We start from the raw sequence: 60,948 nt of genomic DNA on the forward strand, positions 1-60,948 counted from the left end.
CCAACTCAGCCAGTAGCCTAGTGACAGAGCCCAGGTCCCCGGACTGACTTGTCACTTTTCCACACCTCAACAGACCTTATTTGTTAATTAATAAATAAGATTCTCTTCAATGAAAGAGATGACAAGCCAGGGCCACTTCCTCAGGGCTGGGGCCCTAGGAGGGTACAGCGGGGAGAAGACTGGGGACAGGGACCCACCTCGGGCTCCCACGGAGGACACGCTGCTTCGATGGGACCGATCAGCGGGGCCGGGTTGCCCAGCATTGTCTTCTGTCCCGTCCATCTGCAGAGGAAAAGAGAAAAAGCAGCTACTGGAGAGTCCGGAGCCCTTCAAGCTCTCACTGAGTAAGGAAGGGGTCCCGAACTGATCTACGAAGGTGAACAACCAGGGCTGGAGGCACTGGTGTGCTGACTAGCGGGGTGAGGGGTGGGAGTCCTCCGCCAACTGGAGGTCGGGGCAGGTGGAAGGCGTTGGGGCCGTGGTGGTCAGAAGACGGGTTAAGTTCGGTTCGCCGGGGTGCCCAGGCACGGCACGGCGCACCCCTGTCCGAGGCGGGGGCCCGTGCAGGGCGTCGCCGCTCTCTCACCTCGCAGGGACGCAGCGCCCGCCGCCTCAGTCCAGGTTCCTGCCCTGACCCCGGCCGCCAGCTGCTGCCCCGGCCTCACAGCCCGCCGGCACTCTGAATCCCGCTTCGGCTCCAGCTCCCGGGGCTGCTACGCGGAAGCAGAGGCGGAGGAAGCGCCACACACGGCCCCGCCTCTCCGGCCCGCAGGAGCCAATCGGAGCTCGGAGCCGCCGCGCACGCGCCCTGCCTGCCGCCCACGCGCTCACGCCCCTTGACCGCTCGCGGCTATCGGGGTCTCACGCCTCCAGCTTCTTGTGGCTGCGTTACGAAACTGCCTCGCCACCTACCCGAGTGACTGGGGGGCCAGTGGCCCACACACACGGGTCCCGTCTATTGGCCGGTAACAGGGTGTGGCGAAGGTTCAAGGAAATCGGGAATGGGGGCGCGAGCTCTGGTGCTCAAACGCGTGTGACGTTGGGCCGGTCCCCTCACCTGCAGAAGGGAGATGCTTCGTGGGTGCGTATCATGGAGTCACACTGTGCTGGGCGTTGGGTAAAGGTGACGCAAGCCGCCGCCTGTACTGCAGCGCCTCGAGGCCGTGAGGGGTGATAGGCTGTCCGCGGTGGTCAGGAGACAGGGTCCCTGTCCCGGCTCATCCTGGACAAGCCCCTTCGCCTCCGGGCCTCAGTTCCCTCTGTAAAATGAAGAGGTTGTACTCAATGACCTCCAGAGATCCTCAGATTACATGTCAGAAATCCAGGCTGGGCACACCTGTTATTCCAGGGAGCAGTCACATGAGCCTTCACTATCTTGGACACACAGCCTGGGACACCTTGCGTCGTTCGCAGGCTGGGAGAGGCATTGGGGCCCCGAAGAAGCAGGTGTGAAACCACTTATCCCCAGGGTCATGTCACTAACATGTATGTCCTGGCAAGGCCAGCATGTGTGTGCTTGAGGTGTAGAGGTGCCTCAGAGAGAAAAACAGGTCCATACGGCGCCTTCCTAAGCCAGAGTAGCCAGAGGTTGTTCTAAGTGACAACAATGGGCTGGGGGATCAGGAGGGTGGGGGGGTGGGAGGTAGAGGGCTCGCCCTGCCCTGATTCCAGCGCATTGGAAGGCAGCTCCAGCTCCTAACCCAGTCCAAGTTTCCTCAGTTTTTGAAACAGCTCTTTGCCTGCCCTGCGGGACCCACACTGCCCCACGATTGGCCCATTACATCATGTTTTCCTTCCCAGCATGATCTAAGGACTCAAGGAAGCTCAGATGTGAGCAGTGGGAATCGGCATCTCCCTCCAGGTTCTCAGCTCTGGGACAGGCCACAGTGGCTTGGTGGCCTCCCTAAACCAGCTGGACTGAAGTGTGAACACAGTTCAGTGTGTTGAGTGCTTACTGGGTGTGCGGCCTGGGCTGGGGCAGAGGATGGAGACCTGGGTGAGACGTGGCCCCTGCCCTCAGGGGTTTCACTGGGGAGTGGAGGGAGAGAGGAGAGAGAAAGAAGCCCAGGAGAGATGCATATTTATTTATTTAATTAAATATTTATTTATTTGGTTGCACCGTGAGGCATGCGGGATCTAGTTCCTTGACCAGGGATGGAACAAGGGCCTCCTGCATTGGGAGCGCGGAGTCTTAACCACTGGACCACCAGGGAAGTCCTGAGAGATACATGTTTAAAGCTACATAAGATGACAGAATTGCCTTAAGAGTTATAAAATGTCACAAGCAGGAAGAGCAGCGTCCTCAATTCCTGAGCACCTACTGTACTTTCCCATGTGTTTCCTCATGTCATCCTCATGGACCTTGGGAGTGGAGATGAGAACAATAGTAGCTGCCATTTGCGGAGCATATACAATGTGCCGGACCCTTTTCTAAGTGCTTTAATCTTTATAACACACTAAGTTAAGAGGTGAGTATTATATTTCCATTTTATGAGAAAACAGGATCAGTAAGGTTCAGTAACAAAGCTGACGTCTGGCAGTACGTGTGGTGGTGGTGAGGAGACTGGAACCCAGATCCAGCGGGGAGCGGCGCTGGAAGAGATTCCTGAAGGCATTCCAGGTAACGGGAGGTGTGGGAGCATGGTTAGGACACCATGGAAGCCCTGGGCCATCAGAGCACAGCAGGTGGGAAGGTGGGGTTGCACCTGGGGGTTGGGGCATGAACACCAGGGGTAGGGCTGTGGTGGGTTTAGCAGCCAGTGAGGCCATTTTGGAGGTCGTGAGCCACAGAATGTCAAGATCAGAGCTCTGCTCCGAAAGACAGAGGGTCAAGCTGGTGGAACTTGCTGGAGGATTGGAGAACTAGTCAGGGGTGGGGCTGCCCTTCTGCCAGCCTCTGGGGAGTGGCAATGGGTCTCCTTTGAGCTGGGGAGGTGTGGGATTAGAGAAGAGAGTGGGATCCATTCTGAAGTGACAGGGCAGCCTGAAGGCCTTTAGAGCCAAGAGGCCTTAGACTCAGCAATCTGCTGGGCTGGTCCTTTACTTTTGCAAACAGTAAAGGCCCACGGAGGGATTGCCCAGCATCAATCAGGAGACAATGAGCTGCAGAACTAGGATAACAGCCCAGCTTCCGCGAGAGACCAGTACTCGGGAAGGTCTTTGGGGGCAGCCCCAGGGGCCCTGGGCAGCTCCAGGGGGAGGGGGTCAGAGACGGAACCCTGCTTCCTAGAACCTGTCCACCCACGAGAATGTGGTGGGGGTGGATGTGTTCTGCTTTGGCAGCAGCGGGAGAGGAGACGCATCAGCAGGACTGGTCCTTGGGCATTTGATGGGAAACTAAGAGCTGTAAGAGATCTGCAGGGGCAGATTGGGGCTATTCGGAGGACTTTACATTCTTTGGGTCCTGTTGGAGATGGGGACAGAGAATTGGAGACCCAGGGCTGGCTGCAGGGCAGCCCACTAATGCTGTTCCCTCACTTGTCCACTCATTCATTTCTCCTTCATTGTCTACGCTGTGCCACACATAGTTCTAAGCCTTTAAGATAACATTAGTGGACGAAACAGCCAGAGGTCCCTGCTCAGACAGACAACAAGTTAATTGCATAGTGTGTCAGAAGGTGATGAGTGAAAGAAAAGGTTGGACCAGGGAAGGGACACCTGGAATGCTGGGCAGGTGGGGCAGATGGCAGCATTCAGCGAGCCAGTTAGGGCGGGCTTGCTGCGCAGGTGAGTCTGAGCCCAGGCAAGAGGAGGCCGACTGGAAGAGGGAGCAGCCCGTGTGAAGGCGGGGGGGCGGGAGCCTGTTGCAAGAAGAGAAGGAAGCCAGTGTGGCCGGAGGAAGTCAGAGAGCAGGGGTGGCACCTCGAGGGCACTTGGAGCCTAGGAAGGCTTTGGTGTTTTTGTTTTTTGGGGGTTTTTTTGATGGCGACGCGTGCCTTGCGGGATCTTAGTTCCCCAAGCGGGGATGGAACCCATGCTCCCTGCAGTGGAAGCGCGGAGTCTTAACCACTGGACCACCAGGGAAGTCCCTGGAAGGCTTTGGTTTTGACTCTGAGCAGGATGGGGCCATTGCAGGGTGTGGAGCAGGGGAGAGACACAGTCTACTTCAGTTTCAACTGTGTCATCTGAGTGCTGTGGAGGACAGACTGGAAGGGGAAGTGGGTGGGTGGGAGGGACAGTGTGGGGGCAGGGAGGGCAGCTGTGGACAGGAATCCGAGTGGAGGTGATGATGGCTGCGGGCCAGGGCAGTAGCAGTGGAGGAGGTGAGGAGGGGTTGGATTTGGGATCTGTTTGGAAGGTAACACGAACGCAGTTTCCTCACGGAATGGTGGTGAGGTTGAGAGAAAGGGAGGGGTCAAGGTGACTCCAGGGGTTGGTGACACGTTTGGGGACTTCATAGCTTTCTCTGGGCAGTGGTGCCTGAGCCCTGGATCTCCGTGCCCTTGAGAGAAGACACCCTCCTCCTCAATCCCACCCCAGGCCCCAACTTCCCATCATTCCTGAGAAAAGAAATCTGACGGAATATTTTATGGCTGTTGATGTGAAGAACGTGTTACATCTGTACGGCACCATTCTCTCCGCGTTTGCAGCCAAACCTGCAGTCAGCACCTTGCCTGCGTCCACGGGTCTGCCCCCTTGTCCTGCCCCATGTTCCGGTAGCACGTGTGCATCCCACCCTGCCACCACATGCCCACCACTGCTGTCTCCCGGGCCTTACGTCATAGGAATCGATGTGAGGTTGCCAGAGAAAGTCAGGAACATGGCCCTGGATGATGTGGTCCTGAACATGGACACTTAACAAAAGAAATGCTCACATATTGAGGTGTGGGGAAGTCATGCTGGCTTATACCTGAGTTAACTTGAATTTGATGCGAACTAGAACAGCCTGTTTGTGGCCTATCAAGCATACACTGTACATCTGCTTTAATTATTAGAGAAAAGGGTACATTGACCAGAAGTAAAGAATGTCCACATTAAAAATAAAGATTAGGTGGGCTTCCCTGGTGGCGTAGTGGTTGAGAATCTGCCTGCCAATGCAGGGGACACGGGTTCGAGCCCTGGTCTGGGAAGATCCCACATACCGCGGGGCAACTGGGCCTGTGAGCCACAACTACTGAGCCTGCGCGTCTGGAGCCTGTGCTCCGCAACAAGAGAGGCCGCGACAGTGAGAGGCCCGCGCACCGTGATGAAGAGTGGCCCCCGCTCGCCGCAACTAGAGAAAGCCCTCGCACAGAAACGAAGACCCAACACCGCCAAAAATAAATAAATAAATAAATAAACTCCAATCTCTAAAAAAAAAAAAAAAAAGTTGTTTAAAAAAATAAAAAAAATAAATATTAGGGACTTCCCTGGTGGTCCAGTGGCTAAGACTCCACGCTCCCCATGCAGGGGGCCCGGGTTCGATCCCTGGTCAGGGAACTAAATCTCGCATGCCGCAGTTAAGAGTTCACATGCTGCAACTAAAAATCCTGCAGGCTGCAACTAAGACCTAGCACAGCCAAATAAATAAATAATAAATAGAAGATTAAGTTCCTCCCTTCCTGGGACGCCAATGCTGGTGCTCCTTCGATGATAAGTCTCACTTCCCAGGTGCCAAGGCCACACTGACTCTCTGCGTATGTGCTGATCTGTTTTTTTGAAACCATGAGGAATGTATCCCTGACTTGTTTGATGTTCTTTGTTCTGACAAGACATAAAACTGTGCTGAAAACCATGCTTCTCCGGAGCAGTCCCTCAGAGTTATCTGAGAGGCTGTCTTCTGGGCTATAGTCCTCAGTTTGGCTCAAATAAAACTCTTTTCAATTCCTGTTATAGATTGTGTATTGATTATTTTCATCGACAACACTAACACCTGGAAACCCCCTTTAATGACCTCCCAAGCCTCCCAAATGACATGGGAGCAGAGAACCTCAAAGTGTGTGCCTGGCCACAGATCACCCGGCTGCCCTGGGCGGCTGAGGCTGGAACCCGGTTTAGAAGATGCCAAAGCCTGTGCTGGCTTCCACTCCATGTACACTGCCCCCCTTCTGGGGCAGAGAAAGATGACAGAGTAGGAAAAATAAAAATACCAGACACTTAGCGGAAAACACAACAGGTGAGCAATCATCTGATTTATAAAAAGAGGCAACGAATTTTTTCTTTTCTTTTTTTTTTTTTTTAATTAGTTTTGCTTTTTTTTTTTAATACTTTATTTATTTATTTAATTTATTTATTTATGACTGTGTTGGGTCTCAGTTTTCGTGTGAGGGCTTTCTCTAGTTGCGGCAAGTGGGGGCCACTCTTCATCGCGGGGCGCGGGCCTTTCACTATCGCGGCCCCTCCCGTTGCGGGGCACAGGCTCCAGACGCGCAGGCTCAGTAGTTGTGGCTCACGGGCCCAGTTGCTCCGTGGCATGTGGGATCTTCCCAGACCAGGGCTCGAACCCGTGTCCCCTGCATTGGCAGGCAGACTCTCAACCACTGCACCACCAGGGAAGCCCACGAATTTTTTCTTAATTGAAGTATAGTTGATTTACAATGTTGTGTTAGTTTCTGGTGTACAGCAAAGTGGCAACAAATGTTTAAATGATACAAAATAGCATTTTCAAAACAAAGAGTAACTGTATTTAACCATACTCAGTTCATAACAGAGCAAGAAGGTGAGTGGAATAATCATTCATGCTGGGACTTCCCTGGTGGCACAGTGGTTAAGAATCCGCCTGCCGGGGCTTCCCTGGTGGCGCGATGGTTAAGAATCCGCCTGCCAATGCAGGGGACACGGGTTCGAGCCCTGGTCCGGGAAGATCCCACATGCCACGGAGCAACTAAGCCCGTGTGCCACAACTACTGAGCCTGTTCTCTAGATCCCGTGAGCCACAACTACTGAGCCCACACGCTACAATTACTGAAGCCTGCGTGCCTAGAGCCCGTGCTCTGCAACAAGAGAAGCCACCGCACTGCTCCCGCTCGCCGCAACTAGAGAGAGCCCGTGCACAGCAACAAAGACCCAACACAGCCAAAAATAAATAAATAAATAAAAAAAAAAAAAAAAAAAAGAATCCAGCTGCCAATGCAGGGGACACGGGTTCGAGCGCGCTGGTCCGGGAAGATCCCACATGCTGCAGAGCAACTAAGCCCGTGCGCCGCAACTACTGAGCCTGTGCTCTAGAGCCCGCGAGCCACAACTACTGAGCCTGCGTGCCACAACTACTGAAGCCTGCGCGCCTAGAGCCCATGATCTGCAACAAGAGAAGCCACCGCAATGAGAAGCCCGTGCACCGCAATGAAGAGTAGCCCCCGCTCACCGCAACTAGAGAAAGCCCACGCGCAGCAACGAAGATCCAACGCAGCCAAAAATAAGTAAATAAATAAATTTATTTTAAAAAAATCATTCATGCTATAGCACTTGTTTAATGAACTGACGACAGAGGAAGTTGGTCTAAGGAAGCAGAGAGGAAGGGAGGGATTCAGGTCCCTGTCCTGTCAGTCTGGGTTGTTGTCCGAAGAGAAGTGGGAAGTCATAGCCTGGTCACCCCCAGGCAGAGAGACACACTACCCTTTATACACCGAGTCCCCAGCCTTCCCCCGGGGAAGAGCCATGGGGAGGGGAAGGCGAGGGAGGCTGTTTCTGACACACGCAAGGGAGTCAGTCGTAAACAACCCCTGGAGAAGGCGGCTTTGGGCCCCGGTGAGTCACTCCTCCCTGCTGGGCCTGCCTCCCAGTGGCCAAGCACCACCGCCGCGGGCCTTGCTTGGGCCGGGCCGGGCTGGCTTCTTAAACCCTGGCTGACTGAAGCAGCCCTGGAGGGGCCCCACCAGCGCCTGAACCCAGCTGCCAGGCCTAGTCACACTGCGAGGCCATTGCTGGCTGGCAAGGGGGGTCAGGCCACCGTGGGCCATCCTCCCTGCCCTGTGAGATTTCAAGCTCTGCACAGCTCCAGGCCACCAGGCCGCCTGCGTTGGCTAGCTTCCCGTCCTGGTCTTGGCACCGGGCCCTCACCCAGGGTTAAACATTAGTAGCAGATTATCAGTCCAGGGTCAGGGGGAGGGTGGAATTACACTTTCACCAGCGTCCCCTCTGCTGGAGCCGCCAGTGCCCGCCCCTGCCAGACAATGCCCGTGGAGGACTTTGTGGCCGGCTGGATCTCTGGTGAGACACTTTTCTTCCTTCTGTCATAGCAACCCCAATTACGGGTCATTTCCTGGGGAAGGTGGGTGACATAGGAGGAGCTGAAGCCAAAGTCCTGGTGGCCTTGGAGCACCCAGAGCCAGCCGTCCTGGAGCCTCCTGGGAGTTGCTGGAGGGGAGAGGAGAGGAAGGCGCAGGTGGGCGGGTGCTGCTGCCCAGTCCCCAGGCTGCCCCAACAACCTGGATACCTGCCAAGTGCCCAGGTGCCATGCTGAGCGCTCCCCCAGACGCACCTGCACCGCCGGAGCCATTTTCCAGGGCTCAGAAAGGAAGTTCACCTTTGACCTCACCTGCTGTCCTGCATTCCCCTCTGGGCCTCTGCCCTACCTGGCAACGTGCCCTGAGGCCAGCTGTGCTGTGGACCCAGTCCAGCGTCTGGGTGACATTCCTCTCTGCAGAAAGAGACATCTGAACCTGCCTCCCGGGGCTGTGACCTCACCGAAAGCTCAGGGACCAGCGTCCGCTATGGAGGGCAGGACCAGGAGGTGGGGAGACGTTGGGGGCTGGGCCCTCCTCCCCTGGTGCCAGTAAGACTCCTCTAAGGGGGCCTCCCTGGTGGCCCAGTGGTTGAGAATCCGCCTGCCAATGCAGGGGACACGGGTTCGAGCCCTGGTCCGGGAAGATCCCACATGCCGCGGAGCAACTCAGCCTATGCGCCACAACTGCTGAGCCTGCACTCTAGAGCTTGCGAGCCACAGCTACTGAGCCTGTGCACCACAACTACTGAAGCCTGCACGCATAGAGCCCGTGCTCCGCAACAAGAGAAGCCACCGCAGTGAGAAGCCCGCGCACTGCAAGGAAGAGTAGCTCCCGCTTGCCGCAACTAGAGAAAGCCCACGCACAGCAACAAAGACCCAACACAGCCAAAAAAAAAAAAATTAATTAAAAAATTAATTAATTAAAAAAAAAATAGACTCCTCTAAGGGCCCCCAGCTCTGCACTGCCGGCTGCAGGGCAGAGCGCTGGGAGGGCCGGTCCGGCATCAAGGCCCTGCCCTGGACAGCAGGAGGGAGCCGAGCTGGCAGCGAGGCAGGAGCCCCGGAGTCCCCCAGTTAGATGAGTCAGCAAGATGCTCGGGTGTCGGGTCTGGGCGAGGACATTGGGCGTCTGGGGTTGGCTCCTCCCCTCTGCCTGTGCTCCCTCCAGGCAGGGCCAGGGTCCTCTCCGCTGTCCCCTGTCCCCACACCTTCCTAGCCCAGTGCCTGGAGTGGGGGAGGGTGCAAGGGGCAGCTGGCGTTTCTTTGGAGTCTGGCAGGCAATCCCTGCCCTGCTTCCTCCTGCCTGAATCCCGCTCTGCTCTGGGTACAAACTTGCTTCCTCGGCCTGGCCCGAGGGTCCTCACTCACAGCACCTTCTTGTCACCACAGGAGCTCTGGGCTTGGTCCTGGGACACCCCTTTGACACTGTAAAGGTGAGTCTAGGGGAGGCACCCGAGGAATGAAAGACGTCGCCTGAACCAGACATCAGGGAGAGAGCAGGGCCTGGCTGACGGAGGCTCTCTCCCGCTTCTCCTGCCCTGCTGGCATCCCGCTCAGAGGGGCCGAGGGATGAGCTGGGCAGGATGCCCAGCCTGCCCACCTGCTCTGTCCTCCCTGTCCGGGTGCAGCTGCAGACCCAGACCACATACCGGGGCATCGTTGATTGTATGGCCAAGACTTACCGCCACGAGTCGGTGGGTGGCCGGCTTTTTGGGGGGCTTTGGGGCGGGAGACCCCTGGGCAGTCGGTGCCAGCTTCCTTCTCCCCTCCCCGCCCACAGAACTCTGCCCATGCAAGAGAGAAAGAAGACCCAAATCTGGGGCCCCTGGGGGGCTGAGCAGTAGCTTAATGCCCCCAAAGTGGAACTGAGGCCTCCCCCAGCCTTAGCCTGCTTCCACCTCCCTGTGGCCGGGCCCAGGAGCAGTTTCCAGCCAGAGGAGGCCCTGCCAGGCCCAGAAAGGGCAAGGGTGAGGCTCCCACAGCACCCACCCAGCTAGTATCCCGTGTCTCTCTGCAGCTGCTGGGCTTCTTCAAGGGAATGAGCTTCCCCATTGCCAGCATAGATGTGGTCAGCTCTGTCCTGTTCGGGGTCTACAGCAACGTCCTGCTGGCACTGACGGCCACCTCCCACCAGGAGCGGTGGGCCCAGCTGCCCAGCTATACGCACGTCTTCATAGCCGGCTGCGCAGGGGGGTTCCTGCAGGTGAGGGGGCGGCATGGGGGCACGTGCACACACTGGGGCAAGCGCATGCACTCGTGGTCACATACACAGGCACAGGCATAGTGATGGCCAGTTCACTCCTTTCCCTCCCATGCCCCTCTGGCGACCCACGGCTGCAGACCCCAGGCCTTCCCAAGGGGAACACGAGATGCTGTGGGAGAACTGCCTGCTCCTGGCTGCTCCCCGTGACCCTGACTGGCTGAGCTGTGGCCTTCCAGGCTGCAGGTCTGGAGGGGAGGGTCATGGAGAACAGAGGGGGCAAAAGGTAGAGAGAGCTGGGGTGGGGGGGAGACAGCGCCAAGAGGACGTGATGGAGAAGCAGTTGATGCCACCCTCTGAGGCTGGCAGGGCTTGCCCACCTCTGGAGGGGTCTGCTTCCATCTGTGAGCCTCACCCGGGGCCTGTCCACAGATCTCGCTGGGAGAGGCTCAGGGTGTTATAATCATTAAGTGACTCTAATCATTTGGTTCTGGTCTTTGTTCTCAGCGCTTAAGGACTGGGCTTTAGAGGGGTGGGGTGGAGGGAAGAGGGGCCTCCAGGCAGCAGGGGGATCCCCGGCTAAGTGGGGGCCTGAGCTCAGAGGCAGAGGGCGTGTGCCTGGCTCCATCCCACCATCCAGCCAGGGCCCTAGGTCACCCTCTACTCGACACCTGCCCTGATGCTCCTGTACACGTACCAAGGCAGAGAGCAAGGGCGAAGGACAGAGTTAGGAGCTCACTAAATGAATTAACCATTCATGAGACCCAAAAGGCCCTGGCTTTGCTTCTGCTCCTTGTGTGGGGCTCATGCCTGCATATTTCCCAAGCCCTGAGACCTGCACCCCACAAAAACAACGAAGAGAAGGAGCCCCCAGGCTAAGTGGCCTGAGTTAGGCTCAGCCGGGCCCAGCTCCTCCGTCCTCCTCCCCTCTGGCTCCTTGGAAAGCAGAACAGATGGCAGAACTGGGGCCTGTCGGGTCACTGATGGGGATGGGGTCCAGGGACCGGCTGGAGCCCCGTTTGCCACCAAGCGCACAGCTCTGGTTAACAGCGTCTTGGAACGGAAAATGTACTTTCACGTGGAGGTGGCGAGGAAGACTCTGTAGCACGGGCCAGGGAATGACAACCTCTTTTGTGTACAAAAGTTGCTTCTGACTCGGCTAAGGCTGACACCGTTGTACAGAGCAGCAACGTCTGATGTCCCCACTGCCCCTGTGGGCACAGGATGGGGAGGGGACGGGCCGTAGCCCGCCCAGCCATTTTCTCACCCCCAGGAGCTTACCCCCCGGAGCAGCCCTCAGCTCAGCACTGCCCGCAGGCTCTGCTGGGAGGGTGCCATCAGGGCGCCGTCTCACAGGGGGGACCCCAGCCCACTGCCCTTCCTGCAGGGGAGGAAATAAGCAAACTGCCACCCTCTAAGGATCACCAGAGCCAACCGCCAGCCTCCACCGCCATCAGCCGTCTCCAGGGCTGAGGAACTGAGCTTGTGTACCTTCCACGAAAGAAAAAAACAAAAACCACGTAAGTCCATAAATGATATGCTAAGCTCAGCTTGGACCTCAGTTCTCACCTGAACTTTCACAGCTGATCTTGACCTAGTTGCGTCCCTGACCCACACCTCGGCCCCTCCCCACAACCTCCCTCCACGTCCCCAGCACTAACATGACCCCGAATCTGTGTCCTGTCTGCCCCAGCCAGGTGATAAAGTTCAAGGACCCGCAGATCCCACCCTGTCACCCACCTTCTGCTGGGACACTAGCGCTTGGGGGTTTGCGAGAGGCGCTTCTCCACCCAGGGGCCTCTGAGAAGTGTCCTGCAGGAGGTGGGGAAGGGGGAATCTATGAAGTTGAGGTGCCCTCCTTACCCCTGGGGAGGGGTCAGTCCCCTGCTGTTTCGTGGGCACAGACTGAAAGACTGAATCCCTTTTTTTTTTTTGAACCTGAGCCACGGCAATGAAAGCGCTGAGTCCTAACCACTGGACTGCCAGGGAACTCCCCTTTTTTTAAAAAATTAATTAATTTATTTTTTATATTTATTTTTGGCTGTGTTGGGTCTTCGTTTCTGTGCTAGGGCTTCCTCTAGTTGCGGCAAGTGGGGGCCACTCTTCATCGCAGTGCACTGGCCTCTCACTATCGCGGCCTCTCTTGTTGCGGAGCACAGGCTCCAGACGCGCAGGCTCAGTAGTTGTGGCTCACGGGCCTAGTTGCTCCGCGGCATGTGGGATCTTCCCAGACCAGGGCTCGAACCTGTGTCCCCTGCATTGGCAGGCAGATTCTCAACCACTGCGCCACCAGGGAAGCCCCGGAACTCCCTTTCTTAAGCACCGCATGCATGCCAGCAAGTTCGCCCGAGGGGAGGGGCAGTGTCCCTTGCTGGCAGGGGCCTGATGCTAAGGGAGGGGGCTCTGGCCCAACCCCCACTGCACGTGGGAGAGGCTGAGAGCGGGCGAGATTCTGACGGAACATGCTGCCCTGGCTGCCCACTGCCTTCCCCCCGTTAAGATCAGAGGGAGGGACTGTTCCCGCCCAAAGCTCCACCCAGGCCCTTCATGCTTCTTTCCCTACAGGCCTACTGCTTGGCCCCTTTTGACCTCATCAAAGTCCGGCTACAAAACCAGACAGAGCCCAAGGGGAAGTCAGGGAGCCCCCCACCCCAGTACCGGGGGCCCGTGCACTGCGTGGCCTCCATCTTCCAGGCCGAGGGGCCCTGGGGGCTGTTCCCGGGAGCCTGGGCCCTGACGCTGCGGGACAACCCCATCCTAGGAATCTATTTCGTCACCTATGAATGGCTGTGTCGCCAATTCACGCTGGATAGCCAGAACCCCAGTAAGCGAAGTGGCATGAGAGGGTGGAGGACAGAGAGGAGTGGGGGAGGGGAGCTGGACTGAGCCCTGGAGGATGGGGAGGCAGCCTGCGGATGCGGGAGGATGCTTCGTTCCTCAGTCTGACCCCCCTCCCCCCCAGTTCCTCTACCCCAGGCTCGGGCACAGTGCTGGTGGCAGGGGGCTCTGTCGGCGTCACCTCCTGGGTCACAGCGACCCCCTTAGACGTGATCAAGTCTCGGATGCAGATGGTGGGGCTGAGGCAGAGGGTGCACTGGGGGCTGCTGGACTGCATGGTGAGCAGCGCCCGGCGGGAAGGGCTGGGGGTCTTCTTCCGGGGGCTCAGCATCAACAGTGCCTGTGCCTTTCCTGTCAACGCTACGAGTACCTACTCCCGGGGATGAGCCTGGCTGGGTGACGAGCTCCCCAGTGAGACCACCGCCCACCTGCCCAGATTGGAGGCCAAGTTGAAAGCACCAGCTAGTGATTCTGATGCCAGAGGCTGAGCCCCTCTTTATCAAGGCACCTCCAGCACGCAGAGGGGCCGGGGAGATGCCTCGGGGAGCAGAAGGCCCGGGGACCTGGACTCCACCCAGATTCCAAGGCTGGCGTGGGCCTCCCAGCAGCACGTGCCTTGATTCCTTTGCTTCCTGAGTCTGTGAAGTAAACTCACAGCCAGTGGCGCTGGTGACATTCCAGCCCACACACTCGCAGAACTTCTGCTTGGCTGCCTGGTGCTGACCACCTAGCTCCCCGGATTCTGGTGACACATCCTCACCTGCCTCTCCCTTCACTTCCTTTCCAGCCTCTCCCCGCATGACTTGAGGGTAGCCCGGTCTCCTCTAGTCCAGAATCCTTCAGTGGCTCGTCACCCTCAGGAAAAAGCCCAAACTCCCCCTCCTCCTGGCCTCCCCTTCCCCCCAGCTTGCTTCTCCCTCTGTTCTCAGGCAGCCAAGTCCTGCTTGAGGTCCCTGAACAAGCTGTGCCCTCGCCTCCCACCCAGAAGGTCCGTTCCCTCTGGGCCAGCAGTGGGCAGTGCCTGCAGGGTGACTCCCCCATCCCTGGGGCTGAGCGGCTCCAACCCAGGCTGAGCACTGTCTCCTGGAGCCCTTCCTCTGCTCGCCTCCTCCTGCCCAGAGCTGACTCTGGGGTTCGCAGACCTCTCTGCTCGCCCCCATGCCTTGATCATAGCCTTCGCCTGTGCTTTATTATGGTTGTGGGTTTACTTCTCAGCTCCCAATTAGACTGGGTGCTCCCTGAGGTCAGGGGTCATACTTCTGATCGTTTCCCAGCACGGAGCCCAATGCTTGAAGCAGCCCAGCAAGTGCTTGTTAAATGAAGTGCACTCCCGACCTCTGGCCCTGAATCCAATCACCACACCCCTGTCTCCACTGAGAGGTTTGCCTGTCCGGGCCCCTCTCGGGGTCTCCAGTGCAGTAGTGTCTGCCTTGCCCATCAATGGCACTTGTTTTCTTTACCCGTCTTAACTGCTAAATGGGAATTAAAAACTGGCTGAAATTGTTCACTTAATTGGCAATAAAGTGAGCAGAGTTTGTACCCACTCATGTCCTGATGTGGTCTGAGATCAAACTGGGCCCCCCTCATGGTGACCTGAACGCCTGGAATTCCTGCCATTTACTGGGACTCCGTATAAAAACCATCACGGTGTTATCATCACAGTTTACACAGGAGGTGGCCTTGGCTCAGGGACAGTATGTAACCCGCCCCAGGTCTCACGGCTGGTATGTCACACAGCTCGCCTGGACGCATCTGAGCCTCCACCTCCAGAGCCTCGTTGCTCTGCTACCCTGCTCTGCCTGGGGCTTGTGACAGTCCCCCACGAGTCACCTAAGTTCAATTTCACGCGGGCTCGACGTACAGCCTCAGCCTCCCCACGTACTCCTTGGAGCTCTTGTTTACTGGATCGTGTGTCACAGACGGTGGCATTCTTCCCTTCTTCCATCGTCATAGCGTGGCCGCAGGGCACGTGGCTGCAGAGCGAGGCTACGTTCCCCTCAGTGGGAACTTGTGCTTGGGTTCTTGCTAGAGAAATGTGAGCAAAAGTGACGCTTGCCAGCTCATGCAGCTCAATAACAAAAAAACAACCCAATCCAAAAATGGGCAGAAGACCTAAATAGACATTTCTCCAAAGAAGATATACAGATTGCCAACAAACACATGAAAGAATGCTCAACATCATTAATCATTAGAGAAATGCAAATCAAAACTACAGTGAGATATCATCTCACACTGGTCAGAATGGCCATCATCAAAAAATCTAGAAACAATAAATGCTGGAGAGGGTGTGGAGGAAAGGGAACCCTCTTGCACTGTTGGTGGGAATGCAAATTGATACAGCCACTATTGAGAACAGTATGGAGGTTCCTTAAAAAACTAAAAATAGAACTACCATACGACCCAGCAATCCCACTACTGGGCATATACCCTAAGAAAACCACAATTCAAAAAGAGTCATGTACCACAATGTTCATTGCAGCTCTATTTACAATAGCCAGGACATGGAAGCAACCTAAGTGTCCATCATCGGATGAATGGATAAAGAAGATGTGGCACATATATACAATGGAATATTACTCAGCCATAAAAAGAAATGAAATGGACGTATTGGTAGTGAGGTGGATGGACCTAGAGTCTGTCATACAGAGTGAAGTAAGTCAGAAAGAGAAAAACAAATACTGTATGCTAACACATATATATGGAATCTAAGAAAAAAAAAAAAAGGTCATGAAGAACCTAGGGGTAAGACGGGAATAAAGACACAGACCTACTAGAGAATGGACTTGAGGATGTGGGGAGGGGGAAGGGTAAGCTGTGACAAAGTGAAAGAGTGGCATGGACATATATACACTACCAAACGTAAAATAGATAGCTAGTGGGAAGCAGCCGCATAGCACAGGGAGATCAGCTCAGTGATTTGTGACCATCTAGAGGGGTGGGATAGGGAGGGTGGGAGGGAGACGCAAGAGGGAAGAGATATGGGAACATGTGTATATGTATAACTGATTCACTTTGTTATAAAGCAGAAACTAACACACCATTGTAAAGCAATTATACTCCAATAAAGATGTTAAACAAACAAAAAAAAGTGACGCCTGCAAATTGCCCATCGCTTGCTTAAAAGGAGATTCCTGACTGTTGGCTGGAAATGGTGACCCCTGGGGGCCACTGCTAAGGATACAGGAGGCGCCTGGAACCCAGGGACTCTGGGAGCACAGCTGACTGTCCACCCTGGGCTGCTGCCTTCTGACGTCTCTGTAGCCTTCACCCGAACTAACACAGTAGGTAAGGGTCTGCCCATTTCGAGGTCAGGGGTAATCCCAGCGTGGCCCATGGAGCAGTAGCATGAGGACTTCCTGGGGGGGGGGTTAGTAATGCAGAATCCCAGGCCCCACCCTGGATTGACAGAATCAGAATCTCCGAGGTTGGGGCCCAGGAATCTGCATTGTACAAAGCTCTCCCTGTGACTTTTACACACGTTAAAGTTTAAGAAATGGTGTTCTGCACTCTATGACATAAATCACAGCAAGATCCTTTTTGACCCACCTCCTAGAGAAATGGAAATAAAAACAAAAATAAACAAATGGGACCTAATGAAACTTAAAAGCTTTTGCACAGCAAAGGAAACCATAAACAAGACAAAAAGACAGCCCTCAGAATGGGAGAAAATATTTGCAAATGAAGCAACTGACAAAGGATTAATCTCCAAAATTTACAAGTAGCTCATGTAGCTCAATATCAAAAAAACCCAAACAACCCAATCCAAAAATGGGCAGAAGACCTAAATAGACATTTCTCCAAAGAAGATATACAGTTTGCCAACAAACACATGAAAGAATGCTCAACATCACTAATCATTAGAGAGATGAAAATTAAAACAACAATGAGGTATCACCTCACACCAGTCAGAATAGCCATCATCAAAAAATCTAGGGGCTTCCCTGGTGGCGCAGTGGTTGAGAATCTGCCTGCCAATGCAGGGGACACGGGTTCGAGCCCTGGTCTGGGAAGATCCCACATGCCACGGAGCAGCTAGGCCCGTGAGCCACAACTACTGAGCCTGCGCGTCTGGAGCCTGTGCTCCGCAACAGGAGAGGCCGCGATAGTGAGAGGCCTGCGCACCGCGATGAAGAGTGGACCCCGCTTGCCACAACTAGAGGAAGCCCTCGCACAGAAACGAAGACCCAACACAGCCAAAAATAAATATAATAAATAAATAAAAGATTACTATAAAAAAAAAAAAAATCTACAAGCAGGATTTCCCTGGTGGCGCAGTGGTTAAGAATCCACCTGCCAATGCAGGGGACACAGGTTCGGGCCCTGGTCTGGGAAGATCCCACACGCTGCGGAGCAACTAAGCCCGTGTGCCACAACTACTGAGCCTGCACTCTAGAGCCCGCGAGCCACGACTACTGAGCCCGTGTGCCACAACTACTGAGCCTGCGCCTAGAGCCTGTGCTCCGCAACAAGAGAAGCCACCGCAATGAGAAGCCCAGGCACCGCAGCAAAGAGTAGCCCCTGCTCACCGCAACTAGAGAAAGCCTACACGCAGCAACAAAAAAGACCCAACGTAGCCAAAAAAAAAAAAAAAAAGAAAAAGAAAAAAAATCTACAAACAATAGATGCTGGAGAGGGTGTGGAGAAAAGGGAACCCTCTTGCACTGTGGGTGGGAATGTAGATTGATACAGCCACTATGGAGAACAGTATGGAGGTTCCTTAAAAAACTAAAAATAGAACTACCATACGACCCAGCAATCCCACTACTGGGCATACACCCTGAGAAAACCATAATTCAAAAAGAGTCATGTACCACAATGTTCATTGCAGCTCTATTTACAATAGCCAGGACATGGAAGCAACCTAAGTGTCCATCGACAGATGAATGGATAAAGAAGATGTGGCACATATATACAGTGGAATATTACTCAGCCATAAAAAGAAACGAAATTGAGTTATTTGTAGTGAGGTGGATAGACCTAGAGTCTGTCATACAGAGTGAAGTAAGTCAGAAAGAGAAAAACAATTACCGTATGCTAACACATACATATGGAATCTAAAAAAAAAAAAAAATTGGTTATGAAGAACCTAGGGGCAGGACAGGAATAAAGATTCAGAGAATAAAGATGTAGAGAATGGAGTTGAGGACACGGAGAGGGGGAAGGGTAAGCTGGGACGATGTGAGAGTGGCATGGATTTACATGTACTACCAAATGTAAAATAGATAGCTAGTGGGAAGCAGCAGCATAGCACAGGGAGATCAGCTCAGTGCTTTGTGACCACCTAGAGGGGTGGGATAGGGAGGGTAGGAGGGAGACGCAAGAGGGAGGAGATACGGGGATATATGTATACGTATAGCTGATTCACTTTGTTATAAAGCAGAAACTAACACACCATTGTAAAGCAATTATACTCCAATAAAGATGTTAAAGAAAAAAAAAAGTGTGTTCTGGATGCTTCTTTTTTTAAAATATTTATTATTTATTTTATTTATTTATTTTGGCTGCACTGGGTCTTAGTTGCAGCACACGGGAGCTTCACTGAGGCACGCAAACTTCTTAGTTCCAGTATGCGGACTCTTAGTTGCAGCATGCAGGGTCTAGTTCTCCCACCAGGGATCAAACACGGGCCCCCTGCATTGCGAGCATGGAGTCTTACCCGCTGGACCACCAGGGAAGTCCCTGGATGCTTCTAACAGAAGAAATACACTGCCCATTCTAGCTGAGGAAGTTATGAGTCTGATGGAAGTGACTCAGACTCCAGTTCTGGTGGCCTCCACTCCTGCACAGATCCAGGAAGCCTATGTTCCTGGTGTGAAAGAACAGGGTCTGTCTGAGACAGTCACTGCCCTTTCTGTGCCCCATTTTCCTCTGAGATCCCTTCCAGCTGGTCCATCTTTGGGCCCCAGTGGCCAGTCCAGGACCATCATGGTGCCAGGGATTTTAGGCCGGACACAGCAGTGCTGGGGAGCAGTTACTGGAACATCTCGGGGGAGTTGGTGGCTGGTTCAAAGGGAGCAAACAGTATGCATGTGAAACAGAAGGTGGCTCTTAGAAACGGGGCAAGGAGGGATCAGGAGGTCAGAGCGGTCCTCTGTAGTTTGTCATTTCTCACCACATTACCAGCTAGCAAGAGAATAACATTTAAAAATCCTTTTTTGATTTTGTTTTTTTGGTGTTTTTTATAGTAATCTTTTATTTATTTATTTATTTTAAAAATATTGTTATTTTTGGCTGTGTTGGGTCTTTGTTTCTGTGCGAGGGCTTTCTCTAATTGTGGCAAGCGGGGGCCACTCTTCATCGCGGTGCGTGGGCCTCTTCACTATCGTGGCCTCTCTTGTTGCGGAGCACACGCTCCAGACGCACAGGCTCAGTAGTTCTGGCTCACGGGCCTAGTTGCTCCACGGCATGTGGGATCTTCCCAGACCAGGGCTCGAACCCATGTCCCTTGCATTAGCAGGCAGATTCGCAACCACTGAGCCACCAGGGAAGCCCTTGATTTTGTTTTAATTAAATCCTTTTGGGGGCAGAAATGATGCCTGTAAGCTTGCCTTTGCACTGCTGGGCATGGGTTTCTGTCTCCTCTCTCTGGTTCTGTCCAGAGGCATCTGTGCAGGGGCTGGAGCTCCTTTTCTTTATGCGCCTCATTAGAACCGGAGAGAATGGCCGGCACCCCTCGGGCCGTGCAGTCACAGGCCTGAGTTGCTTCCACTGGTCTATGGCAAGGGCTGCTAGTTGGGCCCGGAGAACAGTGCTGCAGTGAGGTGAGGGTTAAGCGTGGCATGATTAGTGAGAAAACAACTCACTCCTCTTGGAAAGGAGGATGGAAAGACAAACAAAGATCACGCAGGAAATGGCCGAAGATATTTTAAAAAGCCAGATGTTTTTACATCAGCAGGGTCTCAGATTACGCCTGTTAAATTCCTTAAGGAATTAATAGATGTTATTAGAGGTCATCATTATTTGAGACTCAGAGAGGAGTCCCTGAGAGCGAGGAAATAGTAAATGAACCTGCTTTGAGGTTGAAAATGGAGGTGGTGTCTGAGGGTCACGTGTAAAGGTTTTTTTTAAAAATACATTTATTTATTTATTTATTTTTTGGCTGCGTTGGGTCTTTGTTGCTGTGCACGGACTTTCTCTAGTTGCAGTGAGCGGGGGCTTCTCATTGTGGTGGCTTCTCTTTGTTGCGGAGCACAGGCTCTAGGCACGAGGGCTTCAGTAGTTGTGGCACGCGGGCTCAGTAGTTGTGGCTCGTGGGCTTAGTTGCTCCGCGTTATGTGGGATCTTCCCAGACCAGGGCTCGACCCACTGTCCCCTGAGTTGGCAGGCGGATTCTTAACCACTGCGCCACCAGGGAAGTCCCACATAAAGGGTTTATAACTTGGGCAAACATGTTAAATAGCGTCTCATTGGATTCGTGTCATCGAATGTTACACTTATTTTTACAGCACCGATCACAGTAGGAGAAATTGCAGGAGACTAATTTACATGTATAGTGACATGAGGGCTACATGTGTCTAAAGCAACTAGATTCCAAACCATTATAACATGATTTTAAAACCATTGCTAAATTTGCAAGAAGTAAGGGAACTTCCCAAAGACCCCTTCAAAACAAGGAAGTGAGTGTAAACCGCATGTTGGAACTGTGCAGCCCTTGGGGCAAATGCTAACACTGCAACCTTGAAGATTAAAGAAACACACAGAAGACTAGACTTTGGCCCAGACATTAAGGTAGCTGAACCCAAGATTCATAAATTAAGTCAAGATCCTGGAAGGGGCTATACCTTTAGTGAAAGAGTAGACCAGAAAAGCTCCACCCACCAGTAAAGGGAACCTACAAAGAAAACTGCCTCTCCCTGTCGTGGGAAAAAATTAAGAATAAGATGGGCTCCTGTGAACCACGGTACCTGCTACCACACTGTCCTTCAGCTCTGGGACACCTTCCCCCGCCAGAAATTAATTTATCATGATGGTAGTGCCACCTTGTGTCTGGAAGGAGTAACTACAGGCTTTTCTAAAGGAGCGCCCCCAAATCAGGATCTTCAGGTTTTCCAGGGATTAAATGCAACCAATAAAAAAATTCCCACCACAAAAAAGTGGCCAGAGCCACAAGGAAAAAAGAGCCACCATGAATTCAGGAGAAACAAAAGCAACAGATTTATCTCCCCAAAGATTTCAGATGTTAGATTTATCAGATACAGAATGTAAAATAACCGTGCACAAAAGATCTAAATATATAAAAGAATTAAAAGAGAAGAAACAAGACAGTATAAAAATGACTATATATATATATATATATATATATATATATATTTTTTTTTTTTTTTTTTTTTTTTTTTTTTTTCGCTGTGTTGCACAGCTTGCAGGATCTTAGTTCCCTAACCAGGGATTAAACCCGAGCCACAGCAGTGAAAGCGCCAAGTCCTAACCACTGGACCACCAGGGAATTCCCTGATTATGTATATTTAAAAAAAAAAAAAAAGAAAAAGAATTGTCACAGCTGAAGAGAATTAGGAGGTAGAATAGGAGAAATTAGAGTGCAATGCAGAGATAAAAGAAGATGGGGAACCAATCTTTCTGCTTTGGGGCTCTCTGGATCCCGTTCATCATCTTCTCAAGACTGATGCTGCTGATGAATATAATAATAATAATAACAATAACAATAATATGTAACCTATATATAGTGCTTAAAATAGTGCTTGGCAAGTAGTAAACATTTTATAAATATTAATTTGTTTTTTTTTTTTAATATTAATTTGTTTAATTCTCATGACTGACCCATATTATTTCTGCCTCTTAGGAACAGGGACTGTGTCTTATGCATCTTTGCTGCCCTGGAGCCTTGAATGCCTTCTGAACATAGAAACTTATAAATCAACTGAAATAATGCACATAATTTCTTTGTCCCCCATTTTGCATGTGGCAACACCTGCAAAATTGGATAGGACTGCCTGACCTTGATAAAAAAAAATTAGGTCTGTTGGGAATAGCCGAAGTCCTCTTCGCCTCCTCTGGCTCCTTACACCTTATGCCCAGTGCATGAGGAAGTCCCACCAACTGCAGTAGCTTCCTAACTTACTTGGTTTTCCGGTTTCTACTTTTGCTCCCTACTTCGCCATGTATTCTTCACGCAGCAACTAGAATTAGATTTTTTCAAACATAAAACATATCATGTTCCTCCTTTGTCTAAATCTCCCCACTCTCCCCCTCCCCGCCAAAAAAAGAATCTTCCTGTCTCACTTCCAATGAAATGTAAGTGCTGCCAGCTCAGAGGCCCCTGCCCACTTCTCTGCCCTCCTCCTCTGCTTGGTCTTCTCTCATTTTCTGTTTCTTAAACCTGTCAAGCGGTTTCTAACCTTAGATATTTGTACCTGCTGTTCCCTTTGCAGAGAACACTTCCTTTGGAAGAATGGGTGTTCCCTTCTTATCAGTCACAACTCCCCCCAACATTTCCCTGATTCCCCTCTCCCAGTCACTCTCTAGGACATGGTTGTTTTATTTTCATCTTGGCACTTACTGCTGTCCACAATCACCGTGTTTATTTCTTTACTTGTCTTTTCTTTATCCCCTCTACCAGAAAGGAAGGGTTTAGCGAGGAGGATCCTCTCTGTCTTGTTGAGCACTAGCTTCAGGTCCCAGAACAGGACCTGCTCCACAAGCAAAGCGTTCAGTAAATACGGCTTGAATGAGCCCATGGAGCCATCCACCAAAATGCAACTACGATGCGCGATATCAATGCAAGAAGAGAAGAGATGACTGGTGGCTTTTTCTTTATGGCCGCGCTGCATGGCTTGCGGGATCTTAGTTCCCTGATCAGTGATCGAACCTGGGGCCCAGGCTGAGAGAGCGCCGAGTCCTAACCATTGGACTGCCAGGGAATTCCCTTTTTTGGGGGGACTGGTGGCTTTAAAAAACAAGCTCTGGAAAGAAGTCAGCAGGAAAACCCTTTGCTTTATCCGGCTCCTCCAACAGGAATACGACACCTGAGAACAGATTGCTTATCTGCCCCTCGGTTGCTTTGGTCAGGCCTTTAGAGATCATGTAACTTTTGGCTTCAACATTTAAAAAGAGGTATGTCAGAACTGGAATGACTTCAGAAAAAGGACAATTTGAATGAATACACGTGGGACAACCCGCCTTCCAATGCAGGGGATGCAGGTTTGAGCCCTGGTTGGGGAACTAAGATCCCACAGCCCTCGGGGCAACTAAGCCCGCACACTGCAACTACTGAGCCTGCGAGCTCTGCAGCCCGTGTGCCACAACTAAAGAAGCCCGCAACGAAGACCCAGCACAGCCAAAAAAAAAGAAAAAGAATACAGGTAGGAAAGCAGAATCTGTGAGGAAAGGCTGAATGATTTGGGACCTTAGGCAGAAATGGAAAGCCAGCAGGCAGCTTCAGAACTGTTTAAAAGTGAGGGGACAATGACACACCTTTGTCTCACTGTCGGGCTACCAGGTGTTGAGGTGGTCAGTGAGGACGATGAGCCAACCTGAAAGAACGGTCGGTCTTTATTCACTGACCTCACTGACCGCTACTGTCCGAGAGGCAGAAAGAGGCACCAGCTCCCCAGGGGTCCATTTTCCCCAATGGAACAGCACCGGGGCGGGTCAGATGACACGGTCTCCTGCCTCTTTATGGACTGTGGGAGTGGGGCGGGGAGTGGGGGAAGGTAGGGAGAGAAGCGCTGGGAGTGAAAGGTACTACATCAAAGAGGAGGAAGGGTCTCAGCCCACACCCCCAGTAAGGAGGTGCTGGCGAAGCCCCTAGAAAGCGCCTGAGCTGAGGCCGCATGAGGAGGTCCCCGGGCTGGTCTGAGTCTTTGACTGTGATGCTCCCCAGAAAACCACACCGCCCTGGCTTGTGATTCCTGCGGTCGGCCTGAAAGGCCTCATGTAGGATTTTGGCGGGGAGCTGCACTCCTCAGCAGCCAGAGTCTGTCTGCGTCCAAAGTCCTGGTCCTTTCCAGGTAAGCCATCCTCTTCCCATCCTGCTCCCATGCGTGATCTGGCTCAGGCCTCCCCATCTGTCACTGGGACCAGTGGGAGTTTCTCTGCCTCTAGGTCTCACGTCTTTGACCCACCCTCCACATCTCAGTGTTCTAGAACCTCACAAATGACCTGTCCCCACCATGAGTGAAACCCTTTGGAGGTGCCCCACCACCAGGCTTGGTGGGCTACAGGCGCCTCCTGCTTCCCGGGCCTCCCCGTGCTCTCTCGGGACTGCTGCCTCCTTGCCTGCCGCCCTTTTGCCAGGACTATCCTTCCCACTCCTCTGTCTGTCTTTCTGCTGTAGCTCAAAGCTCACCTCCTCCCGAGGCTCCCCAGGGCCACAGCACTGTGCACACGCCTTTATGACGACCCTTAATCACACTCCACTGTCACTGTCTGCAAGGTCCTGCCTGGCAAGGACACCATCTTTGCAACCTTGTCATGCAGGAGGCCTTGCTGAAGAGATGTTGTGAAATGATCACATGAATGAAAAGAAAAAAATGAATGGCTATTCCAAATTCTGGCTCCTTTTTTTTGGCCACTCGGCTTGCAGGATCTTAGTTCCGTGACCAGGGATCGAACCCAACCCTCGCCCTCTCAGCAGTGAGAGTGCAGAGTCCTAACCACTGGACCACCAAGGAATTCCCCTGGCTTCTTTTTGTTCCCCTAGAAAGTCCCTAGCCTGTCCCTTCCTTTCTCAGACACCACCCCTACCATGGCAATCTGAGAGAGAAATCAGAGCAGCAGAATGTCCTGGGCAATACTTGGGATCTGCCTGTTTGCCCATGAGGAGTCCCCACGTCCTGGGAGTCCCTCCTGCCAGAAGAAGAGGTTCACTACTGGTCATCCGCAGACAGCTCCGGACAGCCGCGTTGCAGCAACCCTCAGCAATCAATTTAAAAAATCTGAGTTGAAAGTTTTCACCCTTCTCCCATGAAAATAACACCCTGGCCTCTTTTCTGATTAAAAACTTTATTTCCAGAAGCAGAACTGTTTTTAACACAGAATTCAAGGGATCGACCTGTCTGTAAAGCCCGAATTCCACCTTCCCAAGTCCCTGACTCCACAGAGGTTCAGAAACTATGCAGCCTAGCTTCACTCCCTGACACCCCATCTTTAGACCCTCTTCTCGGGGCTTGGAGAACTTTTGCTCAGAGCTTAGACTTAGTCTCCCAACTTGTCTCCCTTCAACACCTTTCACAAAAGCTCCATTTCCACGGGAAAGAGACCAGCCCCCCATCTGCCTTCTGAGAGAGGGCGTTTCCATGGGAAACAGGAGAGGAGGGGGTTCCGGCTGGAAGGGCCCTTCACAGGCAGCAGAGTCGCTCCACCTCCTCCTCACAGGCGTAGAAATTTTCAAATAGCTCAGGGGCGGTGCCATTGCACTCAAACCACCTCCTCAACGTGCCCAGAGCCCGGAGGGCGTCGGCTTTGGTGGGCAGGGGCTCGAAGCTGTCCTCTCCGCCCCCCTCCTGGTCTGCAGTGCCCACCTCCTCTTTGCACCCTCCAGACACAGGCTCCTCACCCTCCAGGTCCACAAAGCGGGAAAACTCCTCGAGGCTCAGCCCACCGGGGACGGGTGGCATCTCGGAGGCTTTGTGCGGGGCCAGGGGCGTTTTGCCTGGAGCCAGCCCTTCCTGAACAAAGCTGCTCACGATGAGCTGGAGAGGCACCTTGGCCCAGGCCGCTGCTGCCATGTGTAGAGCGTCCAGCACTGTGATGCCTGCCCCGGCCTCAGCTAGCGATGTGCTAGCCCTCTCGCTCTGGGCAGCAGCCAGCTTGCCCAACAGACGGCGCCGGTAATGGGCCTTAAAGGCCTGGACCACGGAGCTGGGCAGGGAAGGCGTGGTGCTAGCAGCGGACAGAGGCAAGAGCTTCACGTGGCCGAGCCCGGGCAGGCCTGCCAACTCCTCCACCACTCGGGCAGCCAGCAGCAAGGCTACCTGTCGGCCCTGCCGCCCCATGTCCCGATCAAACTGTGCCAACCATTCTGACCAGGGGATGGCCAGGTCAGGGTGGTAGGAGGCGGGCAGGGCCTCACTGCTGACCCCAAAGAAGCATCTTGGGGCAGCCTGGAGCCCACTGACCAACACCCGCCGTTTCTCTGTGCCCCTGCTGTTGGCACACAGCAGCACCTGTACCCGATCACACACACCCACTCTGCCGGGCACTGCCCGATATAGCAAGGGCACTTCAGCACACCCAAAAATGTCCTCTGGGGAGAAATCTTTAAGAGAAAGAGGCAGCTGGGCCTGGGGCGTGGGAGCTGGGGGAGGCGGCTCAGGGGTGAACGGAGGCGCCACTACGTGGCGGGCCCCGAAGCCCACGTTGTTTCGGCGTTTCCAGCGGACCAGCCAGCCGATGCTGGGCACAAAGTCCTGGCCCATGATGTCGGCCAGCTCCTTGGCTTTGTGGAGCAGCATGGGCCCCGTCACGTCCCAGGCCTTGGCCTGGGCAATGTGGTACCAGCAGAGCAGAGCCTCATCGATCCCGCTGTACTTGGACTCCCGCTTGCGTTTGCGCTCCCGGTTGGCCGTGCCACTGCACCAGTCCGCCAGCAGCTTCTCCTTATTCTTGCAGATGCGGGAGATCTGGGGCTGGGAGACCTGGAAGCGCCGGGCCACCTCCGACTGGGACATCTTGGACTCATCCAGCAGTTCCAGCACCTGGATCTTCTCGGCCAGGGACAGGGCGTGAAGCTTCTTCTTGCTGCACAGCTCCATGGCGTCTCCACAGCACCTGTGTGGGGAGGAAACGGTGAGCGGGGGCAACGGTGGAGGCCACTCGTGTTGGGAGAGGAGGTCAGTATGAAAAGAGATGTATGAGGCTGGGAGACAGGCTGGTGTGGGGGAGAGGCCAGGGAAGACTGGACCAGCTGGAAGAGGGTGAGGGTACCCTGAGCAGGAGGTGAGAGGGCTGGGCTCAAAGGAAGGGAAATGGCCAGGCTGAGCGAGAAGCGGGCCGGGCACTGACGGGGAGAAATGACAGAACAGAGCCCAGAGGAAGTGGCCCCCCGGTCAGAGGGAGAAGGGAGTCTGGGCTGGGGTTTGGGGGAGAAGGATGAATAGATCCGAGGGGACAGCTGCAGAGGCAACAAAGGAGAGTGGACGGGAGAGGACAGGGGGGCTGGGGCCGAGTGGGGCATGTGTAGGGATAATCAGAGCTGGCGGGAGGAATCCCCGAGAGGGGGAGGGGCATGGGGATGATGGCCTAGGCTGGATTTAGATGAAGATGTTTGGGGCAGGGTGGTGGAGTGAATGAACAGAATTGAGGTGACAGGTGTACAGACGACAAAGAGGGACGGATTGGGGGCTGAAGGAGCAAGTCTAATTTGGTGCTGGGTCCTGAGCAGGTAAGGCTGGGCCAGGGTCCTGCCTGGAGGGGGAGTAGGAGCACAAGGCCGAAAGGGCAGGTGCACAGGCGACAAAGGGCCAGAGGGGTTAGAAGGCCGCGGGCAGCGAGAGGGGCGGGGTGTCCTCAGCCGGGAGGGTCGTGGCCTGGGAGGGGTACCACGGCGCGGGGACGAGCGTCCGGGACCCAGGCAGGCCGGGAGTCGGGCTCCGCAACCCGGCCGGCCTCTCCCCACGGTGACCCGAGGTCCGTCGGCAGGACGGACCCAGTCATCTGCCCGCCGGGCCTCCAGGCCTCCCCGCCTCCCCGCCTCCGGCTCCGCACCCACCTCAGGCGCTCGTCCCGCGGCTCCCGCCCCGGCCCCGGCCCGGCTCCCGAGCCCCTATCCCGGCGGCTACGGGAGAGCAGGGGAGGGACGCGCGGAGCGGACAGAGGGGCTGCGCGGGCGACGGGCGCGCGCACAGCAGGACCCCAAGCGCGCCGCCCGCGCCGGGCCCTCTCCCGACAGGGAAGACCGCGGTCCGCCGTTGCGCTCCCACCGCCTCAGCCCCGCCTCGGCCCAATTAGATTGGCCTTCGGTGGCGTCCGTCCCGCCCCTGGCTAAGTCTCATTGGACATAGCGAAAGTGGCGGGTCGCCGGGTCCCCCGGGGGACGGAGCTTCCAGTGCTAAGGGACGGCGAGGCGGATCCCGGACGCGGCGGGAGTCCTGGAGGCGCCGCCAGCCTCAGGCGTCCCGGCCCTCGGGGCCTGACGAGACTCTGGGCAGCGTGAACGCCGGAGGTCTTCCTAGCCGTGACCCTAGGCAGCTTCCTCATCTGCCAAACAGGTCTAATACCCCTCATCGAGTGGTTTTTAAAAAAATGGAAGGTTTTAAGCTACACAAAAGATGTTACCATGGACAGCAGTGGCCTCACGTCTATCAGCCCGGCTACAATAAACTACTTGCTTGGGGCCAGTTCTGGTTTAGGGTGAGAAAAGTCTAATTTTTTTTTTTTTTGCCATGCCACGCAGCATGCGGGATCTTAGTTCCCCAACCAAGGATCGAACCCGTGCCCTGGCATTGGAAGCGTGGAGTCTTAACCACTGGACAGCCAGGGAAGTCCCAAAGACTAATTTTTATTTAGTTTTGGTACCTGTTGGCAAGATTCTAGTTCCCAAACTCAAGATTTAATATTATTCCCTTCCTTGGTAGCCTTCAGTTCTTTGCAATCAAATATAGACTTTCTAACCTGGGGTCTAGTGCTCCCCATTCAGATCTAGCCTGCTTTCCTCTCCCTTCACAGCTCTGATTGGAGGGCTGGGGCCACAGATGAGTCCCCTTTCTCACAGCTTCCCTTCCCATCCCAATCCTGATCCCTCTTCCATCCTGCTGTATGCCATCCTAAATCCACCTCCTGCAAACTTTCCAAATTTCCTCTCACTTATGCCTGCTAGTGTTCTCATCAGCATTCTCATTTCTTACATTTTTCGTCTATCTGTTCTGGCCTTAGACTACTGAACCACCAAGGATCATTTCATTGCTTTCCTCCCTCTGCTCCAGGCCTACTTCCACGTGAAGGCACGAGGATGGGGGCGGTGTTGTCCCTAACACAGTTCCCAAACTAGAGCACCCCGCTTACTTAACTGAACACAAGGGCCTAGGCCACACCTTTCAGTAGGAAACAGTGGCTTTCAGACTGTCCCAGAAAACCTTAAAGATACTTCAGGGGGTTCATAACTGATTCAAATCTTTAAAACGGCTGCAGGAAAAGGAAACATTTTTGTACATGTATATATGCCTGGAGGAAGGCCGCAGCGCTGCGCTATGGGCTGAGTTCATGCACACTGCATACAATGAAAGTACGTCAGGCAAGCAAGGCTGAGGTATCTCTCTGCTCATGTTCATTACTCGTACAAAAAGGTTTCATGTGTTTCACTGTGATGTCATTAATTTTCCTGTCATTATAATCAAGCTTCTGGACCTATTTTTAAGTATCTGAAATTGCAAGGTCAACTGTTACAAACCTGTCACCACTTGCATATACAAATCCAGCAGAATTTCCTCCAAACCAACAAAAATACAGAAATAAACAGGATTTTGAAGTTATTTTTTAACCCAAATTTTGTATTAATCAAAACAACTTCATTGTTCTTTATAAAAAAATTGTTATAACCTAATTTACATAAGAAATTAAAACAAATACCCAATTTTATATCAACTTAATCTATTGAGGTTCAGCAAAAATTTTAATTTGGGGTAAAAGCTATGCTTCAAAACATTTAAAAGCCACTGTCCTAAGGAAGAAAGTTTTAGGATGAAGTGGCCTTAACCAGAAAAGGGAGTCTGGAGATAAACAATCCAGCAGAGGGCTCTGTGTAAAAATGTTTATTTGTACTAATGCTTAGAATACAGGAACTAAAGAAAGAAAGAAAAAAAAAAAAAAGACACCTCAACTCCAAAATGACAGTGAATTAGGGCCTGCCCACAGCCAAGGGGAAGGACACTCCAGGGTGTCCTGGCATGGACTGTCCCCGCCCCCCACACTACTTAATGTGTCACCAGGCAGAAAATTGAAGAATCAGGGTGCGAAGACCTTACCAGCTGCTAGCGAGTGTGCCAGGGAAGAAAGGGATGTCTATGTGGCTTCCCCACCACCCAGGAGCCAGGATACACAGAGCAGGAGGCAGAGGCTCCCAATTCAGTTAAGGGCAGGAGCTGAATGCCCAGGTCCAGGAAGAACAAAAAGGGGGTTTCGGAGGTAGGCTTTTTCATCGAGTTAAAAAACAGGCACATTATCCAACATCTCCCTGTGGCCCCCAAGCAGTTGGCCTGGCCCCCTAATGCTTCCCCTCTCCCCACAAAACCAGAGGGAATAAGGAGGGGAGGCAGAAGACAGGAAATAACAAGGGTGGGGAATGCTTCAGTCACTAGAGACCAGCGCCCGTGACAGTGAGCCAGGCAAGCACAAGGAACAATCAGGTGAAGCTGCTACTCCCCGTGGGGTGGGGTGGTGGGAATGGGATAGAGCCAGGAGGGTGACCAAGAGCATCCTGGCTCAGGCAAAGGATCCTGGGTAGCAGGAACAGAGAGCCGCGGAGAGCCACTCTGGGGGAAGGAGGCTGTGAGGCTAAGCAGCACAGAGGGCACTGGAAGCTTCTTGCAAGCTTGCTCAGTTCTCACTCCCAGCTGCTCTGGCAGAGGCCCCGGCCTGGCTCACCTCCAGGGGAAGGGGAAACCCTGGGGACCAGAGTGGAGGCAGAGCTGAGAGAAGTGAGCTGCTCTCCCACTCTTTCTCAGAGGACACGGTTTGAACCCTGTGAATACCAGGGCCGGGGCCCGAGGCAGACAGAGTGAATGCACTTCATGGAGAACAGTGAGAAGCTGGGCCCACAGGTATGCCTTGGGGCAGTGTGACGCTCCGTTCTCCCTGAGGGCCTGGGGCCAGAGGCGGTCAGAGCTGCCACCTCAGCTTGCTGCTGCCAAAGGCAGGTTGGCACGACCTCCCCGAGGTTCTCTGGACTTGTGAAAGAGATTAGGAAGGGAAGGTGGGTATGAAAAACAGGAGAGAAACAGCCCTAGATGTATGGGGGATTGGGGGTGGCCACATCAAGAGGAGTTCTGATTCTGGTAGATGGAAGCTTTCTCCTTCAGCAGGTCCAGACACAAGTGGCAGCTCCAACTTCCTGCAGAGAAGAATAACGGGGTTAGGAGGGGCCCCGCACAATCCTCATCTGCTGTCCTTCTACTCCCCACACCTCACCTCCAGTAGCAGGACTGGCTACAGGTAGGATGGGAGATGTTCTGCAGTAGCAAAGTTTCACAGTTATCCTGAGCAGGGAGGAGCTCTAGGTCTCCAAATATCATGAAAAATAATTCTCAATGGAGATATAAGAAATAATCGCCTGGAGGCCTATTTCAGAATACAGACGCCTCTTGGCCTATTAAATCAGAATCACTAAAGAGGACCTGGGTAGAGATAACTTTTTTAAAGCTTTAAAAAGCTTTAAACTTGTGATTACAGAAGAACCAGACTTCATTCTCAGGGCCCTGAAGGTTAGAATAAAGATCATGAATAGAGGCTCTAGAGAAACCAATATTGATACCACATGAGACAGCTTTCTGTGAAGACCACGGAAAGATGAGAAGGGCTCCCCACCGTCACTAGGTGTCTGAGCAGAGGCTGAGGACCCAATCAGAGGAAAGGGGGCCAACTACGATGACCCAACTTGTTGTGACCCAAGTCTGGTTTCATAGAAAAACAGGAAATAATGTCCCTTATGAGAAAAATAACTAGCTCATACCTTGTTTATTAATATTTGCTATGGTTGGATTCTTCTATGCTTTTTTTGAGAAACAAAATTAGCCCTTAATGCCTTGAAGTTATAAGCATAATTGTACATATGTGTATTCGAACATTATTCTGGGGGAAAGAATCCACAGCTTTTATCAGCTCTTCAGAGATATGTGACTCTCAAAAAGGTAAGATCCTTTCTGACCCAAAGGTAAATATGCAGCAGTTGATAAGCTTTTCTGTAAGTAGCCAGAGAGCCTTAACTACTTGAGGCTTCGAGAGCCACATACAGTCTCAGCCACATCTTTTTTTTAAAAAAACCTCTCTTTAAAAATGTAAAAGTCGGGCTTCCCTGGTGGCACAGTGGTTGAGAATCTGCCTGCCAATGCAGGGGAAACGGGTTCGAGCCCTGGTCTGGGAAGATCCCACATGCCGCGGAGCGATTAGGCCTGTGAGCCACAGCTACTGAGCCTGCGCATCTGGAGCCTGTGCTCCGCAACAACAGAGGCCGCAATAGTGAGAGGTCCGCGCACCGCGATGAAGAGTGGCCCCCGCTTGCCGCAACTAGAGAAAGCCCTCGCACAGAAACGAAGACCCAACACAGCCATAAATAAATAAATAAATTAATTAATTAATTTTAAAAAAAAAAGTAAAAGTCATTTTCAGCTTGTGAGCTATACGTACTAGCTGCAGCTAGGTGTGGCCAGAGGGTCATAGTTTGCAAACCCCTGACCTAGAGCCTAGACCATCTGATGGTTCTACGGGGTCCCCCTGCGAGCTGCCTGCAACTCTCCACTCAGTGTCTGACAGCACTTCATTAGGAAAGCCTTTCTACAGTTAATGTAGAATTGTGCCTGTGAACTGATATTTTATGATTTAAAAAACCCAAAAAACACACTACTTCTCCTCAAACATGGCATGACAGATGAAACTTATAAACGCGGTATGACAGATGAAAAAGCTGAGTGATCCCCTGCAGCTGCTAAAGGACCCTCAGACTTTGTTAGTGGCCTCCTTCTCTAGGGGGTGACAGCAGTCTGACCTACACTACAAGTCAGCCCACATCACACAGTGAGCTACTTTCTCTCGCCTGTAATGCTGGCCCACATCCTTTGTCACAGTAACAGCTACTAGGCATTTGTATCCTCCTGAGTAAGCTTCTGAACTTCTATAAAGGAGGGGCTTCGGCACAGACAGCTGGCTGGAAGAGGACTTGCGGCGAGGCAGCCACTTTTTGGTGTCACCACTGGTTTTGTCGAAGACCTTCCATAAACTTGAAGCATCGTTAAGCACTGCTGGAGGGCCAGAGTGACCCACTCAGGCTCCAGGTTCAACTCCCTCCCCCGCACTGGCAGAAACGAACGCTCACATCTGTCGAGAGTGGAGTGCTAAAACTAGTCTTGCGTCAGACAAACTACGAGCTGAGTTTCTTAGACTTGTTGGAGGAAAACAAATCTCTCCTTCTGGTAATTATTCTCTGCTCAGCATCTGTTTTCTCTCAGGCTGTCGATTTTCTGTGTTTGTAAATGTTACCTGGTGATAATGTACAAACATTAAAGCCTCGAAGTTGCAATGCTAGGAAAGCACTCTGAACTGAGTGAAGGCAATGTGCCTACTCCCTAATCTGAAAGAATGTATCACTGATACGAGAACTCCATTACCGTACAGGTGATTTTCCAAGTTACTAATAAAATACTTGTTCTGAGTAAGAGATCAGGGAAACCTACCTTCAGGAGGCTCAGACATAGACGGGGTGAGACAATACATGTGGTAGCCACGATCGCAGTCATCACAGAAGAGCAGCTGGTCCTAGAGAAGGCAAGATGGAAGAGGAGGGGGGAGGTGAATGACTAGCGGGCCTCAGCTGGGCCGCTGGGGACAGGTAGGAAGGAGGGCTTCTGCAGACACGGCTGCTAATTCCAGGAGGGGCAGGATAGATGGCAGTAAGAACAGACATGGGACCCTCTGGACAGAAAATCACTGCTGTCCACTTCCACCCAGACAGAGTCACTACTGTCATCCCACCTGGACGCCACCAGCCACCTAACGGATCTCATGGCCTCTACATTGTTCCCTCCCAATCTGTTCTCCACAGAGCAGCCAAAGTTACCTTTTTAAAATGTAAGACAAACCACATCACTCCTGATTAAACTCTCAGACCTGATGGCACCTGCCTTCCAGTCTCATCTTTTACTTGCTCTCCCACTGCAGGAGGGCTCCAGCTGGCCACAGTGGCCTCAATCCACCCAGTGTGCCCACCTTTAGGCCTTTGTGGCTGGCTACTCTTTCCTGGGAATACTCTCTCTCCAAATCTTCCTGGACTGTCTCCTTTGTATCATCCAAACCTCGACACCAACATCACCTCCTCAGAAAAGACCTCTATCTAAATCAGTTATCCAGTTACTCTCTGCCACATTACTGGTTTCATTTTCTTCATGGAATATCATAAAAACGTCACCCATTTCCTTGCTTACTGCTTGTTCCCGCAAGAACGAAAACCCCATGAAAGCAGGGACCTTGTTTGTCTTTAGCGTGCTTATTGCCTAAAACAGTGTCTGACACAAAGTCGGTACTCAGTGAACACCTGCCAAACAAATCAAAGTTCCCACGGGTGGAAAGTACAGTTAAAAGCTGAGCAGGAGCGTGCTGGGGGCGGGGGGCGGAGGGGGACGGGATGACACACGCACATCGTTCTCGGAGGTGCCACAGATGTTGCAGCACTTGCACTCGATGCACTGCCAGCGGTAGGTCTTCACTGCTGCCATCATCACGGGGGTGAACTGGAGGCAGGACGGATGCCCTGTGGGGGGGAGCAAGTGAAACAGGCAGCCGGAGATCGGGGAGAAGCGAGGTGACCTGGTTGACTGTGACAGCCACTGGATGCTGGCAAGCCACGAGCCCCTCGGGGACTGGGTGCCGGCTAGGGCTGCCCTGGCCCTGGGTTGGAGGTACCTGAGCGGCCACAGTCAGAACAGGACACCAGCTCCTCGGGCTGTCCTGTCTTCTTGTTGATCTTGGAGTCCCCCAGGCAGAAGTCACAGTAGTTGTTGGGCAGGGCCAATCCATCGGGACCCTTCTTGGCTACAGGGAGAAAGGGAAGAACTTTCGTGATACCCGTGTGGGCCTCTGGGTCTCTCAACATCCCGGCAGGGAGGGCTTTTCATAACCAGGCCGACTCCTGCTTGCCCCACCTCTGACACCAGCTTACATTTCTGCTCCTCGGACCTCTGGGAAACAGGGGTGGGTGGCTGCGAGTCTTCCTTGTCCTCGCCCTCCTCCTCAGCCAAGTGGGAGTGGGCATAGTGGTAACTGAGGCCTGGTCGGTTCTTGTAACGTTTTCCACAAACTAAGCGCGGAGAAGATTGCAGAGAAAGGTGTCAGGATCCCAGAGTGCCACATCCCTGCCCCTCTAAGCTGTGGGCTCCACCTGAGGCAGAGGTAATCACCCCCATCAGCTCTGCTCAGGGACAGGCCTTTAGTGACAGCCGCCTCCCCTTGGCCAGGAACATCAGGCCTGGGGCTCTCCAGCTTCCATGGCTCTTCTCCCTACTAAACCCCAGCCCATGGCCACCTCTACTCCTCCACGTAGGCTGTCTGGGAGGCTGAGCCCTTGCCCCATCACCGCCTGCCCTGGGAATAGTCTGGGGAGCTCCAGGTCAGGAGGGAGAGGAAATTTCTATAGCCTTGCAATATGGCAGGAAGGAGGAAAGGTAGCAGAGACTCCGAACTTTTTTACCTCTCAGTAAATGAAGGAGGCTCATGCTACTCCATATATAACACAGCCCATCTCTGCCCAGATGAAGGAGCTAGGGGGTGGATCTCTTGGGCATAACCTACCAACTGAGTCTGCTGGGGTAGCCGTCTCCCAAAGGAACTCAAAGACACTCCCACATCAGTGCCCTGCCCAACCCCCCCAGCCCCCAACCAGCAAGGAAAGCAGATCCCCATGAGGCATCTCAGTTTTGAGCAGTGATACCAAGAAGAGCAGGGGGCAGCAGGAAAGGAACAGGGAAGGGATGGGAGGAGGGGGTGGCGGGATGGTGGGGAACGTTAGCTGACCACTCTGTGTCCGTTTTGGGGCAGGGGGAGCAAAGGGATCTGTTTGTAACGGGTTCCTTGTAATGCTTTTGAAGCCACCCCATGCAGTGGGCCCGAGCAGCCCTAGGAGCAACTTTGTGGGAGACAAGCAGTGGTAAAGGCAGCTTCCAGGACTGTGAGGAGCGGAGCACAGTAGAAGGTCCATCGCTCCTATCCCCATGCCATTCCAGAGACTTTAAGACTAGCATCACAGATGAGAAAGGCAGGAACAAGGGAGGAGGGAAAAAGGGATAGGAAAACCAAAAGTCTGAAAAGTTGAGAGAGCTACCTCTCTGGGGCGCTTTCGAGGTATGCTTTTGTTTGAAACTATCTGAAAGACAGAAAGAAAAGTCATGAGAAGAAGGCCTTGATACACTTGAGACAGGTGCGGCAGCAGCAGGAAAGCGGAGCAAACGAGAGAGAAACCCCAGCGGTGATGGTGCTCCCAGGGTGGAGGGACAGAAGTGGGGCAAGAGAGAGAAAAGGGGGAGAGAGAACAGACATTGAAAAAGTCAGTGTTGGACTCCTGGGGCCCTGACTTGATTGGGGCCAGCAGACCTGGATGCCACCTATTTGAGGCCAACCCTGCCTGCTGTGTGTACCCCTCAGGGGTACCCCCACCCTGAGGACAGCAATCTCCCCCAGAGCATGCAGGGCTCACCCACCATGGAGCGGAGGCCAGGGCCTCTCAGGGATCTCAGAGGGAACCAGTCAGCAGGCAGGACAAGAGTCCAGGCTTGTTTTACCACTTTGAACAAGAACACAACCTTCCCTCCTCTCATATCCTGAGGAGCTGGGTCCAAGGCAAGGACTACCCACCCACTCGTGAGGCACTCACTGTCACAGGCATAGGGTTTATCTCGATCCTCCAGGATGGAAGCGTCCAGCTTCTTACGGGCACTGCCCACACCTTTACCCTGTGAAGAAGAGCAAAAAGATGCCCTTAATAAGGTGCCTAGGCCTGAGGAGTTAGACTCTCCTGGAAGCTGGCTGCTAATCTCACTCAAGAGGGAAAATGGCAACAACAGGCAATAAAACAGTGGGACTGTGCAAGCTACCTGAGCCCCCAGGCTGCAGGTAGCACTTGGCCCCTCACCTTGGACTTCCCCTTGCCCCGACGCTTGGGAGTGTCTTCTTCATAGTCCTCATCATCGAGGTCATCCAGGAAGTCATCCGGTTCTAGGATCCGCTGAGTGGACAGGAAGATCAGGATGGGCAGAAATAAGGAACATCCAAAAGCTCCCCCACGATGGGACGGGCCCAGGCCGCCCACAGCCTCCTCTGTGACCTGGCCCCTCCACTCCAGCCTCACTCCTCACTGCTGTTCTTTCAGTGCTTTGGGTTCTCCTTCCTCTGCGCCTCTCTTCATGTTGCTCCCCTAGCCTGGAATGGCTTTCCCATCATCTCCAAGTGGCTAAATCAAACCCCATGTTTTCATAAAACTTTCCCTGATACCCCAAGTAGCTGTGGCCTCTCCTGCCTGTGATCTGCCACCTTAGGTGCATGTTAGTGGTGGTTCCCTTCCGACACCTCACTTCCCAGATTTAAATTAGAGCTTTCCTGCTTACTTGGGTGGCCTGGTGGGAAGTTTTTGTTTTTCACTGATCTGCTGCAGCCTCCCTATATGTGAAATGGGCAACAATACCTATTTCATAAGGTTGTAGAGACTGGAGAAGATGATGGAAAAGCACTTAGCACAGTGCCTGGCATATTTTTAGCTCTTATTATTTTTATGTACAGTTTTATTTTCCTTGTTGGTAGGGACCAGGTCTGCATCACCCATGAAACCCCAGGCACCAAAAAACTTTGGTGGCAACAGAAGATGAATGAGAGTCTGTAGTTAGAAGGACAGGAGCAGGAAAGACTGGAAGGTAACAACGAAGTTCTCGTTAAGGAATGGAGCAGGAACAGAACTGCAGGCGGCTGCCTCCAGGCCCACAGCTTCTACTTCTATTCTGATTACTGGGTGGCCTCTGATGAAGAGGAGACTGAATTCCATCAAAGTTCCCTTAACCACAGTGTTAATCTTGTACCTTCCGTGCTCGACTGTTCGTCACAGGAAACTCGCCCAGGCTGTCATCATCAACTCGGGGATCTGGGGCGCCTCGCTTCTCCAGGGGGTCGGTGCGCAACAGAGCCTCTAAACTACTGCCGTCCTGAGAGATCAGCCCCTCCTTCTTCAGGGTCTGGTCTGTGTCTGCAGGCAAGGCCAGGAGGAGGCGAGGCTCAGAAGGGCTGAAAGCAGACCTCTCCGGGTGTTTAAAGTGCTAGACCAGCCACTAGCCAGTCACTGTCTTCTGGTCTCTGGCTGCCCAGGAACCAAGACACCGTGGTTCACTTGGCACCGTGACTTATCTGTTTACCTGTCTCTTCCATTTGACTGAGTTCTTTACAGAAGGAATCACATCTCATTCGTTTTAGTATCTTTAGGATCTAGCACTGGGCCTGGTACGTAACAGGTGATTGGCAGGCCTCCTACTACACAGCAGGCTATGCCCCTGCTCAGGGAGGAGTGCGCTTTACCTGGTTTAATAGATGGGAAAGAGAGTCTTGGATCCTCAGGAGGGTGGGCTCGCCGCTTTTTCCGCCAGCGCCGGGCAGGGTAGGAGTACAGCTGCCCAGAGGCCAATCCTGTGGAAGGGAAAAAGAGAGAGAAGTCAAGACCTAACCCCAGAAAATAATACCAAACACTTTCTGCATGAGTAGGCCCTGACTGAGTTCTAGAACAAGGGAGGAATGTGGACAGTGAGGGCCTGGGGATGGGGTGGGGACAGGAAAAAGAGATGTAAGCTCAGAGGCCTTGGCTAACACATAGCTCTCCAGAAGCCCAACAAGAGCTTCCGCAGTGCAGCCCTGCAGAAAACAGAGATGCTTCATCCTCCCTGGGCTTCTAATCATGGGAAGACTATAATCATCCATGGGTGGAAGGCAGTAAGGAAAACCCTTTCAGCTGCTCATCCCCTAAGATGAGGAAGCTTCTTCCTCCTTGTGCTCCTGAGTGGACCCTCACCTGGACCGCGGTGTCGCTTTTCCATCCAGATATAACAGTTGCTCTGTGCTACTCCGGTCTGTGAGTCCAAGAAAGGCAGGCGCACGCTGCGCTCAGCACAGAGGCGGGCATTGTAATTGTGGCACTGCTCCATTGCATCTTTGTAATACTGCTCCCCAAGGCTGCGGGAAAGACAAAGATCAGGTGTGTGTGTGTGTGTGTATGTGTTGGGCTGGTGCTGAGCTATCCCTTTCACTTGCCATCTGCTTCTCTAGAAGGCTCAAGGGACTCGGAGAGTGTCACTCTGCTTTTATTTGCTACCATTTCTGCCTCATGGGACACCAAGCCCCTTCACTAAGCCATTACGAGGAAAGGTACTTTACAAATAAATTACCGTTAGGAACACAGGATTTCATCATGTGTCTAATTGGACCTTAGTCTAACCCACAAAGAGGGGAAGAAAATAATGTTCATTCTGTGCCTCTCAAGAGTATAACCCTGTGCTAGCCAAGATGCTATTTCTCTTAACCCTCAGGATTCTGAGAAGCAGAGGTTAGCTCCTTTTTACAAATGAGAAGAGTTCAAAAAGGTCTGGGGGACTTATGAAACTATATTTAGCAAACTCTATACAAACTCTAGCTATACAAACTATCTATACAATGAAATTCTACTTAGCCATAAAAAAAAAAAAAAAGAAGGAAGCTCTTCGTGTACTAACATTAAACAATCTCCAAGATAACTAGAAAAAAAAAAGGTACAGGGCTGAGGAGTGTTATAGGATGCCACCATTTATGTAGCCAATTGGTGGAAAAGAAACTGTAGGCCTCCAAGGAGAAAAACCAGGTGACTAGGGGACTTTCTCCTATGTGCCATTTTACATCTTCTGAATTTTAAACTAGGTGTTTAGCCAACTAACTAATTCTATATACTAATTTTACAATCAATGGAAAACATCAGAAAATACTTGAACACTCTTGAAGACTACTTTCTACTGAGTACCATTACACTGATACAAAACCTGTTTCCTCAAAGGCCTATCCTAGGCCCTTCTCCATTCTCACACCATCAAATTTTTTAGGAAAGAAACTTCTTGGACTCAAAAGATTCAATTTGAAATCGGATTTTTTAAAGTGCTTTAAAAAGCTGCAAAACTGCACAGTGCCAGGAGTTATCTGGTTCTAAGAAGCATGTATGGGCTTCCCTGGTGGTGCAGTGGTTAAGAATCCACCTGCCAATGCAGGGGACACGGGTTCGATCCCTGGTCCAGGAAGATCCCACATGCCGCAGAGCAACTAAGCCTGTGCGCCACAACTACTGAGCCTGTGCTCTAGAGCCCGCGAGCCACAACTACTGAAGCCCGTGCACCTAGAGCCCATGCTCTGCAACAAGAGAAGCCACCGCAATGAGAAGCCCACGCACTGCAACAAAGAGTAGCCCCGGCTCACCACAACTAGAGAAAGCCTGCGCACAGCAACGAAGATCCAACGCAGCCAAAAATAAAAGTAAATAAATTAAGAAGCATGTATATAGAACCAATCTTGTTCTCATGCTTCAGGGTTTAACAAGTACTTTAGTATGGGAACTTTAACTATATTCACATTTATATATCCAATCAATCTCAAAATAAACAAAATGAGAGCAGAGATGATTTCTTTCTCACAATATCCTCAGTACCCATGATGGTGTCTGAAACATCTTGACTAAGGAGTAAAAAGACCTGGCTTGGCTGCAAGTCACCACATAAACGTGGACATTTAATCAACCTACGTGGACCTCAGGTTCCTATGCTATTGACTGGGGAGGCTGAACTAGATAAGCTCTGACATATTCTACAAGAGGGAGACTCCTAGCAAGAGAAGCTGAACCGAGGTCCTCTGCTGTTTATGTCCATAACTCAAGCTACAGCAACAAACCCTTCTCTGGAATCTGAGGGGGGCTTTCACTGGGCAGCCACAATAGACCACTTAGGCACAGCTTAGCACATTCCCAGCAACTGAAAAAGACACACACTGCACACACATCTTGTGACACCACAAGACAGCCTGGCTTGATTCAATGAGCCGTAATGACTGTAATTTGAGGTAGGCATGAATCTTGTATTGGAGAGTAGAGCGAAGGGAACAGGCTCATATTTGCTCGCCTTTAGGAGGCAGCCATGTCCTCACTAAACAGAGGAAAACTGGATAAACAAGGCTGAGTGCAGCAGCTCCTTTGTTTCCACTGATGGGAATTGACACTGACACTGTAAGTCAAATGGAAGGAAGGGCTAGACAGGCTGAGAGCTGCAAAGTCAGAAGAAGGAAGCTGGAAACAGCTGGCGGGGATGGATGAGAGATGTTCTATCAAAGCTCTTGTGAGTTAAGTGGGATTTCGGAAGGTGGGGCAAACTGTCTCGTGAGTAAGAGAGCTGAGAATGAAACACCAGTTGGAGGAAGAGAGGATCTGATGAGGATAGAGCAAGAGAGAATGAGAGAGATCTCTTAAGAATCTAAGGCTCCTGTTTCAAGAAATTTCAAGGTAACATCATTCTCCAGATCTCGTTACCTAACTCAGAGGATTTCAAAACCAGTCAGCAACCATAGCTATTTTATACTATTATTTTGCCCTAGTAAGACCCCTTAAAGATTGTTTCAATTCTGACACCACATTTGAGAGGGACAGAGAATCTATAAACGGGGCAATTCTTCTCCCAGAACAAGATGCAAGTCAGAAAAGATGAGCTAGCAGTCCTGACCTCGATGTACAACCTCAGCTGTCAGAAGACTAGGCACACCATGATCAAGAGAAGCGCCAGAAAAGCACCTCTTTCCAGGATGAGGATGGTACAGGAAGACTGCCAGTCCCTCCTTTTTTTTTTTTTTTAATTATTTATTTATTTATTTATTTTTGGCTGTGTTGGGTCTTCGTTTCTGTGCGAGGGCTTTCTCTAGTTGCGGCAAGTGGGGGGTCACTCTTCATCGCGGTGCGCGGGCCTCTCACTGTCGCGGCCTCTCTTGTTGAGGAGCACAGGCTCCAGACGCGCAGGCTCAGTAGTTGTGGCGCACGGGCGTAGTTGCTCCGCGGCATGTGGGATCCTCCCAGACCAGGGCTCGAACCCGTGTCCCCTGCATTGGCAGGCGGATTCTCAACCACTGCGCCACCAGGGAAGCCCTGCAAGTCCCTTCTTAAAGGGCAAGTTCTGTAGGGAAATGTATTAACTGTGGTCCACAGCTCTCTGCAGCTAGAACTGAGGAGGAGAAAGTTGGTTTCTCATTACTGGTATTCAGGAACCAGTGGCTGGTGACCCTCACGATCTCTACAGTTCTTTAAAGAGAAATAAGAAGTCGTGCTCTATTTAAATGGCCAAACCCTCATTTCTAACATCACACAAAAGGGTTGCTAACCCTATTTCCCAGATGAAAGTCTTCCAACATAAAGAATCTCATTACATATAACTCTTAAACCTAGGCTAGTCTGACATTCCCCCAGTACAGTAAGGTTTCCAAGGTAGAAGCTTTGATTCTTTTTCGAGAAGCATGAAACCTGTGTAAAACCTCCCCTTACAATGGGACAGGGGGAGTCAACAAAGAGAAAGGTAGGGAAACAAAGAAAGAACATCTGAGTCAGGAAGGATAACTATATAAATGGCAGATCAACAGCATCATTTCTAAATTGAGGGAAATGTCAGCTTGAAGAGAGAGCTGGGGAAACTGGAGTGGGCAGATCAGAGAGAAAGATAATAGTGTTGGGAGGAGGGGTGGCTGAAAGAGGCAGCAGGATGGAGCTGAAAGCAAGTTAAAAAAAAAAAAAAAACAACCCACAAGAGGAGAAGGAGAAGGCACTTAGCTTAATGGAAGTGGGAAAGCATTCTCAAAGAAAAGGCTCCAGGCAGGGGGAGGGAGAGAAGCAAATGTACCCTTAAAAAGCGCTCCTGGGAAGAGTGGGGCTCAACCCACCACAAAGACAGATGAGAAGCTGTGAGTCCTTTAGAAGAGTTCCCAAACCTTTACCTCGTCATTCAGTCAAAATCCAAAACTAGACACCTAGACAGCTCTCAATTTTCCTACCTCTGCAGCCAGCCAAACTTACCCATTAAAGGAGCTTGCTGTATTCGCCCACGGGGGGCATGAACCCATTGCAAAATTCATTCAGATTCTTCTGCAGGGAGGAGGCTGGGTTACATCAAGTCCCAAGGCATCTTTAACTCACAGCTAACAGGCCATTCTCCATTTACCCAACAACCATTAACTTTAACCTTGCTCGAAATCTACCTAGCCCAAGAGTATTGCAGAGCGAAGACGGCCGGCCTAGATGCCCATCTGGGCGGCAGGGTGGCCTGGACCGCGTCCGTCCAATGCCCGCTTTTGGATGGCTGGGATTGGGCGGCGCAAAGGCCCTATTCCCTGAAGTTCTTTCCCTCTGTATCTGCTCCTCAACAAATTCTTCCCAAGAATATTTTTGGTCTCGGGTACCTGATACGCAAGGACCACCCGCTCCCCCTGCCCCCCACCCCCGGAACATCACGGGGTTGTTTAGAATAAAACAGCCCAGAGTGCTTAACAGCGCCAGGGCTGCCGAGCCTGCTCTTCCAGGGCCGGTCGCGTGCAGCCGATGAGAAGGGGTCGGCGGCCGGGCCACTCCCGGGTCCGCCCTCTGCCTGGCTCCCCCGGACTGAGGCGTCTCGGGAGCGAACCCGGGACCGTCTCTCGTACGCAACAAGGGCGCCATACTCTGGAAACCCTCAGCATGAAGGCAGCGCCCAGACCGCATAGCCCCACAGGGAGGCTGCCCGTTAGGGGCTCCCGTGGGCCACCCTCAGGGCCTCCACAAGTTTCCAAAGAAGCGCAACGTCTTCTCCGGAGTCTCCTGTTGCCCTCCCCACTAGGAGTCGCAACAAGGCCTTCCCGGGCACGTCCCTCTCTCCGCCTCGTCCCTTCCCATACCGCCCCCTGCTCCCAGGCCCCTTACAAGACCTCCCGGCCTAGGAGAGATCGAAACGGCCACTCACAGCTTCACTACATTTTCCACCACAGCCGCCATCTTCCCGGCTCCTTTCCCTCAGGCCGGGAGGCCCGAAGCCGCAGCGCGCAGGCGCTGGGGCCGCACGGGGAACCAGTTTCCTCGTCCTTCTGCGCAGGCGCCGCCCGGGCGCGCCCGCCCGAGAGCGAGCGACGAAGAACTAGCCACTTGCCGGGTCTCCGGGGCCAGGGAGACGAGGGACGAGTGCGCAGGCGCGACGAAGACGGGCGCGCGTCCCGAAACTCCTGCTCCAGCTCTCCCTCTTCCACCTGGTGGAGTGGGAGGAGAGAGGGAGGGTCTGGGCCCGTCCAAAAATGAGAAGGTGAGACGTTGGTGAGAACTGGCAGGTCCAGAGGTGGCCTAGATAGAGTTCATGCGTCCTGCTACCTCGCAGACCTTTCTTTAACCTCGTGGTTAACCCTTTACCCTCACTTACAGGCCAGGGGTTGGTGGGTACCCGGAGGTAAGAGGAGTGAACAGTCCACTTGGGCTGCCAAACTTGTGCCCATTTTAGGGAGGGGGAAATTGACTCCCAGAACCTGGCAGATCTTTGGCCTGAATATTGGGGGTCTGACAGAAGTTCCCCCACCTTCCTGCCACCATATCAAGCCACCAACTTAATTGATGCCCGCCTCTTCTCCTTTGCTTCCTACTCCCAAGCTTGTTCTCTCCATGAAGAACTTCCCTCCTGCAACTATCTTCTGTACCATTTATTTCTCCTTCACTATTTTTTAAAAAAATTATTTATTTATTTATTGATTTTTGGCTGTGTTGGGTCTTCGTTGCTGCATGTGGGCTTTCTCTAGTTGCGGCGAGCGGGGGCTACTCTTCGTTGAGGTGCGCGGGCTTCTCATTGCGGTGGCTTCTCTCGTTATGGAGCACGGGCTCTAGGCGCGCGGGCTTCAGTAGTTGTGGCACGTGGGCTCAGTAGTTGTGGCTCACGGGCTCTAGAGCGCAGGCTCAGTAGTTGTGGCGCACGGGCCCAATTGCTCCGCGGCATGTGGGATCTTCCCGGACCAGGGCTTGAACCCGTGTCCCCTGCATTGGCAGGCAGATTCTTAACCACTGAGTCACCAGGGAAGTCCTCTCCTTCACTATTGAATCACGCAAATTCGTCTACAAATATGGCTTAGTATCCTCTTCTAAAAAAATCAGAGCCCTTCCTTAAGCCCATTCTGCTTTTGATTGTCACCCCATTTCTTTTCACCCTATAAAAACACATATTCTGTTTATACTCCATATCTCTGTTGACTTATTTCCAAGTCTCTTTCTGCCCAGTTTAATGGGGATTTTGTTCCCCCAGTTCATTGAAACATCTTCTAACAAAGACACCACGACCTCCATTTCAACAGATTTAGAGATTTCCTCTCTGTCCTTATCAGCCTATCAACCCCCATGACACCATTGACCGTTCCCTTCTTTTTCAAACTCTTCTCCAGGTCTCTGAGACATGCAGTCTTCTGGCTGTCCGCCTGTCACACAGGCACACCTTCACAAAGAGGCTATCCTATCCTATCACCGAGGCTCACCTTCAGCCTCTTTTGCTGGCTCTCCATCCTCTCTTCCACCTGTAACTGTCAGAGCCCCCAGGGCTTGGTCTTTGGTCCTGGTAATAAATCTTATTTCAGCAATTCTAAGATGCACCTATTCCCCGCCCCTCCCCCATTTTAATATTTCAGAATCAGGACACATCTTACCATCACTGTGCCTTAAAATCATGTTTGGCAGATGAGAGTTGAGAGGTATTTTTATTGCCTACCCTGCACCAAACTTGCAGAATAGGTATCAGCGGCTTGGAAGGACACCCAGCAACAATTCTGCTGCACTCTTGTACCCCCAAATGATTGTGGGTATCACAGGTGACTCCAAAGCAGGAGTCAAAAGTATGCATTACAGCCTGAATATTTGTGCCCCCCAAATGCATATATTAAAGCCCTACCCCCAGTGTGATAGTATTTGGAGGTGGGGTCTTTGGGAGGTAAATAGGTTTAGATGAGGTCTGAGGGTGGGGCCCTCATGATGGGATTAGTGCCCTAATTAGAAAAGGGATCCAGAAATATCTCTCTCCATGAGGAAAGGCCATGTAAGGACACAGCAAGAAGGCAGCTGTCTACAAACCAGGAAGTGGACTTCCACCAGGAATCAAATCTGCTGGCACCTTGATCTTGGACTTCCCAGCCTCCAGAACTGTGAGAAATAAATGTCTGTGGTCTGTGGTACTTTGTTACAGCAGCCTGAACTGTCTAAGACAGTATGCGAGCCCTGAAGCTGAGCACACGCATACCCTATGACCGAGCAATTCTGTCCGTGGATACATATATGGGAAAGCCTGTATGAGAATGCTCACAACAGCATTAATTGTAATAGCCTCAAACTGGAGCATCCCAAATGCCCACAGCACTAGAGTGGATTAAACAACATTGAAAAGAACAAACTATTGCTACACAACAACACAAATGAATCTCAAAAAACTTAATATTTGAATAAAAGAAATCAATTTTGAAAGAGGACATATCGTATGATTCCATTTATATCAAGCTATGTAAACAGACACACTAACCTATGGGGATAGAAGTCAGGAAAGTGGTTCCCTGTGGAAGATAATAACAAGGGGGGAGGGGGGCGCTAGGTGGCTAGTAATGTTCCTTTTCTTCATCTGGGTTACACAGGTTTATTCACTTTGTAAAAATTCATTGACCTACACAAGATTTGTGCACTTCTCTGTAGGTATGTCTCAATAAAAATTTTTAAATAAAAAATACTGGAAATGATAAGTAGGCTAGTTCTCTATTACTGGAAAGGCAGTTTATGAGCCCAGCACCAATGGCTTTCGATTCTTTTAGGATTCTTTTAAGAAATGCTCCATCACTGAACAATAGCTACTCCCTATGCTCTGAACCAGTGACTGATATATATATAGTGTTACTCTTACAGACAGGAACCAAGGAGTGGAAGTCGGGGTGCAGCCTCTTGCAATCTCAACTAATGACTCTTCTGCAAAATGTTTGTTTTCTGTTCCTGCCGCTCTGGGCTCTGGCTGATCTAGAGCCTTTAGGACCCAATGAAGGAATGCTTCCACCAGGGGGCACAAAAATGTTTTCTCTAAATTAGGATCTGAGACTGCCAGTGGGCTATTTTGAGTTCCACCTGCCACTGGGCAAAGTAAAAAGTGGGTACCATTGTTGGCTGGGGTGACTGATTTCAATTCTCTAGGGTAAATAGGATTGCTGTTACCCAGTGGGGGCAGGGAGAAATATAAACAAAACCCAGGGGATCTGCTTAATATAACATTCAGAGATGGGAATACCCTGGCAATCCAGTGGTTAGGACTCAGCACTTTCACTGTGAGGGCCCGGGTTCGATCCCTGGTGGGGGAGCTAGGATCCTGCAAGCTGCACGGCCAAAAAAAAAAAAAATTACATTCAGGGAGACAGGCTCCTGATTGGATATTTTTCAAAAAATTATTTTATTTATTTTTGGCTGCGTCGGGTCTTCGTTGCTGCGCGCAGGCTTTCTGTAGTTGCAGAGAGTGGGGACTACTCTTCGTTGCGGTGCGCGGGCTCTAGGCACGTGGGCTTCAGTAGTTGTGGCTCACAGGCTCAGTAGTTGTGGCTCGGGGGTTGTAGAGCGCAGCCTCAGTAGCTGTGGTTCATGGACTTAGTTGCTCCGCGGCATGTGGGATCTTCCCAGACCAGGGCTCAAACCTGTGTCCCTGCATTGGCAGGTGGATTCTTAACTGCTGCGCCACCAGGGAAGCCCACTTGATTTGGTATTTAATTCCAACCCTCCCACTGAATACAAACTAAAAAAACAGAGAAAGTGAAAAAAAATCTTAAAAGCATTGACAAGCTAGTAATATAGTGAAGAATTCCTGAGCTAACATTTAAGAGGTTGAAGCCCAGAGCTGTAAGCCCAGAATTCAAGGCAATTTTTGTCCTGGGGACATTTACTGATCTGGAAGATATAACTGTGAAGCTAAGCTGTTGTTTGGTGGTCTTTGGTGGGGAAGGTCAAAGTCAAAACCCAGAGCCCGCCCAAGGTAGAAGTCAGATACCCTACTACCAATACATACACACTTTAAGATGGGGTCCTAACGTCTGTGGACTAGTCGTCCAGAATCATATTATCCAGGTGGTCCAGGGAAGCTCAAGCCTTGAACTTGGATTAAGTGGACCCATCCTTATAATGCCCTTAGTCACCTAGCAGAAAGAAGCATATTTGGGACTAAGCAATATCCTTTCTGAAAGAGTGTACTGTCATCCAAGGCCTCAAATTATTTCTAAAAATACTTTTTCAGATACAATATCCAGCTCTTAGTCAAAGATAATCAGGCACACAAAGAAACAAGAAACCATGCACAAGAATTGACTGCAGGGCTTCCCTGATGGTGCAGTGGTTAAGAATCTGCCTGCCAACGCAGGGGACACGGGTTTGAACCCCGGTCCAGGAAGATCCCACATGTGGCGGAGCAACTAAGCCCATGTGCCACAGCTACTGAGCCTGCGCTCTAGAGCCCCCCGAGCCACAACTACTGAAGCCCGCGCGCCTAGAGCCTGTGCTCCGCAACAAGAGAAGCCACCACAATGAGAAGCCCATGCACCACGATGAAGAATAGCCCCTACTCCCAGCAGCTAGAGAAAGCCCGCGCGCAGCAATGAAGACCCAACACAGCTAAAAATAAATAAAATTAAGAAAGAAAAAAAAAAAGCTGGGGCTTCCCTGGTGGCGCAGTGGTTGAGAGTCTGCCTGCTAATGCAGGGGACACGAGTTCGAGCCCTGGTCTGGGAAGATCCCACATGCCGCAGAGCAGCTGGGCCCGTGAGCCACAACTACTGAGCCTGCGCGTCTGGAGCCTGTGCTCCGCAACAAGAGAGGCCGCGACAGTGAGAGGCCCGCGCACCGCGATGCAGAGTGGCCCCCGCTTGCCACAACTGGAGAAAGCCCTCGCACAGAAACGAAGACCCAACACAGCCATAAATAAAAAAAAAAAAAAAAAAAGACATGGTTGCGATATTAAAAAAAAAAAAAAAAAAAGCTGATTGCAAACAATAGAAAGCAGATTGACCCACACAGATTTAAGATGCTGGAATTACCTGATACCGACCATAACATAACACTGCTTATTGTGTTTAAAGAAGATAAAGACAAGTGTAAAAATATCTGCAGGCAACAAATTTCTATTAAGAAGTGTCACAACGGAATTTTTAAAGAACCACATAGAACTCCTCCAACTGAAAAATACCAACACCAAAATTAAGAACAAAATAAATTGGTGAAAAAGCGAATTAGGCACTGCTGAAGAGAGAATGAGTGAACTACAGGATACATAGGAAGACATTGTCTTGTCCTTAATACAGCATGGAAGACAAAAGAGGAGAAAATACAGAATTAGACTAGAAACATAGAGGATATATAGAGAGATCTAAGATACATTTAATTGGAGTCCCAGAGGGTAAGGAGAAAGAAAGGGGGTAGAGGCAATATTTAAAGAGAAAGTGATCAATAATTTTCCAAAAATAATGAAATACACGAATTCACACGTTGCAGAAGCCAAATAAAGCCCAAGCAAGCTAAAGAAAGACAATGGAAATAAATACTGAAGTGTCATGATGTCTGAAACTTACTTTCAGAAGGTCAGGAAAAAAGTTTTTATATTAAAGAGATAGAGCAAATGAGGCAAAATGGTAATAACTGGCAGATCTAGATGAAGGTGTATGGGTGTACACTGTACTATCCTTCTAATATTTCTGTGGGTTTGAAATGCTTCAAAATAAAAAGTTTCAGGGAAGTGTCTATACAGGGAGATCCACCAAGAGCTCAAATTCTTTAGAAAAGAAGATTTAGGACATGTCACCTGGTAAAGAACCCTGAACAGGCAAGGTGCAGGTTCAAGGCAAAGGTATCAAGAACTGGGTAGTGAAGAAGGGAGGTTATTCATACCAGACAAAGCTTTGTTGTAGAAAAGTCTACGTACATTTCTTTTCTTGCTGTGTCAAGTGTATTTTTTATATATTTTAATTCTCCCATTCTTCTCTCTTTCTCTCCACTCTTGTGTATAGGGTATATTGGTAATTAACTTTACAGTATAGTTTATAGTTTGCAAAATATTGCGATGGGCTGGTAAAGGAATTGCAGGGGGAATGGACATCATCTCGAAATCCTGGACTTGGAAGTGGATGTGATCATTGACAAGATTGTGAGTTGTCTCCCTTTGGGAAATGAGTGAATGTATTTTGGACAGAAAGAGGCATAGATGTATTATACCAGGGATGATATATATATATAAAATATAAAATAATACCTGTGATATTTTTAAGAGTAAATACTAGAATAAGGACATGCATGGACGTTGGACATCTAAAACAGTGGACTGTAGGGATATTTGTCTTTTTTTTTTTTTTTTTTTTGGCTGTGCCGTGAGGCTTAAGGAATCTTAGTTCTCTGACCAGGGATTGAACCTGGGCCCACAGCAGTGAAAGCACAGAGTCCTAACCACTGGACCACCGGGGAATTCCCGTGGCATACTTGTCATTTTTTTGGCTGTCCAACGACAACTTCTCCTCCTATTTGTGGGGGGTGGTATCTGTAGGATACGTATAGCACTATCCAAGTTGAAGAGGGAAAGTCCTTCACTCCACCTCTGGCTACCTTGGTGAAGCAGGTATCCCGAGTTTAGTTAGTCTGATGCTTCAGTTTCGCCATCTAGTCCCCTTTCTCCACCCAGACATGGCAACCCTGAGTGGTTTCCCAGGGCCCTTGGGCTGATGCCTGATGCAAGGTAGGTGGGGAGCACTTCCAGGGGACCCAGGACAAGAATGTCCCTCTTTCATGGCCACTCTGTCCTCACGTCAGGTCCAAGCTGAAGTGCCTTCTTCCAGCTGGGTGAAGCTATAAGGAAGGTGTCCTTATTCTTGTCTTCCCCTTCTGGGCAGATGGGGACAAGCCACCCACGCACTGAGGGGGAAACTGCAGGTAAGACGGTGCTGGCCTTCAGCTCCCCACCCTTTGCCTTCACACTTTACCAGGGTCTGAAACTGAACCCCTGTTGGGAGAGAGGGTTGCAGTTGAGTACAGGCTTTGGGGTCTCACAGTGGGTTCAAATCCCACTACAGATAGAACATCTCCTATTCTCTAAATGATGGCAAAAATTGCAGATTAAAAACAAAAAGTTTGGTGGGAACGTAAAATGGTGCAGCTCCTATGGAAAACGGCAGTTCCTTAAGAAATTAAATATAGAATGACCATATGATCCAGCAATCCCACTTCAGTGTACACACCCAAAAGAAATGAAAGCAGGGACTCAAACAGATATGGGTACACTCACGTTCACAGCAGCATTGTTCACAATTGCCAAAGACAAAAGCAACCCAGGTGATCATTGATGGATGGATGGATAAACAAAACGTGGAATATACAGACAATGGAATATTATTCAGCTTTTTAACAAATATTTATTTATTTTTGGCTGCGTTGGGTCTTTGTTGCTGCACACGGGCTTTCTCTAGTTGTGGTGAGCTGGGGCTACTCTTTGTTGCACTGTCTTCTCTTGTTGCAGAGCACGGGCTCTAGGCGCATGGGCTTCAGTAGCTGTGGCACGCGGGCTCTAGAGCGCAGGCTCAGTAGTTGTGGCGCACGGGCTTAGTTGCTCCGCAGCATGTGGGATCTTCGACCAGGGATCAAACCCCTGTCCCCTGCATTGGCAGGTGGATTCTTAACCACTGTGCCACCAGGGAAGTCTTCAGCTTTTAAAAAGAATGAAATTTCAACACATGCTACAGCACGGATAAACCTTGAAGACGTCATGCTAAGTGAAATAAGGCAGTCACAAAAAGACAAATAGGGAATTCCCCGGTGGTCCGGTGGTCAGGACTCGGTGCTTTCACTGCCCTGGTTCAATTCCTGGTCTGGGAACTAAGATCCCATAAGCCGTGAGGCTCGGCCAAAAGAATAAAACAAACCGCCAAACTAATACCGTATGATTCCACTTGTATCAGGTCCCTAGAGTAGTCAAATTCATAGACACATAAAGTAAAAGGGTGGTTGCCAGGGGCCGGGGCAGGGGGTGTGGGGAAATGTGGAGTTAGTGTTTAATGGGTACAGAGTTTCACTTCGGAAAGATGAAAAAAGTTCTGGAAATGGATGGCGGTGATGGTTGCAGAATAATGTGAATGTACTTAATGCCACTGAACCATATGCTTAAAAATGGTTGAAATGGGGGCTTGCCTGGTGGTGCAGTGGTTAAGAACCCGCCTGCCAATGCAGGGGACATGGGTTCGAGCCCTGATCCAGGAAGATCCCACCTGCTGCGGAGCAACTAAGCCCGTGCGCCACAGCTACTGAGCCTGTGCTCTAGAGCCCATGCTCCGCAACAAGAGAAGCCACGGCAATGAGAAGCCCGCGCACCGCAATGAAGAGTAACCCCCGCTTGCCGCAACTAGAGAAAGCCTGCATGCAGCAACAAAGACCCAACACAGCCAAAAATAAATAAATAAATAAATAAATTTTAAAAAAGGTTAAAATGGTAAATTTCGTGTAATATATGTTTTACCAGAATAAAAAAAAACACATCGCCTTTAAAAAAAAAAAAATCAGTGTAGTCAAGAAAAATGCCTCCTGCCCCTGGTATGAAATCTCTGCCTAAAGGCAGAAAAGGCTGAGGGTAAGGTGGGAGTCTGAGATTTGTAGGGTCAAAAGGATGGAAAAGAACCAGCAGAGAATGGAAGACGGGATCACCGAAGCCGGCATTGGCCTCCAGCTGCCCACGTGGTCTGTACCAGTCAGACACCAAGTCCCACCCCAGCACCTTCCCCTCCTCTCGGTCCCCACTGTCCCCACTCGGCGGAGCCAGCCCTCTTCCTGCAACGGCTTCTTCCTCTTTGATCTTTGGTCCGTCTCCCACTCGGCCTGGCTGGTGACCCTTCTAAAACCTGGGTCTGACCCCACGCCTCTCCTGCTTAAACTCTTTCAGCAGCTCCCATGGCCTCAGCTTCAGCCTTGCAAGCAGAACTGTTCTAAGCCGACTCCGACCCAGTTTTCCAGCTTTACAGTCCTGCCTTTCCTGAGCCCCGGGTTCCTTTATGTCTCACACCATAACCATGTTTGACTACCTTCCACGTGCAAGCTAATAAACGTTATCCCTGATTTGCTTAGCAACCCTGCTAGGTTGTTAGGTAGGTATCACTGACTGCACTTTAGAGATGGGGAAACTGAGCCTCACAAGGCTAGGTTGGACTCAGAGACCTTTGCTTTTTTTGCCACCTGTCGGACCCTCTCTGTCATTCACTCGGGTGCCTCAGTGCCTTTGCTTATGCATGAGCATAAGTCCGTCAGCCCTCAGGTTTGGCTCAGAATCACGACACCACCTCACCCTTGCCCCAGACATTACCGATCTTGGTGTTTTCTTCATAGTGTTCAACACTGTTGGAAATTTACTTGCTTACAGATTTGATATCCTTCCCCCCACTAGACTGTGAGCTCTGGGAGAGCAGAGGTTGCATCTGTCTGGTGCCCCAGCACTTGGAGCATGTCTGATGCACTGCAGGTGCTCAATAAGCAGCGCTGATGAGATGGGTCTGCTGATGAGCAAGGCTGATCCCTCCCAGCCCCAGGCCCAGCCCGCCCTCCTGTGTGCTCCCTCAGTCCTCTGACGCCCGAGAAGCTGTTGGTCCCACTGCACCAGGCCTGTGGTTATTCCTTGGCTCTTGGGCCTCCCTGACAAACCCCAGCCCCCAGGGCCAGCTCCTGGCCTACTCCGGTGCTTGGCCGCCTCTTGTCAAACACCCGAATTAATGTCGGAATATCCCCAATTGGCACTTGGTTCATTCCTGCTTCATTCTCACTATGGGCTAGGAATGAGGTACAATCTTCCAGAAGGCAGGCCCCACCCTGTTCAAGGCCCTCTGGGGCTGGGGTCTCCCCCAGGGTCAGCCCACAGCTCCCAGAGCCTGGCCTGACTTCAAGAGGAGCCTAGGGGCAGGGTACGGCGAGCGCAAGTACCAGCAGCAGCAAGTTTTATTGCAACCAGGATCCCCCGGTCATGTGGGAGGGGTGGGGCGGAGGGACATCGGTCACTGATGCCATATTCCCAGTTAAGGACACGGAGCCAAAGATCCAGCTGGCTGTGCCCCACGTCTTCCCTCACCCTCCACCCCCGAGCAGGGCGTTGATGGGGCTGAGGCGGAGGGAGGTGAAAAGCAGAGTCCATTTCAGCAGAGCCTTAGGCCAAGGGATCTGAGGCGCAGTTGGCAGTGGGGGTCTGGGTGGCCCAAGATGCACAGGGCACTTTGGGCTGACGTCTACACATACCCTCGTGGGGCTTAGGGGAAAGCAAAGAGGCCACTCTGTCCACGGGGAGAGGGTGGGAGGGAGGGAAACAAAGGCTCAAAGTGAGAAATCACTGGCCAGCAACCACGCAGGTGGAACCTTGGGACCCCGACTTCTAGATCAGGGCCGTGTCCACCAACTGCCTCTGGCATTCACCCCAGCCTGGCCATTCTTGGGTCCTATGTGGGGATCTGCAGGTGGCCCAGGTCCTGGTCCATGATCTGGAGAACGTCGTCCAGGATGGAAGGCCCCAGGTCTACGTGCAGGGAGAGCAGGGAGCTGGCGTGGGACAGGAAGGGCTCCTCAGCCCCAGACTCGGGGGTCTGCCCACTGTGGACCGAGGCAGCCTCTGGAATCCGCCAGATGTCCACACTCCCTGCCTCCTGCGGGGAGGGCTGTGGGGAAGGCTGAGGGGTCTCCAGGTGCAGGCGAGGGGGTTTGGGTGGGGCCTGGGCGGCGGGCAAGGTGAGTGCCTGGGGCCCGCCGATGACCGGGAGGGAGATGGCGTTCTTGAGCAGAGGGGACGGCCCGTCGGGGAGCTCCCGCCCACACAGTGTGGCCGTGCGCGTGAACTGGAAGGGCAGCTCAAAGCCACCATCCTCCTCGGCCTCCTCGACCGCCGTCCCCGGCAGGAGGTGGAACTTGCCTTGCAGGAAAGAGATGTCACCGAACATGTCACTGCCGCCACCACTGCCGATGTGAATGGTGTGGCGGAAGTCCCCCAGTGGTGGGCTGATCATGTCTGAGGACAGCAGGTCCCGCAGCTTCTCCTTCTTGCCTTTGCGGCTGCCACGCTTCAGATAGATGGGCACCTTGGTGGACATCGCAACCTCACCAGCCAGGCCGGGACAGTCTGCTTGCAGGACCACGGCCTCCGCTGCCTCCTCTCACCACCCTCAAGAAACACCCAGAGGGAGGTTTCCAGACACCAAACACTTGCCAAGTGCCTGTGGTGTGACCAAAGTTGGCCCAAGGAATTTGGAAAAGAAAGAGAAACGATCAATGAAGTCAGAGGATCGAGATAACAAAAATCACTTTCTCCCAAGAGGGTTGAAAACTTGTCTGAAAACTGGAAGCAGGAAGGCGCAGAGCTCGGAGGCAGTGATGCTCTCTGGGCTCGTCCTCGCCAGCTTCTCTCTGGTCCAGGGCGGAGGAGCTGAAACATCAAGGGTACAAGTCAGGGACAGAAGGACAAAGGCAAAGGTATCTGTCTCGTTTCTGGGTCTCTTTCATCAGCCCTGGGAGCCCACGTGGGGCTGCACTCCTGTGGGGAGCCTTCCTGGCCGAAGCCTGTGTTCACTCACGGACTTGTTGCACCTCAAGGCCTGGATCAGCAGTGCCAAGCCCCTCCCTCCATGAGTGGGGACCCTAAGCGACAGGACTGAAGTCACATACAAAGCCCTGGCTCTGGTCTCTTGCCCCGAGTCCCCAGCTCTGCTCATCACTGTGGTCTGCACTCAACTGTGCCCAAGACATGACCAGTGCCAGATTGTCTGGGGGTCTCACGGATTTGTCTCAGCTCCCGACTTGAGGGAGGATGGAGATCTTGTAACCTCTGTCTCGCCCTCCCAGGCCTGGCACAGCAGGAGTTCAGCCAACAGTGCATAATGACCGACACCTCGCATTTGGCCCAATCACATCCTACCTGGAAGTGAGGTCACCTGCTCAGAGCTTCCCTTTTCTCCTCCTCTCCGTTAGCAGTTCCTTATGGGCAGGGCCTAAGCCTAATGCAGTTTCTGCCCCAGCGCCTAAGGGGAAGATGGAGTGGGGGATACAAATATTTGGGGGGTGGCAGCTCTGCTCTGTGCCTGGAATTTCGTTGAGTTCTTTGCAAACACATCTCATTTAATCATCACAACCACCCTCCTATCATTCCCGTTTTAAAATTAGAGCTATCAGGGAATTCCCTGGCAGTTCAGTGGTTAGGACTCGGCGCTTTCACTGCCGTGGCCGGGGTTCAGTCTCTGGTCGGGGAACTAAGATCCCACAAGCCACGCGGAGCGACCAAATAAATAAATAAATAAATAAATAAATAAATAAATAAAATTAGAGCTATCGGACATTTTGGAGGGATTCCCATAAGGCATTGCAGAGAGAGAGAGAAGCAAAATGAAAAAATGTAGTCTACAAGATTCCATTTTTTGAAAACATTGACCGGCTCTCCTCCCCACTCCCTGAACATGCATGTATGTGTACCTACATATACAGGTCTGCATAGGATTATATTCGATATAGGAACAGAGAAGAATATAGAAGGCTGGCACTAGGTTGTCATATGGGCTACCTAGACTAGGGTAGGGGCAGGGATGGGGTGTGGGGTTTGTGACATGGGAGGAAAGTTGTCCTCAGAAAAAATTAATATCTGGGGCCCATTACTAAGAAACGATATATGTAAGCCAAATATGAAAGGACGGTCACCAAAATGTTGATGGTGGTTCTCTCAAGGTGGTAGAATTTCAGGTGACTTCCCTCTCTTGTTCATACTTCTATAAGCTCAAATTCTTAATAAGAAGCATGTATTATTTATGAGCATGTATTATTCATGTAGTCAGAAAAAATAAAGATATTTTTAATGTGGAAAAAATAAATACACTCTGGAGGGGTGTCGTGCAGTTTTGACAGAAGAAGGAAGTGGAGCAAGCACTTCCTCTAGTTCCCACGGCGGGGGATTGGCCTGATGTGTAGAATCAGAGCACGGAGGGCAAAGAAACTTGTCCAAGGTCACCCAGTGGGTAACTAGATGAGCCTACTCTCCCCAGGCCAACAGGGGCTGAGCAGGTGGGAAATCACTGGGGAAGCGCCCGAGCAGCCGCAGGGAGGCCTCTGCCAGTTCCTCTGCCCCATTCTTCATCCCGGGCCAGGCCGGGCAGGGGGAAGAGTGAGGGGGCTGGCAGGAGGGAGCAGGAAGGAGGAAAGAGGATGCAGGGGAGGCTGAGTCCCAGCTACACACCCCCCAGCCCAGGCCCTTACTCAGGAAACCCCACCCCAGGACCGGACACCCTGGGTCAGTCGAGCTGAGCCACAGAGACCGGACATCTTGCCCCTCCCAGAGCACCTGCAGCTTAATAGGAAACAAAGGAATGACTCTCCGGTGGCAGAATTCCAGCTAAGCTTGGAAGGAGCTGGAGGGAAGGAGAGGGAGGCAGGGAGTGCTCTGAAGTCTTGGACTCCCATCACTCCTTTATCTAACAAACATTTATCTGTGCCCACCATGCCAGGCCTGGGGGCATGCTGACACGCATCCTATCTGTCCCCTTGGCAGAAGTCCTGGGGTAGCTTTTCCTTCTTTTTCACTCACGGAGAGGGGGGGCTAACTGATGGGATTTGCCCAGAACTTGGGCCAGTTCCCTCCCATCATTCAGGGGCGCCAAGACAGCCTGAATGTTTCCACAACAAATCCAGCGTCCCTGACAGCTCTCTTGCTCTGAGCCAGATGTACCCACCCAATTCCAGATGTGGGGAGAACTGAGGCTGGGGGGAAGGGTTGGGCCAGCCTCAGCCACCAGGGGAGATCTGGGAACTGCAACCGTCAAGCCCCAAGTATTCAGATTTGGCAACTACAAGACCCCAGGCTCCAGCTACCCTTGCATGGTTTCCATTTTAACGTCCCAGGCACAGCACGGTGGGTGTCATTACTGGCCTTTACAGAGGCAGAAGCTGAAACTGAGAGACGTTAAGCAACTTTGCTGAGGTCACCCAGCTAGTAAGAGGAAGAGTGGGCACTACTACGTAGCTGGGTCCCAGTGGCTCCGATGCAGTGGGCCGTGTCAACTTCTGTGAACTGCTTGGGGAGCAGGAGAGAAACAGGCTCCCACCTGGGCTGGGGCCACCGGGTCCCCAGGCCTCCTCCATTTAAGTCCTACCTCTTGGTTGGCCCCCTCTCTCAATTTGCAAGTGTCCAGACATATGAGAATGAGCTCTCCATCAGGACAAGGCTCTGGGGGCCTGGGACGGGGGGCTTCCTGCAGCTTTGGGAGGAGCAGATGGGAGACATCCTAGCTCTGTGGGCTTGCTCTGGAAGGAGCCCAGGGCCTCCGTTAGAGAAAATGACTTCCTGGACGCAGAACCCCTTCTGTCACAAGGAATACTAGGCCACTCTCCACCAGGAGTGTTCAAAAAGCAGGCCTCTGACCTTGAACCCATCTCTACCTGGAACTCACGCTAACCTTGGGAAGACACCTTTCCTCTCTGGGCCTCACCTTCCTCGTCTATGAAATGGGGTGACAATAAAGCCATTACCAGGGGGCTACTGGAGACCCTACTGCCATACTGCAAGTGAGAGAGAGCGCCGATGTACAAAGACAGGGTTAGCGGGTCACTGTCAGCCCCGATATTTATTCAGCAAATAGCTGTAGGGCCTTCCTCAAGCATTTTGGTTCTCTGGGGACAGTGCTCCAAACAAGACCAAAAATGAACAGCTCCCGAGCGGAGGGCTCCGCCTCTGCCTGCCGGCCAGGACTTAGCCTGCTTGCGTAGAGTCCCCCTCGCTGGCAGCGGGGTCTCCCAGCGTCGCTGTGCGGAGCGGCGCTCGGCTCCTCGGCCACTAGGTGGCGCGCCCTCTCCCTCTACTGCCCCTCGTCCCGGAGGGTTCCCGGCGCGCACCCGGGTCTCCAGCGCGTCTCCTGCTCCAGGCGGGCGTCCCCCAAGGAGCCGCACGTTGACGTACCAGGTGAGGATTGTCTACAGGATCTTCTTCTCTTGGGGGGTTCTGGTCTCACAACCCGACAAAGGGGGGAAAAGGGAGAGATCCGGGACCCTGCCCGGGTATCCAAACTCAGGGAGGAACCTCCCCCGTGCTTTCCGGCCTGGGCGATGTCCGAGTGTCCGCTCGGCGCAGGGCCAGAGCTGTGGCGTGCAGCCCCCGCCCCTGGCTCCCGTGGGTCCGGCTCCTCAGCCCCAGCTCGGGTTCCGGCGCCGACCCCTCCCAGCCCTCTGCCAGAGTGCAGCCCAGCGCAGTTCGGATCCGTTTCAGGACACTCGCGGCCACGGCTAAAGATAGGAGGACACCTCACCATCGACTAAAAATACGACCCTGAGCCCGGGCGGGGATGGCGGCGGGAGGGCACTCCCGGGTCCCGGGGGTGGGGCGGTGACTCTGGCGCAGTGTGGAGGGCTGGACCGGGAGTTCAGGTTCGGGATGCGCGGCGCCCCGCAGGCCGAGGGGGACGCGGGCGTGGCCGCCGGGACCAAGGCGCGGGCGGGAAACATGGTGCAGCCCGAGGCACCCGGGAAAGGATCTACGTGGAGGTGAGTCGGGGGCCGGGGCGCGAGCTGGGATGGGGCGCCTCAAGGATGGGCCTCCCTAGGAGCCGCGGTCGGGCCGCAGAGTCCTGGCCTGAACTCACCTTGAGCGCGTTCAAGCGACTGACCGGCGGGCGGCGAAAGCTCAGGAGCTGGACCGCGCGGCGATGGGACAGACCTGGGCTGTGAACTTACAGTGCTGACAGTGGCCCCTAAAGTCCCGCCCCCTGCCCGCGGAGCCAATGCCGGGGCCGCCCCAACTAGGCCCCGCCCACAGCCTCGCCCTACTCCCTGGCCCGCCTGGGCTCCCCCTTTGGAGGCGCAGCGCGGGGGTCCCGCAGCCGCGCGGGCCTGGAGGTCCAGTCCAAGTTCGGGCGGCTGCGGGCCAGGCGGCGTCGGGTGCCCGGGCTGGACTCCGCGGACTCTGGCTGTGCCCGTCGGAACCAAAACTCTCGGTTCTAGGAGGGCCGGGTCCGGGGAGGCGCCCGCACAAGTGTATTCAGTGACTACTAAGGAAATGAATGAGGCCTTAGAGGCGCCGATGTTAAAATATTACAGACTTCGGAGAGCTTTCAGGAGTTTGCCGCCCCTTAGAAAGGAGGGCATTGAGGGTGTGTGCGGGCGGAGTGGCCGGGCCATGCCCGTGTTTGCTGTCAGGCTAAGTGGCTTCCGGGGCTGGGGTGGGACCCGTACTTAGACTCATTCCAACATCAGTTGATTGGCTGGTTGGTTGGTTCATTCATTCTTTCATTCATTCAGTACGAGAAACATTTACTGAAGGGCAGGCCCTGCACAGGAGCTGGAGATAGACTGAAGGGAAATCTGCCCTTGCTCCTTTCAGTGATTCAGCAGATAATTGTGCATCTATAGGTGCCAGGCGCTGTTCTTGTCGCTGGGGATGCAGCCCCCTCTGGACTGGGACCTACTGTCCAATGATGGGAAATGGAGGAAACCCAAGTCCCCAAGTAGACTGTGATACCATTCTGAGGGAGCAAGTGCTAAGAAGAGTGGGGCAAAGGAAGGGTGGATGGTAATGAGGTGAGGGGACCTTGCTCTCTGGAGGGTGACAGCTGTGACCGTACAATGTGACCAGGATGATGAAAGCTTCCATACTGTAAATGTGGGAGGGACTCTTAGGGAGAGGGGGTCAGGAAGGCATCCTGAAGGAGGGAAGGTTGCTGGGGGTGCAGGTGGAGATCAGCCAAGTCAGAAGGGAGGGAAGGATGGGGAGAAGGGGAGTGGAGTAGGCAAATGGCCCCTTCCTAAAGATGTCCACGTCCTAGTCTCTGGAACCTGTGAATATATTTTGTTACATAACAAAGAAAAATTAAGGTTGAAAATGGAATTACAGTTACTAATCAACTGACTTTAAAATAGAGAGATTATCCTGAATTATCTGGGTGGGCCCAATGTAATCACGATGGTCCTTAAAAGTGGAAGAGGGAGACAGGAGAGTCAGAGAAAGAGATGTGATGACACAGAAATGCTGTGTTGCTGCTTTTGAAGATGGAGGAAGGGGCCACAAAGGCA

At 52.2% G+C, this 60,948-nt stretch overlaps 5 protein-coding genes across 14 annotated transcripts in view; 1 reads left to right on the top strand and 4 right to left on the bottom strand.

The window, feature by feature from the left end:
- FRMD8 (FERM domain containing 8) overlaps positions 1-723 on the bottom strand; it is a 22,586-nt gene extending 21,863 nt beyond the window's left edge. For all 3 annotated transcript variants that reach the window (XM_057553474.1, XM_007170942.3, XM_007170940.3), the window contains exons 1-2: positions 587-723; positions 198-282 (exon numbers count right to left, since the gene is read on the bottom strand). In XM_057553474.1, the coding sequence (XP_057409457.1) occupies positions 198-282 (85 nt within the window). In that variant the 5' untranslated portion in view covers positions 587-723. The remainder of the gene's footprint in view (positions 1-197; positions 283-586) is intronic.
- Positions 724-7,970: 7,247 nt separating this feature from the next.
- On the top strand, positions 7,971-14,724 carry SLC25A45 (solute carrier family 25 member 45). Of its 3 annotated transcripts, XM_007170938.2 has the most exons (6): positions 7,971-8,127; positions 9,533-9,581; positions 9,771-9,837; positions 10,161-10,346; positions 12,909-13,167; positions 13,320-14,724. In XM_007170938.2, the coding sequence occupies exons 1-6, from the start codon at positions 8,091-8,093 to the stop codon at positions 13,565-13,567; spliced, it is 846 nt and encodes a 281-aa protein (XP_007171000.1). In that variant the 5' UTR covers positions 7,971-8,090; the 3' UTR covers positions 13,568-14,724. The 3 variants fall into 3 exon arrangements, 2 of the variants coding, with proteins under 2 accessions (XP_007171000.1, XP_007171001.1); XM_007170939.2 differs by lacking the exon at positions 9,771-9,837 and having other exon boundaries at positions 9,533-9,576; XR_009009147.1 differs by lacking the exons at positions 7,971-8,127; positions 9,533-9,581; positions 9,771-9,837; positions 10,161-10,346 and having other exon boundaries at positions 13,061-13,167; positions 13,306-14,724.
- Positions 14,725-25,146: 10,422 nt separating this feature from the next.
- On the bottom strand, positions 25,147-28,055 carry TIGD3 (tigger transposable element derived 3). Its single transcript, XM_057553070.1, has 2 exons — positions 27,847-28,055; positions 25,147-26,906 (listed from the first exon to the last, which is right to left on the bottom strand). The coding sequence occupies exon 2, from the start codon at positions 26,888-26,890 to the stop codon at positions 25,475-25,477; it is 1,416 nt and encodes a 471-aa protein (XP_057409053.1). The 5' UTR covers positions 26,891-26,906; positions 27,847-28,055; the 3' UTR covers positions 25,147-25,474.
- A 1,814-nt stretch (positions 28,056-29,869) lies between these two features.
- DPF2 (double PHD fingers 2) lies at positions 29,870-43,996 on the bottom strand. 5 transcript variants are annotated; one of them, XM_057553430.1, is made up of 13 exons: positions 43,844-43,895; positions 42,925-42,993; positions 38,878-39,038; positions 38,391-38,498; positions 37,901-38,064; positions 36,964-37,053; positions 36,706-36,784; positions 36,157-36,198; positions 34,999-35,136; positions 34,743-34,871; positions 34,478-34,590; positions 33,518-33,599; positions 29,870-31,182 (listed from the first exon to the last, which is right to left on the bottom strand). In XM_057553430.1, exons 2-13 carry the CDS (start codon positions 42,981-42,983, stop codon positions 31,106-31,108), a joined length of 1,242 nt encoding a protein of 413 aa, XP_057409413.1. In that variant the 5' UTR covers positions 42,984-42,993; positions 43,844-43,895; the 3' UTR covers positions 29,870-31,105. The 5 variants fall into 5 exon arrangements, with proteins under 5 accessions (XP_057409413.1, XP_007170994.1, XP_007170996.1 ...); XM_007170932.2 differs by having other exon boundaries at positions 36,964-37,056; XM_007170934.2 differs by lacking the exon at positions 42,925-42,993 and having other exon boundaries at positions 36,964-37,056; positions 43,844-43,996.
- A 9,505-nt stretch (positions 43,997-53,501) lies between these two features.
- On the bottom strand, positions 53,502-59,615 carry CDC42EP2 (CDC42 effector protein 2). 2 transcript variants are annotated; one of them, XM_057553979.1, is made up of 3 exons: positions 59,523-59,590; positions 55,823-55,925; positions 53,502-55,333 (listed from the first exon to the last, which is right to left on the bottom strand). In XM_057553979.1, exon 3 carries the CDS (start codon positions 54,999-55,001, stop codon positions 54,357-54,359), a length of 645 nt encoding a protein of 214 aa, XP_057409962.1. In that variant the 5' UTR covers positions 55,002-55,333; positions 55,823-55,925; positions 59,523-59,590; the 3' UTR covers positions 53,502-54,356. The 2 variants fall into 2 exon arrangements, with proteins under 2 accessions (XP_057409962.1, XP_057409961.1); XM_057553978.1 differs by lacking the exon at positions 55,823-55,925 and having other exon boundaries at positions 59,523-59,615.
- Positions 59,616-60,948: the final 1,333 nt, after the last annotated feature.

Source organism: Balaenoptera acutorostrata, chromosome 9 (genome assembly GCF_949987535.1).
Source record: "Balaenoptera acutorostrata chromosome 9, mBalAcu1.1, whole genome shotgun sequence".
In the NCBI taxonomy this organism is placed as follows: domain Eukaryota; kingdom Metazoa; phylum Chordata; class Mammalia; order Artiodactyla; family Balaenopteridae; genus Balaenoptera; species Balaenoptera acutorostrata.

Bases quoted from the DNA above. Each gene is read 5' to 3' on its own strand.
- SLC25A45 (XM_007170938.2), top strand. From the start codon at position 8,091: ATGCCCGTGGAGGACTTTGTGGCCGGCTGGATCTCTG. The intron at 8,128-9,532 runs GTGAGACACTTT...TTGTCACCACAG, and splicing joins TGTGGCCGGCTGGATCTCTG to GAGCTCTGGGCTTGGTCCTG. The intron at 9,582-9,770 runs TCTAGGGGAGGC...TGTCCGGGTGCA, and splicing joins TTTGACACTGTAAAGGTGAG to GCTGCAGACCCAGACCACAT.
- TIGD3 (XM_057553070.1), bottom strand. From the start codon at position 26,890: ATGGAGCTGTGCAGCAAGAAGAAGCTTCACGCCCTGTCCCTGGCCGAG.
- DPF2 (XM_007170932.2), bottom strand. From the start codon at position 42,983: ATGAATTTTGCAATGGGTTCATGCCCCCCGTGGGCGAATACAGCAAGC. The intron at 37,057-37,900 runs GTACAAGATTAA...CTGTCCACTCAG, and splicing joins CGAACAGTCGAGCACGGAAG to CGGATCCTAGAACCGGATGA. The intron at 31,183-33,517 runs GTAGGTTTCCCT...TCTTCTCTGCAG, and splicing joins TATGTCTGAGCCTCCTGAAG to GAAGTTGGAGCTGCCACTTG.
- CDC42EP2 (XM_057553978.1), bottom strand. From the start codon at position 55,001: ATGTCCACCAAGGTGCCCATCTATCTGAAGCGTGGCAGCCGCAAAGGC.